This window comes from Mytilus galloprovincialis, chromosome 5 (assembly GCF_965363235.1).
Source record: "Mytilus galloprovincialis chromosome 5, xbMytGall1.hap1.1, whole genome shotgun sequence".
Taxonomy (NCBI): domain Eukaryota; kingdom Metazoa; phylum Mollusca; class Bivalvia; order Mytilida; family Mytilidae; genus Mytilus; species Mytilus galloprovincialis.
Genome location: NC_134842.1, coordinates 56253807 through 56325895, shown reverse-complemented (window position 1 = coordinate 56325895; position 72089 = coordinate 56253807). Strand labels below are relative to the sequence as shown.

The window sequence follows — 72089 nt, the reverse complement described above, 5'->3', positions numbered from 1 at the left end:
GTAAAATTTTTAAACGGCCAATTTCAGTATACTTTTGTTAATGTAAATAAGCAAAACCCGACCCAGATTGATAAGATTAACAAATGGAAATTGACAGCCTAGCACTATACGTTTAAATCTGGATTTAACAATTTTACTCGTATCTATAATTTTATCTTACCTCCTTTACATTTCTAGGAATGTGATTGGTTAAAAGCGTCCGCATTCAGACAATGTATATTTAATATTAGGTTAGTAGGGAGGCGGGGCTTCTTTCATACACGGTTAGAAGTGGTGTTATGTCCCCTTATAAAAACAAAAAGGAACTGAGAAAAATCTTAAAAGTTTCAACAGACGAAGAAATGCTTAAGACTGACATAAATTCATTAAACACATTTAAACCTAGCAAGTTGTTATCGTTGGCTATAACTGTTCTTGTAGAATCAATGGAATAAGTTCCTTAATGCTAAAAGTATTGAAGACTGGCGTGCTCATTTTGACAGATCACAAGTCTAAATTTTACACGTTAAGATAGTCGGTAAGATAAATTCGTTACATAGTGTGCTAGTGACGTAATACGGTATATATGGGGACTTTTTTTTATAGTGTACTGTTACACCACTCTCCCATGTTAGGAATGATTGTGTGCTCTTGAGTATGTTCATCACCGCTGAAACTTTTTTTTTTATATTCCAAGCCATTTACGTGTTATTTATTTGCAGCATTGGTTGCTGTGTGTCATTTTATCTTGTATATTAACATTTGGTCACTTTTAAAACCCGTACGGTGACCTGCAATTACATATATTTTCTACGGTCCTCTACAAAAAGTCCTCTCACTGGCAATTTGTATCCATATCTCTGTAAGCAAAGACAAGATGTGGATTAAGATGATTTAAAGGGCAACGTGACCAAGCTAGACATTGACTCAGTGACTGACCGGCACGATTCACTTTATCATATTTATCATCTGATTTATAATCTTGAGTCATACTGCGCATGAGTCAGTTTATTAGGAACTTACTGTCCAACCACCATCTTCTGTATCCATTTCACAATAGACATCGAACTTAACAGACGTCGTTGGGTGAATTTTGTAGACACCAGATCCAGCGCGGCGTGGTATACCAGTACAGTCACGTGGTGGGTATAAGGCTATGAAAAATAATCAAAACAGATACAAGGAATGAATTAGCATATCGTCATTTATAATATCTACTAAGATCTGCAACACAAAGCAGAGTAGTATGAGAAAGAGACAGAGCATACGATAAGAATTCATAACTCATAAGTCAAATTCCTGACTGGGACATTTTGTTGAGTGTTGATTTTATGGCATGGACTTTATGTCAGTCAATCGATGTTTATCCTGTCGACTCAATAGGTCGTTCTCCTTTCGGGGTTCTTGTGATTTTCCTCAGTTTTTTTTTAAATTTTTATCTTAATTGATAAACGAGATTTGACGTTGGAAAACAACTCTCGTCTTAATGCATGACTAATTGCATATATAAATATAACTTTCAGTGTAGTCGTGTTGCTTATGTCATTACAAAGCCGGTAAATAATAATTCGGTAGGTCACATTCGTAAAAGGAAAGGGTATTGTAGTTACGACATAAGGAGCATATCTGATATCATCTGTGAAACGGTTATTCCATAACAGACACCCAACTCGTGATGGCGTCCGTACAATTTACGAAGGGATGATTTCAACTGGCCCCATTTGGAACTCTTGATTTTATAGCTTCCTTGTGAGCAGCAACACTCTTTTAAGGAAATCATGATAGGAAATACAAGCCCGTGAATATTGTATCAATTGGAAGATATATACTCCGAATGCAGGCGTTGGTGGAAGGTTGCAACATAGAAATGGGAAGTTCAAAGTTGGGAAGCTGATATCATCTCTTTGGTCATAAAGGTTTGCTTTCAACCAAATCGCATTGTCAATGTCTAGATGCAAGTCAAAATATGAGACAGACTTAACTGCAATTATTGTATCCTTTATCTCTAGTTCAATGGGATAGATGCGTTCAACACAGTCAACAAATATTGAATTATTTCACGAGAGAACATCAATATATAGTGGAAAGTAAGGTTAAAGGATATTGCTTACTTTTTATCCTTCTTCCTAAGAAGTTCCTGTATGAAGTGTAATGGTTTCAAACTTTTATTTGTTTGTTTTATTCTACATTTGTTTTATTGATTTTTATTTAGAAATGCAGCTTGTATATTTGATGAACAAAATGAAAAAAAAAAAAAAACCTTTACCACGTTCTATGCAATAAAACAAAACTTTCCATTCGCCATATTCCGTACAAACAGCAAATGGGCGTCCGACCAAAACAAGTCCATCATTACATTTAAAACTTATTCCAGTGCCGAGGTTTTTATATAACCCAAATGTCTCTGTACAAACAGCATCTTGTATTTCTGGCAGAGGTCCTTCACAGTCTGTAAAAACATTTACAGTTGTACATATATCATCACATATAAAATGTAGAACGTTTTGTATATTAATTATGACATGTAGCATAATGGACACTTCCAGGAGTATTATAAAGTTGACAGCAAACGCAATATGTTGTAATTTTTGGTAATCATGCATGGTTCATTAGACGCGTGATTCGCCCATTTAATAAATCATTTCAATATACAATTAATTTTCTTAGATATCGACATTTATTTAGACTTACAAGCAGAAATACAAGTTAATCCTCTGTTTGAATCTCGATTTTTAACACACTTCTTTCCTGTGGCACAGTTGTGGTCTGCACAAACTCCTGCGAAAGACTGAAAGAACCAAATCTCAGAGAATACATTTACTATTTAATACTTAATAATTTTAGAACAGTGAATAGAAACATAGCTTTTTGTGTCTTCAATAGTTGTGACAAGACCAGATTGAAATATAAACAAATTCATCCAGGTTGAAATAGACTTTTTCTTTCTATTATGGAACTGAAGACAGATGGAATTTGAGTTCATTTGTTGTGTGTTCAATATTTCTTTTCTTTCTTGTAAATGTCATGATAAAACTGTTACTACATACAATTGTACGTTGTATCATGAATTTAATCCTCTTTTGGATAAGAATTTAGACAAAAAAACCCATTATTATAGGTAAACAAAATGTCCCTAAACTTACTGTTTAAATTTATAAAGGTTAGGCGATAAATCAGTCAAATTTCAAAGAACCAGCAGTAGATTGGCAGTTTATTGATTTCAGAGAGGTCTTGTCCCTTCTAATAGGCTCTTTTGGGAATATGAAAAGTATGAAAATAACTTTTTTTACCAAAATGTACGACACTGTTGACAACTTCCCTAAAGCAAAACATATTTTTTTCAAAACCACGCATCTTAGAGATAGTCCTAAGATACACTATATTTTAAAATTTACATCTAAAACCCTGGTTCATTTTTGTCAATAGAGCTTTCAATTATTTTTTTTGCCAGAAATTTGAATAAATAAAGTGCATTTGCATGTGAGCGATGTAATTTTTGTTTTTTAAATGTTGTCTAAAATATTTCTAGCAGATCATTAATAAGGCACAAAAGTTATTCAATATTCTTTTCAAGATACTTTAGACCAATTGTTACTTCATTAAAATTTATTGCTTTACTGTCGTTCTATTCAATAACTGTCACGGTGTATTCAGTTATGTTAAGTCATCTTTTCTATACAACAACTATTTAATTATTTTTCGATATATTTATGGATCATTAATTAGCAAAAAGAAAAATGGAAATTGAATCATATCGTCTTATTGTATTGTGTTTGATATATGTTTTTATGGCATAGCAATATAATATTTCCCACAGAAAGGAACCAAAAGTAAGCGTGCAATAAAATATAATATTGCACTAGTGCAATAAATCATCAAAATTCACGACGTCATCAACGACAAAATCTTAGTTTAAACCAATTTTTACTTTCAAATATTATATTGCTATAAATTAAGAGGGTTATTGCATGAATATTGGGGAATATTGTCCCTCGTAGAACATATATTGGACTCGCAAGCTCGTGCAATATAAAATTCTACTCGGGACACTATTCCCCAATATTCATGCAATAACCCTATAATACAACTTCTATTAAGTACAGAATCATTAATAAGAGTGCAGGATAGCATGATTTATTGATTAATTGTTGGTTGCTTAACGTCCAGTGGCAAATATAGCATGATTTAACATTAGAATTTAAAATACTTGGAAATTCCTTTCATTAACTCAAAAACTTTTAAAATTGATTTTTTGGGAGATAACTGTGTTATTGTGTGCGCTTGCCTTCTTAAAACTTTGATTTTGCTATAGCAAATTGAGTCTACTTAACGACACTTCCGGAGTTAGGTTAACGGACATTTGTGACAGCTGCATCACATTTACAAAAGCTTAAAAAACAATACAGCTGGTATCAACATTATAATGCAACATAACAAAATAAATTTCATTTTAGTTAATATTTTGGCTTACGAACGTCTTAAATGAAAAAATCTGTGAAACTGTTACATCGTCTTTTGCATCTTAACAATGTGACATCATAAATATACTCAAGATGGCAGACATTAACACTCATTTTTTTGTTATGTCTATACTTGTATGTATTGGGTGCTTTTCTTTCTAACATTTGTATAGTATGCCCTTTAACTACCTTTGGTGTGTTTACAAATAAGAAAAATAGGATGTTGATAGCCAAAAAATTATTAAGGTGAACTAAAGATGCATCTGCACCTTTTGGTTCGTGGTTGATAGTTGTATTCTGGTCAATCATATTGCGACCGCATTTTTATATGATTTCTATATCATCAGATTATCAACATTGACTTCTTACATAATAGCTTAGAATTATTTGTTTTAGTTCAGTATACATTTTGATATTTTAAAACTGTAGAGAGTAAAATAAATGTTGATAATTCCAATTTACCTTTCAATTATCGTACTGGCATCTATTTTATAAATGATAGGACAAATATTTTATACACGGCTTTTCTCTATTAAAATGTCCCTATTTGCTATATAACTTGGCATAGTGCAAAATAAAGGCAACTGTAGTATACCGATGTTCAAACTCATAAACCGATAGAAAATAAACAAATCTGGGTCACAAAGCAAAACCGAGGGAAACGCATTAAATATAAGAGAATGACAACACAACTTTAAAATGTAACACACACAGAAACGAACTAAGCATTAGACAAAATCCGATGAGAATAACAAATATAACATCAACACTAAATACATGAATTTGGGAAAGAGAAGTACCGTGACACGTCTTATAATAATGTGAATTCACACTCAAATATAAGAGGAAACAAACTACACAAAAGAAACACAACTTTAAAATGTAACACACATAGAAACGAACTTTAATATGACAATGACCATATTCCTGACTAGGTACAGGGCATTTTTTAAAGAAAAAATGGTTGGTTGAATCTGGTTTTGTGGCATGCCAAACCTCCCTCTTTTATGGCCATGTTAAATATAACATTAAAATGACAACACAACATTACAGGACTACAATACAAATAAATAGGAGAACACAATTGACAAAGAAAACACACGAATAATAGCTAACAAAAGGCACCAGGTATAAAATTTTAATACGTCAGAAGTGCGTTTTGTCCACACAAGACTTACTAGTGACGCCCAGATACAAATGTTTGAAAGCCAAAACAAGTACAAAGTTGAACAGCATCGAGGACCAAAACTTCAAAAAATTGTGCCAAAAACGGCCAGGGTTTTCTGTTAGGTACCAGAACATCCCTATTATTTAGAATAATTAATACTTTTGCAAACAGTAAATTTTATAAATGACTATATAAAAGATATACAAGATAAAACTGAAGTATTAACTTATTACAGAAAACAACCGGATACATTACATAACCCGACAAAATCCAACACAAAAAATAGACACACCCGAATTAGTCAAGGCCTCAACGCAAAGTGACGTCACATTTGAAAATGTAAAAAAGGACAAAAAAATGACATCACATTTGAATTTGTAAAACAGAACACCAAAAATGAAAAATGACGTCACATTTGAATGAATAAAACTATCAGTCAAAAAATAAGATAGAATTAGGATTATTTTAATTTTATATTTGTACTAAATACTGATATTTAATAACAATGAAAATTGCAATTCTTATTAGTATCAAACTGAGGTAGCAATTAGACAATTACCTATATTCTATGTCCGGTTAATTCAGAATCAAACTGCAACCGTAATAAGTCTTGAAATAAGTTTGCTATTTATTTTAGTACGCAACCTCACCTTAGACCAGGTTGATATTTCACTAAAAATACAACCATCTTCATGTACTAATGCTTGATCCTGTTTAATAATGTCTCCAACTGCGTCACATAGTTTCCAGTTCCTTCGATAATTAATGGCCGTACATTCTGATGTCATGACACATTCTTTGACACATTGCATCAAACTTATGTTTCGAATTCTACGTAGGACGTTCTTTTGGCAACTTTTGCCATGCTGTAAATGTCCACGGACGGTGCTGTCATTTGGATGCTGGCATTCAACATCGTCCTTGTCGCAAACATCTTCCAAAAACGCCTCGCAATATCCAAAAAAACTTGAAATAAACAATACTACTAATAACAATGCTACCGAAATGTCCATACTATTATCTGTTTTTCAATAATTAAAACTTGACAAAATTTAGTAAAGGAGAGAATCAATTTGATGTTTTCTGCTCTTCTGAAAATAATGCGAGTCACATATAATGAAAACGTATAATCACCATCAACATATATATTGATATGCCAAGTTATCATATCAACCATCACATACGACAAATTATTCATTTCACAACTTCATGGATAATATGAAGTTTAACCTCTAAGGACCAGTAAAAGTTAGATGTTCAGAACGAGGTCATATCTATGAAATGTTACAGATATTTATTGATAAAATATTTCATAGCATTCATTTCTAGAAATTTAAAAATTCGACTTAACTTTTCTAATGTTTCATTAATTGAAAAATTCCCGTGACCAAAGCATTGTTCAAGATATCTTCTCAAACGTGTACAAAAATACGTTGTATAAATATTACAGAATGTCATTAAAGCTTTTCCACCTTATATTTTATTTTGCCTTTTTGTTGACATTCTTTCTATAGATTAACAATATTGTATTTCATTTCAACAATGTCTTAAAATGACCTTAGCTGTAATCAACATGAATTCGGAAGTTAAGTTCTTAAAAAAAATATTAAAAAAATACTGATTAGGAAGTTTTGAACTGTCTTCGAGAGACACCGAAGAGTCTTAGGTAGACAAAGTGCGCTTATGGTGTATATAATTATCAGCCTGGTATATTTGATGCTTTTTTTAACAACATTGAAACCTGAATGGATATATTGATAACAGATCTATCGATAATTTTCGATAAAAGTTCTAATTTGGGGAGAGGTAACAATGATCTAATTAGTTATCAAAGGTACCAGGCTTATAATTTGTTACGCCAGACGCGCGTTTCGTCTACATAAGACTCATCAGTGACGCTCTGATAAAAAAGTTAGAAAGCAAAACATGTATAAAGTTGAAGAGCATTGAGAATCAAAATTCCAAAAAAAGTTGTGCAAAATACGGCTAAGGTAATCTATGCCTCGGATAAGAAAATCCTTAGTATTTCGAATAATTTATCCTTTTGCAAACAATAAATTTATAAAAATGAACATATAATTGATATTCATGGAACACCGAAGTGCTGACTACTGGCCTGGTGATACCTTCATGGACGAAACGTCCACCAGCAGTGGCATCGATCCAGTGGTGTAAAAAGTTATCAAAAGTACCAGGCTTATAATTTCAATGCTTTTCAACTTTTTGATATGAGCGTCACTGATTAGTTTTATGAAGACGAAACGCGCGTCTGGCGTTCTAAATTCTAATCCTAGTACCTTTGATAACGTTGTTGCGCCAGATGCGTGTTTCATCTACATAAGACTCATCAGTGACGCTCTAATAAAAAAAAGTTAGAAAGCCATAGAATTATAAAGTTGAAGAGCATAGAAGACCAAAAATTCCAAAAAAGTTGTGCCTAAAGTAATCTATGTCTGGGATTAGAAAATCCTTAGTAAATAAACTGACAATACCATGGCTAAAAATGAAAAAAGACAAACAGACAAACAATAGTACACATGACACAATATAGAAAACTAAAGAATAAACAACACAAACCCTACCAAAAACTAGGGGTGATCTCAGGTGCTCCGGAAGTGTAAGCAGATTCTGCTCCACATGTGGCACCCGTAGTGTTGCTCATGTGATAACAAATCCGGTAAATAGTCTAATTCGGTAGGTCACATTCATGAAAGGGAAGGCGATTGTAGTTACGACGTAAGGAACATTTCCGATATCATTTGTGAAACGGTTATTCCATTACGGTCAACCAAATCGTGATGGCGTCCGTAAAATTTACGAAGGGATGATTTCAACTTTACCATTTGGAACTCTTGGTTTAATAGCTTCCTTGTGAGCAGCATGTATTTGTTTGACACTATAAGAAAATATTATTAAGACGTTCATCTAACAAATGCCATAATATTTCGAAAATTAATGAGATCCATTTTCCAATAATATTTAAATGACCTTAGATATATAGCTTAATATGCATTAAAACGTTAAAGTAATATTGAAGGCTATATATTGTTATATAACTGTCACATTTGGCCCCAAAAGACCAACTGACGTTGATGTAGATAAGGAAAACGTGAGTGCAAATACTAAACAATGTGTATTATGAAAGTTTTTGCTATAACATTATCTACAAGTATTTATATAATAAAATGAACCGTACCAATTTTCTTGCACCAGATACGCATTTCGACAATACATGTCTCTTCAGTGATGCTCGTGGCCAAAATATTTAAAATCCAAAGCTTATATAAAAGATGAAGAGCTATAATCCAAAAGGTCCAAAACGTATAGCCAAATCCTTTAAAGGAATCAGAGCTTTGCATGAGGGAGATACATTCCTTAATTTATAATAATTTCTATCATTTTGTAACAGCAAATTTTAATAACACAAAAATCCGTATTTTCATGCCAATACCGAAGTACTGGCTACTGGGCTGGTGATACCCTCGGGGACTAATAGTCCACCAGCAGAGGCATCGACCCAGTGGCTGTAATAAAATTGACGGTACCAATTTTCTTGCACCAGATACGCATTTCGACAATACATGTCTCTTCAGTGACGTTCGTGGCCAAAATATTGGAAATCCAAAGCTTATATAAAAGATAAAGAGCTTATAAGCTTTCATACAATGAGTTTTCTTACATAAAACTATAGAGCTTGCTTATATAATGAATAAATTATCCCATTTCTATAAGTGAATATTTGAACCGCGTGATTTTTTTTTCTCTAATTGTTTGTAATACAACAGCCAAACATATATCATAACTTATGCTTCATTGCAAATATATATCAGAATTTAACAGAAAAGTGCATCACATATGGATTGTGTTGTTAAAACTCTTGCTTCACTGCCTCAGAAAAGCGAAATTTGGAGAAAAAATATCTATTAAGTATAATCGTTCATTCAGAACTGACACGCTGATACTCCTTTGCCAATGCAATATTAAATGATAGATAATTAGATGAATATATAGTTACATTTATAATACCTTCATAAAAGAGTGCTGTACAGTTACAATAGACATGTTTTTTTCATGTAACGCTAAATGACTGTGTATCAAATATAATTAATTTCATAACAATGTTGACATGGACACCAGGTATTTTTATGAATCTTGTCTTTCATTGGCTGCCGACAACAAAGATTTCACGCAATTACAGAACTGACAGCAAACATTTCTTTCAAAAGAATGAATATATTACGAGGTGATATCACAAAGTAGTCTAGACAAAAGTAAGAAAAATTCGTTTCTTGCAATAAGTGAAATATTTATTAGTGTGTCAGTTATAGACATGTAGTCCATCATGCATTACGAAAAATTGGTCAATTGCAATTTAATTGAAATTAAATCCTTTAATTTATCAAGATGCGCGACATATCAGAACGGGAGCAATTAAAGGATTTAATTTTAATGAGTTTGGGTCAATCGCTAAAAAAAAGGCTTTATTTGTAATCAAACATGATATAGCTTCTGTGTTGAAGACCGTGCTTCGACCTGTAATTATGTACTTTTACAAGTTGTGACTAGGACATGGAAAGTTTTTCATTGGCACCAATTCCGCATCGTCTTATATCTTCTTATAGCTACTAACTAAAATATTTATTGACGGGGTCATAAGTAATACATGTCCGTATAAGAAAATTTGCCCTACCGGTTTAATGCAACTATTCGTTTGATTTGAAAGAGACAAAAATTGTACGGATCACAGTTATTCAATTTAGAACTGTACTTATTTTGTTTTCAATTTGTTTTTCATTATCTAATCCATGAATTTATTATTTTCAAAATATTTTTTTAATAGAATAATTAAACGAGTGAACCAAGTTCAAAGGTTATTATACTTACCTTGTTACTGTTATGTTGACATATTTGACCAGTATAGTCTTGTGCACATGATTTATTATTCCAAAACAGATGTATTCTAACATATCAATATATTCATGAATACTTATAATAAGTATTGAGACACAAAAACCGAAAAAAAAGTGAGTACAAATTCAAATTTTAAGGGGACAACCAATCCTGATTCAGTAAATATAAAAGGCTTCTGAAATCAGCATGAATAAAATTACAAATAGACTTTTATGCAAAATTGTCTCAAATATGTGTCCTCAAATAAAAAAAAAGTTGAGTAAGACCAAATTCATTGAATTTACCTGTTTAATTTGTAGTAAGAGAATATACAACCCGTGACTTTGATTAAACATGTTCAGGTATAACAAAATCTAAAATAGATATCTGTGTTTCCAAAACAATACACTTGACTTTGATTTTATATATAAATTCACGAGATATGTTTTGTTAGAATGATATTTAAATGTTCAAGAAAATCTGTTAATGATGAAGGCATAATCTGTCAATCAGTTTAATTGATGTCTGGAGATTGCATGTCAGTTAACTGCTAGTAGTCTGTTGTTATTTATGTATTATTGTCATTTTATTTATTTTTCTTTTGTTTCATCTTCTGACATCGGACTCGGACTTCTCTTGAACTGAATTTTAATGTGCGTAATGTTTTGCGTTTTCTTTTCTACATTGGCTAAAGGTATAGGGGGAGGGTTGAGATCTCATAAACATGTTTAACCCCGCCACAATTTTGGGCCTATCCCAAGTCAGGAGACTCTGGCCTTTGTTAGTCTTGTATTATTTTTTATTTTAGTTTCTTGTGTATAATTCGGAGTTTATAGTATGACGTCCATTATCACTGTACTAGTATACATATTTTAAGGGGCAAGCTGAAGGACACCTACGGGTGCGTTATATTTTCCGTTTGAATTGAACTCAGCATGAATTTTCTCATAAAAATCCAGTGATCGCAATGCCCATGGACATGTCATTGTATTATCTTATTGATCATATTATATTATATATTATCTTATTGTTCATGTTCATATCTTATTGTTCATATTATACACGTGCTCAATATCCATGAGACTTTGTTGATTGTTTACTAAGGTTACAATCGGATTCAAAACACGACAATTAATTAGTTGCCGTACTTTCTTATATAACAGACTGAGAGAAAAAAGAATTTGACGATTATACGATATGGATTCGTAAAAAATGATAAAATAGTGCACAGAAGACTAAGTTTATGATATATACTTGCATTGTTTCAAGAATTGGATAAACATTATTTTTCACCAGTCACTCGTTTCATATGATTAAGATCAAACCTAAACTATATTTTTGATAATGACCCACAATTAAGTTTAAACCAAAAAAGCTTGTTATTGATAGTTATCTGGTAGCGTTATTTATATTAATGAAGTAGGCGCGAATGTGTACTACCAAAAACAAATATGTTTATAAATGGGTATGTGCTCCTTGAGTTTACGGTCTAGGAACTTTGATAGTACTTCAATCCTAAAAACACTGTTGTGCAGAAAAATTGTTAAATTAAATCACAAAAATACTGAACTCCGAAAAAAGAATGAAAACGAAAAGTTCCTAATCACATGTCAAAATTAAAGGCTAAAACACACCAAAAGAATTGATATAAAGTCAATTATTTGCGTACTTACTCACTTAGATATTTAAAACAAAGTTCGCACAGAAAAGTGGACAGTTCAGAAATTTCAATTCAATGGTATTGATATTGTTTAAACATTAATTGGATATTCCAATGCTTCCTCTCTTAATACATCAATAAGGAATATATTGTTCAATTAGAAAAGCATATGTGTTACGAAAAACATTTGTTAACAAATAGAATTATATGATCAGCTTATTTCCGTAAAACCAATCAATTAAAGTAACGCAAACATATTGCATCAGCAACATGACTGTGGAGAATTATAAGCATTCTTGGAATATGGGATATAAGGGAAAAGAAAGTGGGGATGTGGGATATAGAGAGTAAAAAATTCGGATCTTGGAAAAAGAATGAAACAAGGGTAATTGAAGAAATAACAGACAAAAGAAAAGAAAAGCAGTCTTTGAATGCCAAGACTGAAAGTTGAGTTCTATATGGGCCCAGTAATGTTATGTTATTTTTTGTAACCGAATTACTTACCCTATTGTCAACATATCTTAATTCATGTATTTAGTTGTCTAAACTGTTATATTCTCTTCTTGTAGTCATTTTGTTAAACATCAACAGTAACATAAACAATATATATGTATATATTGTTTTGTTTTCTTTAAGACATTTTCCCAGCGAGATCACTGCATTCATTGTGTTTTCATGTGTAAAATTGAAATGGGAAATTGGGTGAAGTCAAGGAGCCAAAAAGCCGACCACAGAGCAGATAACAGGACACCAATGTGTCTTCAACGCAGCAAGAAAATCTCACACCCGGAGGTGAACATCAGCTGGCCCCTAAACAAAAATGTGTACTTAATCAGAGAAAATGGACGTCATTCTAAATTCCAGCACATATACATGAACTAAAATTTAAAACAACATACAAGACTTAAAAAAGCCTGAAGCTCCTGGTTTTGGATAGGCGTAAAAATGCGGCGTAGTTTCAACCCTCCACCTGTACATATAGCCGATGTAGGATAAAGAAACACACATTAAAACGCACAGTAAACCTCATATTAAAAGAAATCCGAATCCGATGTTATAACAGCTAACAAAAGAATTAAAGTAAAATGACAATGATACATACAGTAACAAGCAGTGTAGTATGAGTGCATTACCTCTATTTTTGCTATAGTTACAATAGTGAATGAGAGTAAAATGTTAATCTTATTCCTCAGGTAAATATCACATTTAGAGAATATGATAATTGTGAAATGATTTAAAGAAAAGAATCGGAAGTTTTGTATTTATAATGTATCGATAGATCGATTCGTACAGCACATGTCAAAGTTATCCGCCATTTATATCAAACATGCTATATAAAACATGGACCTCCCGAACATATTTTTGAAAAGTCTTTTATTATTCTTTCAAAAATGTGATTGTATTTTGTAACTATGTATTAACGTCAGGTGATCACAGTTTCTTTATCATTAGTCTTGTAGATTTTAAGGAATAATAGTGTCCTTTCCAATGAAGCCATATGACCCCATCAGCGGGAGATGACTTCCTCCCCGATAGGTAAGCTCCATTTAGATTAGATTGATGACATTTTGGTACCACCAAGCTCCTTCATACGCAACTACACAATTTTTAGTAGCAATGTCATTATCTCTGTCGTATGTAGAAAACATACTTCCGTTATGGTATTTAAGGCTGTCTCCTAAATAGAAACAAATATGTTATTATTATATCAGTATGTTTCTGTTCCATTTCCCCATGATCAATAGAAATAAGAAAGTGTGGTATAAGTGCCAAGGAGACAACTCTCTCATCTAAGTCACAATTTGTAAAAGTAAACCATTATAGATCAAAGTACGGTCTTCAACACCGGATAGCAAGCTATAAAGGCCCCCAAAATGACATGTGTTAATCCATTTAAACATGAAAAACAACTGTATAATTTATAAACGAGAAACGGGAAACCTCATCAACAAAAGCCAACTTCTGAACAACGATTTCTGACTAAGGACAGGTACACATGCAAACAAATGCAGCGGGTTTGAATATTTTAATAGATACCAATTGTCGTCCTTTTCTGAAACAATAGTGTAACATCACAACTTAAAAACAGACACACTATAAAATTGCAATTGAAATGGCTTAGCTCAATCAAAAGACATATTAACACAAGTGAACATACACTGAATGGATAAATTTGATCTATGACACATTGTGATTACAAAATCAATAAAATAAGGGGCTATGTGTTAAAAAAAATGTACGACAACAAAATTGAACAAAATGCCACCAAATAAAATAATGTACATAGGTACATGAAAATAAGTTTGTTGTTAGCAATACAGTATAAATGGAAATATTTTCTTTTTATTACTTAAAGTTTAGAAAAGAAATACGAAAAAAAAGAAGATAAATGGTGGCCGTTTAACGTCTACCGGCAAATTATTCATGTTAATGACATAGTGTTCAAGACAGACACGCATTTTAATGTGCTAGTTCACAAATTATTCATGTTAATGACATAGTGTTCAAGACAGACACGCATTTTAATGTGGTAGTTCACAAGGTAACAGTTCACAGAGAGACGTCGCCATACTCTGAACATTATTTTACTTTATAGTCGATCAGTCTCTGGTCTTACTCACAAATATTCGAGAAGCAGCAAATTGTTAAGTCAATGGTCTGACCCGAATGACGATCGAACCCACGATTGATTGATTCATTGATTGAATGGTGTTTAATGCAACTTTCAGCAGTTTTGCACTAGTTCGAGTTGGTCAATTTTTATTGATGAATGAAGTACCCAAGAGAACCTCCGAACTTCGGTAGAAAAACTGATAATCCTTGTTAATTCATATTGAAGTCTTACGCAAATGTTATGTCCTTGATTAGAACTCACTACCTCAGAGTTGACAGGCTGATTATACTGTAGTCCGACTGCAGCCACCGTGGTAACTGGATTCCACGGATTATCATATTCAAAGAGAAAACACAACCACAATTTCCTTAAAATCACATATTCAGTGGTAGCAACCCAAAAATATTTCAGAGCCGAGAGATCTTGACCAATTGCACATGTTTACTCCATGGCATATTTGCCCTAAATGCATTAGGTGTTCAAGTTCTTATGTTCTTTTTTTGCCATGGCGGCCATGTTTGTTATGGATCAGAACTTCGGATACAAAGTTATAACGAAATACCCTACGGAACATTTATTTAAATTTGAAAGTATTTTTAAAGGAAAAGATTATTGAAATGGTTGACGACGATGACGGCAAAAGATGACGACAGACGACGACGACAGACTATATGTGCCAAATGATGTCATAAACAAACGTGGCCCTTTGTCCAGGTGAGCTAAGTGTGATATATATGTTTCCTTTTCTACTCTGGTAATATTTGTAGGAGCAATAATAGTATTCTGTTACACCGTTCCGTAATTTATATAGTTCGTTTGATTATATTCTTAATCTATTTATGTGCTCCAGTCTAGGAGGATTATTCATCTTTAACGTTAAAACATCGTACCGTCGCTACCTTTCCCTCTCTCACACGTATCCGTTACATGAAAACTGCAAGGTCATAACGATCACAGGAACATCATCTTGGACACAATTCGTGGCTAACCACAGAGTGAGTTAACTTTACAACATTGTTTTTGAAGCCTTCAAATTACTCTATACATATTTGAACCTTTTCTCCGTGAAATACCTGAAATTTAACCGTTCTTGAAAGTACAACATTTTCTCGCTTCAACGGACTGTGCTATCTATTACCTTTGACATTTCGTTTTTATAACATTAATTGAACACATTGTAAAATTGTATTTTATTTGTTTTTCAGCTTTTTACCATTTGTTAGATTGACTCTTGATTAAAGTATCAGCACCTGATAGTCTTTTCTGCTTGAGCCCAATCGTTGGTTATACTTAATGGTCAGGCCATTACAGTAAAAAGTCTACAACTTGCCTGTTGTGTCTCACAGATAACGCCACTCCACGGCTACACAGCAACCTACCTGTTGAGCCCTGCATGTACGCGTCATCCCTTGACGTACAGTAAATTGACAACAACTTGTCTACACATCTCCTGAACAGGAATACAACGGAGCATCGTTCGTAGCTGTTACCTTGACACTACCAACACAGCTTGTGCGTCCTAGGCAGCAAACCAACAACGTTGAACAAACATTGCCTACAAATAGTTGATTTACATCATGGATCCCAGTCACGAGGAACAACAAGAAGAGGTTCAGACTCCGGAGGGAGATGTCACTGAAGAACCAGAAGAAAATCCGTCTAAAACAACAAATTTAGATGAAAATGCCGAGACTAGGCGAGTGCGTGAACTCACCGAAAAGGGACAGGGAGCCTTTATAGAAAAACGTGACAAGTTCTATCACGACTTAGAGGCCCTATGGTCAAACCTAGAATCTCGGTTATTAGAAACGACCAACCCTCCTAACGACCTCCAGCAATTGTTAACAGCACAAGATAAAATTGTACAAGCCTGTACTAATTATCGCAGGCTCACAGACGAGTACTTGAAATTTCTCAAAAATACGAAAACATTAGACAGCCTTCAAGACATTGATACATGCAAATTCTCAACGGATATCCGAATGTCTAAAGTAGACCTAGCAATTGAAACTTTGCACGAGCATCGCCTTATCTTGACAAGGGCTAAATCAACAAAAACGAGGACATCTAAGGGAAAGACCACCTCGCACAGTGGGAGCTCACACGCTTCCGACATGTCGAGCCTAGCAAGGAGGAAGCGTGCCAAGGCAGAGTCCGCTAGATCAAAGATAGCCTTTGCCGAGCAAGAAGCTGCCCTCCTAAAGCAGGAGGCCGTTTTACAGGAACAAACCCTATACAGACAAACAGAAATCAAGGCCGAAATGGAACAAGAAGCTATCCGTGCAAAACAAGAGGCCGCTTATAGAAAAGCCGAAGCGGAACAAGAGGCCGCACATAGAAAAGCTCGAATTGAACAGGAGGAAGAGCACATCAAAGCTAAAAAAGAACAGGAGGCCGTTCGCATGAAAACTCAAATGGAACAGGAAGCCGCACGTGCGGTCCGAGAAAAAGCCGAACTTAAGGCCGCTATGAACATTCTCGAAGCAAAAAGAGAAGCTGCAGCCGCAGAAGCCGAGGCTCGTATCCTGGAAGATGACGGCAGCCAAGCAGTTAGCGATCTCCCTGACGAAACGGAAGACCCGCTCCAGCGCGTGCAAGATTTCGTCAATAAACTTCCTGAATCAACTGATGTAAAGGAAGTAACAGGAACTCAAAAGATAAGACGAAGTCCTGTTAAGATTGAGCTGAGTCATGAAGCACCAGCGTTCGTGCCATCCGTGGCACTGAATTTGCCATCACAAACACCTAAGGTCTTGCCTACACGTGCTAAGTCACCAGATGTTAATGCATTCCCAGATCTGGGAACAATAACTGGCATAGGAAAACAGGGCGTTTCAGAAAAGATCCCTGTCTTACACCAAAATCAAGGCGTCATAGAAGAGATCCTTGTTTCACACCCAAAACAAGGCGTAATAGAAGAGAACCCTGTTTCATACCAGCAACAAATCAATCCTACGCCGGAAATAACTAGATTTCTCCTACGTAAGGACCTGCTTTTCTCCCGGTTAACAAGCTTTAACGATCGGGCTGAATCCTTCCATACATGGAAAGCCAGCTTTAAAAACGTCATAGACGAATTACAAGTTTCTGACTCGGAACAAATAGACCTACTGATTAAGTGGCTAGGGCCAGAGTCTGGTAAACATGCCATGAGTATTAGGGCATCAAATGCCAACAACCCTACTAGAGGCCTACAGAGGTTATGGCAAAGACTGGATGAGCGATATGGTGCTCCAGAAATGTTGGAAGCCTCTATCACGAGTAAACTCGTCAATTTTCGTACCTTGACGAACAAAGATAACGCACGTCTTTATGACTTGTCTGATATTCTATCAGAAATCGAATATCACAAGGAAAATCCCAAGCTGGGATGTTTGCTTGCTTATTTCGATTCTTCGTCCGGTATAAATCCTATTGTGGAAAAACTACCATACGGACTCCAAGAAAAGTGGATAACAAGGGCTTCAAGATACAAGTCCAAATATGAAGTTGCCTTTCCGCCATTCACAGAATTCTCTGCCTTCATCAGGGAAATGAGCAAAATTAAGAACGATCCTGGGTTCATCTTTGGATCAAAAGTAACACCAAATACAAAAGACTCTACGCCAAGGTTCACACCTCAGACGTACTCTAAAGTCAACGTCCATAAGACGGCTGTTGAACAGCAAACTGAAGACAGCAGTCAACAACAAAATCTGTGTATCCTACACAAGACAAAGCATACCTTGAATGAATGCCGAGCATTCCGAGCCAAACCAATCGAGGAACGCAAGGAACTGTTAAGACAAAACAATGTGTGCTACAAGTGTTGTGAGTCAACCACACACAGAAGTCGGGACTGCAACGCAAGTATCAGTTGTAACGAGTGTGGAAGTGAACGACATACCACAGCACTTCACATCACTAGACCACAACAATCTGAGAGTTCCCAGTTTAGCTCACCCAGACAAGTCTACGGCGGGGAGCAGACAGAGTCAGCTGAAACAAAGTTAACCTCTGTAAGTTCGATCTGCACAGAGATCTACAAAGATCATAAGAGCGAAAAATCTTATGCCAAGATATTACCTGTGGACGTGTACCACAAGGACAAGACAGACAAAATTATCAGGATGTACGCCATTATCGACGACCAAAGCAACCGGTCTCTTGCCTCGCCTGAATTCTTCAGTCTGTTCAACGTTCGGGAGAAACCTGAAAACTACTCTCTTACAACATGCTCCGGCAGAGTAGCTACTTCTGGGAAAAGAGGAAAAGATTTCGTCATAAAATCTGTACATAGTGACGTACAATTTGATCTGCCTACATTAATTGAATGTAATAATATTCCCAATAATCGAGACGAAATTCCTACTCCTGAAGTTACAATGCATCATCCCCATCTGACAGAACTTAGAGGAAGCATTACACCACTAGAGGAACGTTGTCAAATTCTACTCCTAATTGGAAGGGACCTTATAGAGGCACACCACGTCCTTGAACAACGCCTAGGACCATCCCGAACTCCATTTGCCCAAAAGTTGAGACTTGGTTGGGTCATAATTGGAAATACATACATTGACAAGCAAACTGTTCCTATTGAAGTCAACACAAAGATAACTAACGTTTCAATCACGGAATCAGAACAACGTCTTGCCTCAAGACCGGAAATAGCCGTCAAGGACAATAATCCAATTGTTGTTCAGTCTAAGGACAAAAACTTTCATTCGAATGCCAAGGTCGCTAAATCGCATTCAATACAATCCCTTGAATGTACAGGACCTAGTACCAAGCCTGGTATACGCACAAATTCATCTAAAGGGACATCACCCGCGTCACTAAAAGCAAAATCTGTGACTTCTATAGAAAAATCTATAGATAAAGAAAGTTTCAATCCGAAATCAACAGAACCTAAAGTTCATGGAGAGGAAATCAATAGCATTCACAAACCTATTCCGAAAGAAGGACCTATTGCCAATATCAATCTGCCTCTGAGCAAGCAACCTCTACTCCGAGGAGGAAGCAGTATTGCCATATTTGACTTGAATTTTAGTGAAAAGGAACCAGTAGTTCACAAAGTAACACCTTTTCTTGGACATTACTACAACAAAATCAAACATAGAGGACCCCACTTCACAGATAAATCAGCAAGATCAGCAGGATTGAACATTAAGACGAAACGCTTAATTTTGTCTGATACTAAAAAAGATGGAACTTTTCGCCAAACCGGAAGAGGATCAAATATTACCTCTCGTCGTACCCATCAGAGGACCACCTCTAACCGTCGTCGCCGTCTCACAACGTTGGAGAAAACAGTTCCTAATATCTCAACGACAGCTATGGAACATTCTACAAATCACAGCGATCTCATTGGAGAGATCCTTCTTCATAGGACAAGAAACTGTGCCGAACCCAGTTTTCCGTGGAATTAATCTATTCAGGAAACTTTATAGTGAAATGTCGTAAGTTGAGACGTGATATTTCTCACACGACCAATAGTGGACATTTCACCTGTATATATTCAATTCATATTGGGATTAATTCATTTGTGTAAATCTTGTATTCATATTTGAAAAATTTATGGAATAGTGATATCAGATAGACATCAGACGGGGAGTATTCTGTTACACCGTTCCGTAATTTATATAGTTCGTTTGATTATATTCTTAATCTATTTATGTGCTCCAGTCTAGGAGGATTATTCATCTTTAACGTTAAAACATCGTACCGTCGCTACCTTTCCCTCTCTCACACGTATCCGTTACATGAAAACTGCAAGGTCATAACGATCACAGGAACATCATCTTGGACACAATTCGTGGCTAACCACAGAGTGAGTTAACTTTACAACATTGTTTTTGAAGCCTTCAAATTACTCTATACATATTTGAACCTTTTCTCCGTGAAATACCTGAAATTTAACCGTTCTTGAAAGTACAACATTTTCTCGCTTCAACGGACTGTGCTATCTATTACCTTTGACATTTCGTTTTTATAACATTAATTGAACACATTGTAAAATTGTATTTTATTTGTTTTTCAGCTTTTTACCATTTGTTAGATTGACTCTTGATTAAAGTATCAGCACCTGATAGTCTTTTCTGCTTGAGCCCAATCGTTGGTTATACTTAATGGTCAGGCCATTACAAATAGATATTTTTAACATTATTTTTCAACTGTATAAATGTTTGCATTATTCTATATTTTTCTTGATCTCGAACTTCGTTTGAATAGCGATTCACTGTGTAGAAAAAAAAGTTAATGTTTAGTTTAACTTTTCTGGATTCGAGCGTCACTGATGAGTCTTTTGTGACGAAACTCGCGTATGGCGTAAGTACAAAATTTAATCCTGGCATCTATGACGAGTTTATTAAGAGTTTAACGTAGAATTATTGGATTTATGTTGTCAGTAGTATGCAGCTTTTACAATTAGTTAACAATTAATTTTATTAAAATACATTTATAACAAGTCGTTCAATACAATACAAATTTTCACCTGATATAAAAATAAAGAAATGTGGTAAGTTTGCAAATGATATAAGTATCGTTTAGAGTGAAAATATCGTAGATGTTAATCCTTGATTTTAAAAACTAGGAGTCGGTTTCACAAAAAAAAATTACGATTGAAAGTAAGGCATGAACATCTCAGAAGACTTACGACCAATCTCGGTCTTAAGTGTTTTTGTTAAACCGATTCAAGATATCTAAGTGTATAGATAAAAACTAGTTCTGTGTTAAGGGGCCAACTGAAACCCGTCTCCGGTTGTGTAATTCTCTCGCTGTGTTGTGCTTTTTTCTGCTCTTTGGTCTGGTTGTTGTCTCTCTGACACATTCTCTGTTACAATTTTCAATTTTATTAAAACACAATGTATAACAACATGTTAGACTCACCGGCAGTACTAGACGCCATGTAGCAACTTATTTTCAATCTATAGTTTGTTGTTGCGTCTCCGATGTAGAATTTAGTGTATTTAGGCCATGCACTATTTCCTTCAAAATCCCCCAAATCTACTCGAAGTTCATATTCACCAGTTAAGACTATTTTGTGAATTTTTGCATTTCCTGTAGATTAGATCTTACCATGTGAAAAGCACTCAATATTTTTCTGCTATGACAGTATGTTTATAACATAAAAAAAGTAAACTTATTTTGTTCTACTTGTTCAAAACACAATTCCATCTTTTTTGTTTCTCAACTATAAAAGCTCCGATTGATCCTTTTCGCTAAAATTTTACTTATTATAAGCATCATGACGAATGCCACTAGTAGAGCGGGATTTTTTATATTCTTTAACAGTAATACAGTTGACTCCTAACTATCAATTGCTACCCCTTTAACACATATCTATCTTTACTTTAATATTTGAGTAGAGAAGTTGCATGTACTGATTGTTAATAAATTGGTTATACAGTCATAAGGTTAGGCAAGAGAAATTGCAGTGAGCTAATCACCCGATATGATCCATGAACTGATTTTACAGTAGTATTTCGACGTTAGTCTCTTATGGACAGGTAATCCTTGACCTTCAGCAATACCTGTGTCAATTTACTGGTTGTTAATGAGGTTTGTGTTACTTGCTCGTTTTGTTTTTTTAGATTTTTTTGTCGGATAAAAATAAACCAAACAAATACATCAGTTTTACGATAATAAGACTCAAAAGTAATGATATTTCTTAACATATCAAATCATAAAGTCTAGAACACATTAGTGCAGTTAAGTACTGTCGAGATAAGCTCGAGTTGGGTCGAGTAAAACATGTGCTCGACTTTACTGGTCGAGCACAAAAACTGGTCCATGCAGACTTTGAGCAGTTTGCAGTGTAAGGAGTTAACATGAAAATGAGAACACGTGCCAATGAGACAACTTTCCACAAGAGATTAACTAATCAGATGGATACAAATATAAATACATCTAACAAAAAACACAGGGTGAATGTTTCCATTTATCTTAAACAGTTTGGCACACAACTACATGATGTTTTTAATTCATTAATATAAACAAAGAGAAAACTATAGTATTCCATGTGGCATTCAATCAAATAATTTGATAAAAAATACAAAAAGATGACGGCGTAATCGTGGTAAACAACAACTGACAATGACGTCCTGTTTAATTTTTTTTTTACATTTATGATCATTTATATAGGTTTATTTAATATTTACATTTCAATTCAAATATTCTGTATTAGTTTTGTATATAATATAACAATAGGTATAAAAGAATATACCTAGCCAAAACTCATGGTCAAGATTCCCAAAACCGTCTTCATAAGCAGTCCATCCTTTGTAAAAGTTTGTACTGCCATTTAATCTTCTTTGGATTACCTTTAAAATGTTAAATATTGAACTGATAATAAAATAAGTATTTCAATTGATATAATAGTAGGTGCCTAAAAAAAACCAACGATGGTTTATAAGCTTTTATGGGTTTACCACGACAGACAATTCACATAGCAGCATAACAAACTAAATTTTGGAATTATCAACTTTAATCTTGAAATAATCAAATTTAATCTTGGAATTATCAACTTCAATCTTGGAATTTCCAACTTTTATCTAGAAAGTATCGAGTAATAATATTGGAATTATCAGCATGAATCTTGGAATTATCAACTTTAATCTTTGAAATTCTAACGTTAATCTTGGAACTTCCATCTTTAATCTTGGATGTATCAAGTTTAATCTTCAAATTTCCAAGATTAATCCTGGAACTGTCTACTTTAATCTTTGAAATTCTAACTTAAATCTTTGAATTTCCAACTTTAGTCTGGGATTTATCAAGTTTTATCTTAAATTTCAAACTTTAATCTTGGAATTATTGATAATAAGATTAAAGTTGATAATTCGAAAGATCAAAGTTGACAAAAAAAAAAAAAAAAAAAAAAAAACGTGACACGTTATCTTATATCTATATTCAATAAAAAAAGAAAACGCAGAAAAAGCAAAAAATGCATATATTAGAAAAAAATATCAAATAATAAACAATAGTATACGTTATAAAGAATGCCTATGGTTACCTAAATCATTCCAGGAGAAACTGCTGATACTTTCTAATATCATCAAATATGTGAATGTAGCAAAAGCACTACATTTATTAGTGTTATTTTTCATGTGCGTGTTGACAAGGACAAGAAGAAATTATGATGATCAATTTCCTGCGCGTTCCATTCTTCAAACTGCCAATAAGACAAAGCTTGTGATTGGTTAACTTACTGTCCAACCACCATCATCTGTTTTCATTTCACAACAGACCTTGAACTTTGTAGATGTCGTTGGATGAATTCTGTAAACGCCGGATCCAAAGCGACGTGGTAGATCAGAACAATCACGTAGTGGATACAGAGCTTTCAAATGGCGAATAAAAAAGTTAAGGTATTGTCAAGTTTCTATGAATATATTACAACCAAATACATCTTGGTATATTGTGTTACACTTTTGAGACATTATCTAGTTATTTTTCGATCGTTTCATGATGCGGAATCTTAAGTTCTTGTGTAGTTTGCACGGAAACGAACTAAAGGTTCTCAATATACTGTATCGCTTACACAAGTATGTTTGTCTCGTCAACAACGGCTTTCTCCAACATTGTAGTCTTGAATTGTAGAGAACTAAGTTTTTTCTATCTTCTGTACACTTTACCACAAACCCCAAAAAATGGTTACAATCGTCATTGAAGTCATTAACTCCACTAAAATAGACGGACAATTTGTACTGATTATTTAAAGTTTCAGTTTGTCTATGTTTTCGCTTAATCGACTTATGACTACTGAACAGCGGTTATTTACTGTTTGCTTATGTATATATTTCACATACATATGATAGCATAAAAACAGCAAAGATTTCATCTATGGACTATATCTACATGTACTATAGTCGTACAAAAATAGGCAACACACAAAACATCATTTAAAGGCACTAACTCCTTTAATGAAGTGGGCAACTATTTAGGCAATTCAACTTATTTGCATATTTTACCTTTTTAGTTTATTTTTACTATTCAAAGTTTCTCTCTATCTATAAAAGGTTTGAGAATATCGTAAACAAACGCCAAAAAAAATCGTTTAAAAAAAGAATCATTTGTGGGTAACTCATATAAGAAGTCCTCTTACAATTTTCATGTACAATGTAAATATCTTAATATTGTGAAAATTTCTGTCACTGTCAGATTTTCACTACCTGGTTTTTGATAAAAGACAAAAATTGCATTTTGATTGACAAGAAATATCTATGAAAAGTACAAACCTAAATGGTAACTGAAAATGGTTGGTTAAAATTGTCCTTGTAGGTTCAAGATGGGATCAATTTTGTTCAACGTAACGGAAGAAGACGTTGTATGCCAACTAATGATACTATGCCAATTGTCTACCATTCTAACGAATAAATGATACGCCTACTTTATAACGATGACGTCGTATGCCAAATAATGTCACTACGCCAATTGTCTACCATTCAATTGAATAAATAATACGCCTACTTTATAACAAAATGATTCACGAAAAACAAATATGACAGACAGGAACCAAAGAAAACCACTGAATTTCATGCGCTTGACTTTGGAAAGGCAAATACATAATAGTGTATGGTGTTTTTAAACACGTTTGTTAGCGCTCAACACACCTTTAAGGGCATACGATACAGTTACAGGGGAGGTAATGACGTTGCTAACGTAAAATGTTATTTTCGCGACGTCAAACTATGACATATCGGGAAAAGATGCATTTTTCGACTGATTTTTATCATTCAAACTGATTTAATTTGAAAACGAGTGCATGGACCCCTATTTTTTAAAACGGCAATTTGTTTCATTTTGCAAGGAGATTATGTGACCCAAATTTTATAAAACTGTAAATAGAGGATTTTTTTTAATTTTGATAAACATGCAGCAAAAAATGACGTTTCTTCCTCTTATCATTAACATTTGATAAATATGACTTATTTCTGAATAAAAATTGCATAATTTTTAATGATACTATAAAATACAGAAATTACCGATTATTGAACAAAAAAACATTTGTGTTTATCTTTTAAAACAAAAAAGTTATGTCTTTCTTTCGAAAAAGAAAATACGGACACAAATCTGAATTTTGAGCAAATATACAAAATTTCGACCTCATTTTACTCAAAAAGTAGCACATGAAGGTATATTTTTTATTACATATTTGATTTAATCAGGTAAAAAATAGCTTATATGAAAATTTTCATCAACTTGTAAATACAGGTTCAAAACTGTATCGTATGCCCTTAACAACTGACATTGGTGGGGTACTGCACACCATGAGAATAAACAGTTAAAATCGTTGCAACTGGTCTTACATAACAACAAAGTTTTTTTCATTGACATTCATACCACATCTTCTTATATCTACTTCAAAGCCAATTACACCTGAAAAATATATCATGTTTTTTGACACTAATGTATCATTTAGTATGCAATCGACGGATGTAGTGTAGAAACGTCATTAACTGTCTGCGAAAGACATGAATATGTGAAATACCAGTGTATAAGTAACACGTATCAACAAGACTCATTATCAAAACTATTTTATCAAAGTTTTGATACCTTCGAAGAAAAAGTGTCACCTTTCCACATCAGTAAAATCTAGAGTTGTAACACAGTACATGATATATGAGGCATCTTTAGATTCTACTGACGGGGAAATATAACACTAGGCCACCGCAAACTGCTTAATTGTGCAGTCTAGTTGGCCGAATGGTCTAAAGCGATATACACAGTGAATGCGGTGTTGTCTCGATATCCTGTTAGCATAAATTCAAATCCCCACGATTGAAGAACAAATATTTGTTGTTGTCCATTCGTTTTTTATGTGTTTTGTCATTTGAAATCGCCATGTGATTAGGGACTTTCCGTTTTGATTATCATCTGAATTCAGTATTTTTGTGATTTTACTTTTTGCTTTTGCAAATTTGCGGATTTAGCATTATTGTGTTGATATTTAGATAAATATATAGTTATATATATACCAATATATCAATAAACTCAAGGACATATTTTCAATCCTTCAATATGCAGTTATACAAATATTGTAAAAAAAGACCTGCATGGCCGCCTCCAAATAGTGACCAGACTTCTAAATTTGTACAGACATGATTGCTAAAAGAGACAATAATTGTGATTAAGTAGCCAAAGTGAAAAAAAACAAATATCAGAGACATACAAAAAAAAGTAAAATCACAAAATTACTAAACTCCGAGGAAAACTCAATCGTAAAGTCCCTAATCAAACGGCAAAATCAAATTACAAAACACACCAAACTGTCACATTTGGTACAAACAAGACTTAAAAATAAAAAGTAACATAAAAATAAGCACAAACTAACAACATATTTTTCTTTTATTTTTATAATATTTTACATAAATCTTCAAATTAGTTTAAGATATTTTTAAAATATTTTCAGGATGGAAAATATTCATAGCACGAAGGTAAGACTCACCAGCAGTACTAGTTTCGAAGTAACCGCTTACTTTCAATTTATAGTTGTTGTTGCGTCTCCTATGTTGAATTTAGTGTATTTAGTCCAAGCAGTATTTCCTTCAAAGTCCTCTAAATCTACTCGTAGTTGATAATTACCAGTTGCGACTATCTTATGAATTTTTGCATTTCCTGTAAAATTATTATAAATTACTTGATTAATAAACTATCTGCCCGATAGCCGTAATTGATCCTGTAATTAGAGAGCAACTTATGGTTTCTCTCTGAGAGAGGACATTCCCATATCCCCCTTGTTATAAAAAAGGAGTTAGAATGTAATGTAAGAATTTAAGTTAAACCAATCTGTTTCAATTGAATATTAGATTAAAGGTCTACCCTTATTTAAAAATCCGACCCATTCAATCACAAAATGCGTATGGTTCGGTGTAATTTTTGAACACTCGACCATTTGAATATATCGTTTTAGTAATAAAAAATCTGTTACATGAGACAATATCTGAAAAAGTCTAATTTCTTTGTTCCATCTTTTACCGGCAATCATTTTTCTATTCAACCATCTTTTTCGAAAAAATATAATATTAGTAAGAGTATATACTGCACCAACTATTGCCAATTAAACACTCCTTCTTACATTTCTTCCAAAGAAGTTTTATAGTTTGAATGTTCACCCCCCCCCCCTTTTCAAAAAAAAAATAAAATTGTCCAGTGTTTTTTTCTGACAACTAAATCATTCAAAGAATATCCAAATTAAATAAACAGGCTTCATTTCCTGAATAGTATGAATGTTTTATAGTATCTTATTAAATTGATATGTAGATGTAAGTAATCTTCCACACAATTCAAATAAAGGACAAAAAGTACTCTGCAATTCCTTTCTGTCTTTCTGGTACGTTCTGTCATGTTATTTGACGAAAAGTAACAGCATAACAACAATCACTAACAGGAAGGATATGTTAAAGGACATTTTCACTGATGATCCACTATATGCCAACCAATGCATTTAATATAAGTTATTATTATCATATTGAATAAATCTCAATATAAAATACCTTGTTTTGAACAAAAAGACAGTATTTTTTATTTTTGATAACATTGTGCAATTCTAATATAGTAGATGGCAACAAAAAGGATTTTTTTAAAAAATATTTTATTACCTACGCAGATTCTCCATCTTGCAAAGAAAGTTTTAAAAGATAAATGACAATGCTTGCTGTTATCTTCCAATTGTGCCCAATTTGTAATGATGTATTTTTCTTAAACTATGAAATAAAGGAATTGTTTTAAAAAAAATAGTTCCTTCCTGCTATCAACTCTGTCCTGTTACTCAAGACTCTTTCATATTAATTGTACCGACATATATGAATATCTACCGTCATAAATGAATCCTTTGTAGATGAAACGCACGTATGGAGAACAAACATTAAATCCTGCTATCCAAAATGTTTAAGGGTTTCGTACTTGTTCATTTTATACATGTAAAAAAAAAGCTTTATTTGTTATGCCGCTTGCGATTAAAACAACACTTTTCGTATAACATTAGAGTTAAAAATTCATATTATACACCAATAGACATAATTGCGGGGATGCAGCATTCCACTATGGAATGAACATACTTAGTAAATAACCAATAAGGTGTACTGACCGCAATTCATTTTTTTTCAAATGATCAATGATCTTATACAGGATATCGAGGCGCATTAAAATATGAATCAAACATATGATAGGATTGTTATATCAACATATATCCCTTGGTCCAGAAATGTTATTTTTTATTGATTCATTATTACCCCTTAATTTAGGTAAGGTACTTCTTCTACGCGCTTAGTTACTTGTGTAGTTTTTAATCAACATTTGTTGTGTCTTATGTTTTCTTTTCGTTTTTTGACATGCTATTGTTGTTGCTTTTTTCCGAAGTTATTGAAAATTTTAATTAGAATGTACCTAGCCAGAAATTATGTGTAAGATTCCCAAATCCTTCTTCATAAGCTGTCCATCCTCTGTAAAAAATAGTACTGCCGTCTAATCTCCTTTGTATAACCTGGAAATGAGAAACAGACTTTATAGATATGTATATACAATTTGAATGAACTCCTACACTTAATTTCAAATTGAGCGTATGATTCATTTGTCATATAAAATTTTATTCCAAACTAATTAGTATCTACACCAGGCCGTATCGTTGTCAATAGGTGAAATATCAAATGAAATGATGAGTATTTGGGATAACTGTAGGTCCCTTGTTGAAAGATTCCTTTGAGTTTTTTTTTATATGACATTGTAATAGGAGGACACATTTGCCCTGTTGTTAAAGTAAAGAAAAACTTGTTATTTGTAATATAAAAACTCAAGGAGCCAGTACTCTCTAATATGCAATTAAAGGTATGTTTATGCCTTTATTAGATATACGACGAGGTTTTATGAGTGCCAATACGACAACTCTAAATCCAAGTTACAATATGTAAAATTAAATCTTAATGCTTGAAAATAGAATTTAACATAGAAAGGTTGATGTGTGTCATTTTAAGTTGAATGCTGGTATGCTGTTCACTGTTAGACCAGAACTGTTACCTGCAGTTACATTGTTTTCCTTCGGTTCTCTAAAAATAGTAATTTTTATTATATATTCATCTATTTATAAGTAAAGACAAGATCAACTATAAAGGGATTTGCTGGACAAAATGCATCACGTTGGCTAGTCATGGACTCAATGACTGACCAGCAGGATACACTTTATCATATAAACAATCTTATCTCTAATCCTGACTCCTATTGCACATGCGTCAATTGATTAGGAACTTACTGTCCAGCCACCATCTTCTGTATCCATTTCACAATAGACATCGACCTGAATGCACGGCGTTGGATGAATTGTGTAGACACCTGATCCAACGGAGCGTGGTATACCAGTACAGTCACGTGGTGGATACAAGTCTTCCGACAAGAAAATCAAAACAGTTTTATTGAAAAAAAAAAATAGCATATCATAAATTTTGATATTTGTTAATATCAACTACAAAAGAAATAAAAGGGTATATGTCAAAATGTGGCAGACGATACCAACATCACCTTTGAAACTTATTGTGATATTTTGAATGAGTGTTGATTCGTATGAAATATACTCCATGTATATCAGGAGATATTTACCCTTTCCACTCACTCTGTCATGCTCCGTTGGATGTTCATGTGATATCCTCAGTTATTCATGACTATTTGTATATGTATAAAAAGGTTGAGCAAAATTAATACCTCTCTACTTCTCTTTTAAACTACAGTTATTGACTGTTTTCTTTGACTGTCAAACTGATATTGACTAATTCAGTGTCTTTGATACGGATTGTCATTTTGGTTCAAACGTCCTTATCAAGTCTCAAAAGTAGACATTCGATCGACAGAAGAATTTGATTAATTAAACTTTAATTTTTGTAAAGCTTTTTAAGGTTGGAATTTTTTTTGGCCCTTTTAGGGTTCGATTTGTATTTTGAATTATATGCAAATTTACTTATTACTGTATTTTTGCAGTATTTTGTTATTCGTTTGTGTATATTGTTATTGATTTTTATTCATCCGGAGATGCCTGTTATTATCAATAAACCAAAAATGAGATACATTTACCGGGTTTACGCAACAAAACAGAATTTTCCATTCTCCATATTCTGTACAAACAGCAAATGGGCGTCCTATCATATCAAGTCCATCTTTACATTTAAAACTTATTCCAGTGCCGAGATTTCTATATAAATCAAATGTCGCTGAGCAAACAGCATTTTGTATTTCTGGCAGGTGTCCTTCACAGTCTGCAAAAAAGTAGGATGGGTTGTACATTAACTATCACGTGTATCAGCTGACAGCATAAAGGGCACTAACAGGAGTATGTTAAAGGTTACAGCTAACGCAATATATTGGAATTTTTACTGATCGTTAATCGTTTTATACATATTTGATTCCAAGAACGGTTTCCTAGATGGGAAAAAAGCCTTTTTATCTTTTTCATGAGTTTGTAGTTCACAAAATGAAATGAAGGCTTATCCTGCATGATAATCTGTGATAATTAAAGACAATTCCTCATTTTTAGCTAATGAGAAAGATAAGTTTTAATATTTGCTCAGAATTGTCACCCGATCCTATATTTGCACTGAATAAATATACATACACTTAAATATCTTAGATTTTGGTATTATGCTACTGGTATCTGGTTATAATAAAAGTCCGTTCAACTTTAGTTTTCCCTTTAACAAGGATTTCACAATTTGCAAAACATTGTTTGATAAATATTTGGATATTGATATTTTTGTATCGGCTGACTTTTAAGGCATCTATCGGTTCATATTCCATTAAAATTATATGTGTTGTACTCCAAGTAACTGTAATATGTAAAACATTTATCACAATAGTCTTTCATGTGACTGTTGTCTACCTTATCATACCAGTTTGTAAGTTTATAAAAGAGAGACAAAAGACAAAAAAAAAAAAAAAGGAATAAGCAAACTCGTAAATCGTAAAATAACTGACAAAAAACATGAAATTATGTTTATTTGAAATATTGTCTTGTGCAGTAAATTTTAAATGGCTATGGTATAATTTTTTGTGTTTTGTTGAAATTTATTTCATTTAAAAGGTCTCGTTAAAAGTAGTGATATCATGATTTGTTGGTAGTTCATGTTGCAGTATTGATTATATCAATAATAAAAATAACTCTTCAGAGAAACCGGATGATGTGGTATATTAGACATTCGTTTCGACTACATAAATAATCATTCAAATATTCAATTCAATTATCTTTGATTAAGACATTTATCTAGACTTACAAGCAGGAATACAAGTGAATCCTTTGTTTCCTGTGGCACAGTTGTGGTCTGCGCAAAACTCCCGCAAAAGACTGAAAGATCCAAATATCAAAGAATAAAACTACTACTTAAAACTAAACAAATTGAGAAAAGTGAATTAAAGGGGCACTAGCTACGAGATATATAAAAATCTAATTTATTATTTTTTTTGGTTCAATCATTAATGAATTGCAAAGAGTGAAATAATACTTAGCTTTTAGCAGACAGTATGGTTAAATTTTGGCAAAATAAGCTAAAAAACATTGATTATAATTTATTCACTTGCAAGTGAATAATTGGACCTCATTGAATCCGTATTCATGTGAACTTCAACTTAACCCCTTAAGATGGACAACACGTGAATTGTATGTGTAAAGTTTTTTAAAGGAAAAGAATGTCAACATTCAAAGTGAAACAAAGGTAAATCATTTGATTGACTGATTCGATCCACAAAAATTCACTCTTTTATAGGTAAAAACGATGATAAAAAATTATTTTTCTTCTATAATATGAAATTAAATAGACCTAGAAAAATCTGACAGCACGAGTTCGTTTAATATATTTATATCTATATGTATGTTTCCATCGCTTATATGGTCATTAGATGACTTTAGAGGTCAACTCGATAGTTAACAAGATGATGTCTAGACTAAAATACACATGAAACGAAGCTACGTTTTTTCATGCCCGTGCCATGTTAATTGTTTATTTTAGACTTTTAATAGTTTGGATAAATGTTTTACATTGTCATCAACCAAATATAAGAATTTGATTAACATTGGTGAACATGAATTTGACAGCTAGTACCCCTTTAATACATACCTTTTTGTGTTTTCACTAGTTATGCCAAGGCCAAATTGAAATTAACAAAATATGTCATATAAAATTAAACTTTTCTTTTATATTATGGAACTGAAGACAGCGGGAACTTAAGGTCACATGTTGTGCTGTGTGTTTAATATTCATTGTCTTTTTATGTACATATAATGATTAAATTGTTATTACATACAATCGTAACTACTAAAGTTATTGAAATAAAATTCATAAAACACGAACTGTGTTGCATTTAATGAGTTATTTTATTTCCAATAAAAACAACTCATCATATTGACAAGAAGGCGGACTTTATGTTAATATGAATTAAGGAAGAAATGTTATTGTCCTCAAACTTGATTCTTAAGAATATGAAAAGTATGAAAATATATTTCATTCAAAAATGTATGAATCTTTGGTTTGAATAACTTGACAGAAATTAAACTCCTTTTCGCAAATTCCTTGCTTCTATGGTACACTATATTTAAAAAAGTGTGAAATTAACATAAAAAACCTGATGAAAAATAGTACATAGAGCTCACAATGCTTTTGTTTGCCAAAATTTTTAATAAATAAAGGATTCCTTCTCGAAATTTATTTTACATGTGGACGAGGAACATTTCTCCGTTAGATGTTGATTGAAATATCTCCAGCAATTACCAACAAAGCATAAAAGTCATTCAAAGATTTTTGAAATAATTGTAACTTCATTAAAGTTCATTGTTTGACTGTCATTTTATCCAATTATTGTTTCTCGAACATTTTGGATAGTCATGTCAATCATGTTTTAATTATACACATATTTTTCCCATTTATTTAATGTTTTGTTCATTACATCTTTCAGAAATAATTTAAATATTGCAAACATTTCCACGGTTCTACAAAAATTATATGCTATTCCGGCACGAAGTACTTTGGTTGATGTTAAAGTGTGAGATGACATGGTTATATCTTCAGTCAATAATCGAAAGTACTTTTTGCGTCAATTCATTTTTAGTTCGTCCACGTTTATTCTATAAATAAAAGGACAAAAAAATATAGCTTGTACACTGTTCTTCTCTAACAGTGTGTCTGTATTTCACAAATAACTTATTCAGGATACAGCAAAAGTCTTGTTATAAATTTGCTATTTATTTGTATGCAATCTAACCTTGAACCAGGTTGAAATTTCACTCAAAATGCAACCATCTTCATGTACCAATGCTTGATCATTATCAATTATGTGTCCAACTGCGTCACATACTTTCCAGTTCTTTCGATAATTAATAGCAATACATTCTGATGTCAAGAAACATTCTTTGACACATTGCAACAAGCTGATATTTCTAATTCTACGTAGGACGTTTTTTTGGCTACTTTTGCCATGTTGTAACTGTCCACGGACGGTGCTGTCATTTGGATGCTGGCATTCAACATCGTCTTTGTCGCAAACATCTTCCAAAAATGACTCGCAATGTACAACAGAAGCTGCTTATATCAGCAAAACTACTGAGAGAGAGAATATAGCTTTCGTAATTTCCATATTGTAATTTTGTTTTATTAACAAATCTTGTTTAAAAAAGTTTTTTTTGAGGTAGTAGTAATTTGATAACTACTGCGGTCATGAAATTATTTCAGTTAATGCAAATATGTAAATAACATCAATAGACATGTTAATATTTCATTATCATATCATATATTATATACAACCAGATAGTCTTTTGATGGCTGTATGCATGATAAGAAGTCTTATCTCTGCGGACCAATATTACTTACATTTAAAGAAATGACTTGTAAATATATTAAGGGCTTTCGATTTTAATATTTAATAACTCATAATGTGCATGATAGATATTCAGTGAGTTGCATGGATGCATGGAAACGCTTGTTAAAAATAACGATTATTATAGCTAACTTATACCATAACATTCATTTCTTAAACTTTGTCATAACAAACAAGTAAACCTTGTCAATTATTTTATCAAGCTAAAATATCGAACAGGCCAGAATATTGTTAAGGACAAATCTCATACATGTTCAAGAATTCCATTTATTTCAAATAAAATTACAGAATACTAAAAATTATTATTCGAGCGTCATTGATCATTCGTAGACGAAAAGCGTGTATGGGGCACAGAATTATCAGCTTGTTAACATTGATGATTTTGTCTCAGAATACCAATAAAATTAGAAACGTGAATTAAAGTAGGGGTAATCATGACCATAACAACGATAAATAAGTATTACATACTTAATAATTCAATTACCAAACATTTGTATACCAGTGATAAATTTGACCATGAACATTGAACTTTCAGTTTTGAACGTTTGAGATTAAATTAAGGGAATTCAGAAGAGATCAGAGATACTAATTTGTTTACAGCCTTCTTGTTTTGCAATAGGAAAATAAGTAAATATTATTATTAGTGATTACAACTCAGACGTCGAAAAAGGTCGGTATTTTAGACAGTTTTGTAGAATACAGACGTGCACATTTTTTCGTAAACGAGATAATTGCCTCCTAAACTGATATATAGATAAAACAATAAGAAAATATGTATTGAATATAAGTGTAGTCGAATAAATGAGAGTTACTTCTTAAGGAGGTACTTAGGTGAGGTTTTAGAATTTGTGTCAAATTTTTGGACTCCTTGGTGTTTTTCCATACAAAACAAGGTAAAATATTTTGCCCCATAACACCCATTTATTTTTTCATATAGGACTAAATAGCTCAAGAAAAGTCATTTACCAAAATTTTAAACGATTCTTAATTTTCTTTCTTTTGTTTTGGGACCCAAATAATAGCAATGCAAACATTAGGTAAAAGTCCGAGTCAACCTTTTCCCGCCATATTTTAAAACTCAAATATCTCGAAAAGGAGGGCCATGACCTATCAATATTTTTAGCATATTTTTATCCTTAAATAATGCTCTACCTGCTTATAGTATCAATTTTGATTTCTCGATTTATTTATTTTCTCCTAACCTCACCTAAGTACATCCGTAAGTACCAACTATTGATAAATTAATAAACACTGCATGAAAAACATTTAAAAATTACTCAGACAAACGTTCCTGCGTATTGATAATTCACTGTATTTCAAATGTTTTGGTATGAGCGTTCCTATTGAATGTAAATCGAGGAAAGCGCTTCAGACACACGACATTTATACAGTGTGTGTTTTCTTTTGCTATCCATGGCTTCATACCGCAGTAGGTCCCGACGATACAGCACATAATTGTTGACACAGAGTAAGTTGATTCAATGAGAATAATTATTCATGTAAATGCAGAGTTAAGTTATAAATATAACGAAATCATAACGAAATCAAAATGACAAAAAGGTTGGATGTTGTTCAAAACTTGATTTTTATAAGAGAAGTAGCTTTTAGATATGCAGACATGCACTTAAGTTTGGTAGGTAGCAACTGAGCTGTCTGTTAGTAAGATACCTTAAGTCCCATTTTTATTTAATATAAATAACATTATTTGGTCAATTCAATTGTTAAGAAACGTAAAGAATTATAACTTTAAGATATTTTAAAGTTAAAATCAGGGGATTCAAAAGACCTAAGAGGGATAATTTTCGACGACATTCGGGGAAGCTGGGGGAAAAAGCATACCTATAACAGTAATCAAAGTTAAAGAAACCACCCAACTAGCTTGTTATAAACATGATGCTGAATCATTAATACCGTCGGAAACACAAAACAAAAAAGAGTAAAGGGATAATCTTGCCAGCTATATATGACAAAAACAAATTTATGTTTTCTAAAACTCTTATTACCGAAACCGTTATAACGTTCCATTTTTTAATGCTTGAGGAGAATAGTTTTTAGAAATATCTGGCATTAACATTAATTTGTTTATTTAAGCACAGATAAAATCATCGAAAACTATACTAGAAATAGCTTTCTGTACAAAACAAAGGTTGAAAGGTGTCCAAAGAAATTTTTGATGGAGTTGGTCATTTCCAAAAACTGTAGTTAACGCGGGTATGTGTTTTGAAGAAAGTAAAATAAAAAAAAAAATACTGAACTTTAAGGAAAACTCAAAACGGAAAGTCCCTAATCAAATGGCAAAATGAAATGAAAAAAAATCCAACAACAACTGACAAATTCCTGACTTGGTACAGGCATTTTCAAACGTAGGAAATGGTTGATTAAACCTGGTTTTATAGCGCCAAACCTCTCACTTGTACGACAGTCGCATTTAATTCCTTCCGGAGCGCTTGATATCACCCCCTGTTTTTGGTTGGGGCGTTTTGCATAGTTTTTAGTTTTCTATGTTGTTTCCTGTGTACTATTATCATGAATATGTGTGTGTTTTTCTTATTTGCGATTGTCTAGGCCTATTAGTATCTTTCACTCCTCTTTTAAAAAGAATGTCGTGTGAGTTTTGAAATAATCTTAACATGTGTTGTGCGTACAAATGTTGCATTAATACGCTTTTCATTATCTATCAGCAGAACAACCCATTAATTTGATCCGCTAAGAAATGATGAAAGCTATTAGTTTTAATGTTGATGGGAATTAAAGATATCGTTCTGTTTTTCTTTGATTCCAATGCTCCTTTCTTTGTTAATAACCATCGCTTTGCTCATTTGTAGTGGAAGATATATTGTAGGAAAGGAATCCAATGAAACATTAGGTACATGGGTCAAAGTTGGTTCCACTGTAACAAGAATTTTTAAATTTGTAAAAATGTTTCGCGGAATTTGTAAAGAATAACTCTGATTCAAACAAAAGATTCTCTGAAACTGATATTACCAAGATGCTTGATTTCCTGATTGACAAATATTTGTTACGTTCGGAGGACGTGTTTTATCAACAGACTGTCGGCATTCCAATGGGAACAAACTGTGCCCCTCTGCTTGCCGACTTGTTTCTTTATTATTATGAGGCTAACTTCATGCAGGAACTTCTTAAGAGGAAAGATAAGAAGTTAGCAATATCCTTTAACTCTACTTTCCGCTATATAGATGATGTTCTTTCACTAAATAATTCAAAATTTGGTGACTATGTGGAACGCATCTATTCAATCGAACTAGAGATAAAGGATACTGCAGATACAGTTAAGTCGGCCTCATATCTTGACTTACATCTAGAAATTGACAATGAGGGTTGGTTGAAAAAAAAAATTTACGACAAAAGAGATAATTTCAGCTTTCCAATTGTGAACTTTCCATTTCTAAGTAGCAACATTCCAGCAGCAACTGCATACGGAGTATATATCTCCCAATTGATACGATATTCCCGTGCTTGCATTTTCAATCATAATTGTCTTGATAGAGAGTTGCTGCTCACAAGGAAGCTATTAAACCAAGAGTTTCAAATGGTGAAGTTGAAATCATCCCTTCGTAAATTTTATGGACGCAATCACGAGTTTGTTGACCGTTATAGAATAACCGTTTCACAAATGATATCGGATATGTTCCTTACGTCGTAACTACAATCCCCTTCCCTTACATGAATGTGACCTACCGAATTAAGACTTTTTACCGGATTTGTTATCACATAAGCAACACGACGGGTGCCACATTTGGAGCAGGATCTGCTTACCCGTCCGGAGCCCCTGAGATCACCCCTAGTTTTTGGTGGGGTTCGTGTTGTTTATTCTTTAGTTTTCTATGTTGTGTCATGTGTACTATTGTTTGTCTGTTTGTCTTTTTTCATTTTTAGCCATGGCGTTGTCAGTTTGTTTTAGATTTATGAGTTTGACTGTCCCTTTGGTATCTTTCGTCCCTCTTTTTTTAAATGAATTTGCAACGAAATTCGTACACTTGGAAGTTATTATTTTGTGGGTCAATCGATCGATCAAAGTCTGAAGCCGACGATATAAAAATAATTTCATGAGAGGGTAACTTATACTTACCTTGTCGAACTGGAAAAAAATATAGGTGTAGAAGATAAAGAATAAGGATTTGTTTCACTTGTATTTGTGTCATAGTTTGAGAAAGGTAGGATTTAGTTCAGAATGTTCTAGCCCGAATAAAAAAACAAACTACATTTTTAACATGATGTTCGAGTTTTTACTTGTCCCTATGACAACAGTTCTTGAATGACACTTTTTGAAGTATACTATACTTTTTTACATATGTATTTATTCCAGTAATGGGATAATACAAAAAAATGCATGGATTTTATCATTTTTTATTAAAAATAAAAATAAATAGAAAACACTAGCAGAAAGTGGACATCTTAAAGGGAAACTCCGCAAAAAAATTGATATTATGTCCATTCTGTATAAAAATGCTCAAATTCATAAATATTAAAGTTTTATTCTGCTAGACAAGAGATTACCATCGATTTTAAATTAAGAGTATCAATTCTCTGCGTGTCGCCATTTTGACCATCCTTTCCGTTTTTAACCACGATATGTCTATGAACCACAAAGGACCAAAACCACAGTAGCCTAATGTAGTCGTAATCGCGTGTCTAGTACGGTTATTTTATCCAACTAACTAACTTGATACGGAAAATGTGTTTTTTTAAGTAACCGAGGTCTGTCGATTTTAACTGTTTATATGGGAATTGGTGAAACAGTTATAGTTCAAAGTCATAAATGAGCATAAATAAGTGTTCCGTGAAAATTGTTTTCGAAAATCTAATTTGTTCATAGTTCTTTTATGTAATAAACTTATTTAAATAAATTCGAACCTTTTCTTGTCTGATCACCAGCATGGCTAAAGGTATTACTCCCAAATGTATTGTGAGGTTACACGTTCAGGTATTAAAGCGATTTCCTGTCGGACTTGCAAGTTCATGCATCGTTTCACTTCTGAGGGTATTGATCAGTGTACACGACTGATAACTTGAAACTTTCCATTTTGAACTATCAGGTGTATAATATACATCTCTGTCTTGCGTGTCCGATAGTGATATACTAGTCATTACTTCTCATACGCTTGTTTATAAAAAAAAAATATTTCTGGTGTAAAGAATATTATTTACAAAAATAAAAAGATTTGATAAAATAAAAATCTGTTTACACATGTTTTCCAAGGGGAAATTAGGGGAAATGTAAGTACTCGTTGTCAAAAGTGAAGGACAGTTTGAAACATACAAGAAATATTCATTTAACAAAAATATACGCACTTGTCGACCATTTGTTTATACGCCTGGATAGAAAGTTACGGAACTATAGATAGTTGCAATTACAAATTATATACATTTTTACATTGAATATAAGAAAGAAACATGCATTTTGTTTAATTTGGGTTAAAAGTTTTGTAAATAGACTAGTCCTCGTATGACAACAGTATGTTATCATGGGATGTCGATGGACGAAGAAGAAGAGAACCAATATGAATTTAATACAGGTCGATATTTAACTTGCTTTGGTTCATCGAAGTTATGGACATCACAAATTTCTATTTCAATAAGATTGCTGTCGAACAAAGGAAGGAATTCGTCATCACAATTGTTGAATGTATAATAATGTGAACATGGTTTTGAAAGTACATTATGTCAAATTTCCTGTGCCGACATGCATGTTATGTATGCCACTGGACGAACAATAATTGTCCCCAAGGGATGTGAATATTTTGCTGGAAAACTATTGAATATCAAAGTTTCAAATTAATTTCGGGATTTATTTTCTTTCTTGGTATTCAATAACAGAAAAAAGAATAAACTGATTGTCCGCTACATAGGGGTATTCTTGCCAGATAAAAGACTTATAGTTATATTATATAATAGGGAAATATGACATTAAATTGGTTCTGTCTTTTGTTTTAAACATCGTTAAAAAGATGTGTGTCTAAGGTGAACGACACGAGAACCCTGTGATACTAGTACGAGAGTATAGCATGTAAACATTCCTTCTCAATAATAATATGGTTGTATTGGAAATCTTTTCATACAGATTTACAACTCATGGTCCGATATGCATGTAATATTTGCCGCATGACGCCCATAGTTCTTTCTACCATCATCATCTTATTCTTTGATATTGCTGTAAACATCGATGGTTCACACCCAAACAAAATGGGAGTATTGTACCTTGAGAACTTTTCCGTGTTATACACTTGTGGAACTTTATATATAGACAAAATTTCGGTATTGAAATGAATCTACATCTCACAAACAAGATTTTTAAATAACGATTTTGAGTAATCACCTACCAAACCAATATAAACATATGGCAAGATATAACAATGCAGGAATTTAGTTTTCGTCAGACGCAAGAAGTTAACTCATCACTATCATAAACGTATACGTATATGCATGCAGTTTCAAATATCAAGAACAAGCGGTCGATGTCGATAGTCCGTTTTCTAACTGTTCAGAGTTAGACATGTTACTTGTTCATTCTTGGAAGCCTTCATATTCCCCGTCCGACGATGGAAACTCTTTCTGATTGTGTTGACTAAATGCTTGTATGGTAATTCTGTCGTTTATCTGTACAAGTGGTTGCATGTCTTCTCCTTTCCCAACAAACAAACTAACGAAACGCTACTATTCTGCTTTTTCTGGAGCTCATCCTCGATGGCGCTTATACGTCAGGAAACTTACATGTATGCTAATTATGATTGTTTCAAGAACAACGATGTAGGGACGAACTATTCTAAATTCGTCAATATCAGTTATGCATTACTAAAATATAAGTATTACTACAGCTACTGTATTACTTATTTGGATTAATGGCGGCTGTCATGTTCAACATTGCACAAATATTATCATAGAATTTAAAAACAAATGTAAAAAAATCCTCAAACAAAATAATGTATTAGCTTAGATGTATTATATTGTATGTATATCCATTGATGAGATAAACGATAATTGGTATTTTTTTCACAAATAGCTCGTGTAAATGATTGTCCAATGAATTTAATTATGTAAGAATGAAATGTTAAAAAGAAACTAAAAAAAATCATGCATGTTGTATGTTGTATATTTTTATTTCAATTGAAAACTTTAAAATTGCGATAGTTTTACGATTCTTAGCATTTAAACACAGTCAGATTTGAATACATGTTAAGAAATTCCGGTAAAGTATATCAAACAGATGTGCAATGATATATCCTTATCAAATTGGATAATATTGCATTTAGTTTTTATTAAAGATTAAAAGTTTTATTTTTTACTTCATCTTTGAATCTTTACGTTAATTGCCGATAAGAAAGTAATAAAAAAATGTTTCCTTTTACTTTTATACACTTTCGGAATTACGAATCTGAATTTTATTTTCAATTAATTTACACAATTTAATTATCGTATCTTTATTATCATCGTGTATTAAATCTTAGTGTATTAAATACGGCATATTCTTTTGATCCTTTGTTTATCCTTTCCAAATAACAACATTCATACCTGACTGTGTACGCTTGAACTCACACCTGTGGTTAAATAGCTACAAGGTAAACGAATTGACTTCAAGCCGAGAAATATACAGTGACCTTAATTTACAAAATAATATACACACTTTGCTCACACATAAGTTGCATTGAAATGATTATCAAAATAATAACGGTAAATAGAACGGAAATATTTTCAGTTCAATATCAGTAAAAATGTTCATTAGATATTTTATGAAAAAATCTCAACAATAATTAATGAAATTTATTCGAAAATATTTACTAGAGATAATTTTATAGGAGTTTAATTCTATCAATACAAAACGGTATACGCATATTCATTTTCGTTCATTCTTCTATTGTAGTTAATAACTACGACCATTCGTCAGCTGTGCGCTTTTAATTACGTATATTGTCGATAAGCTATCAGAGTTAAACACATTTTATTTTTTCCCAGAATTCAACACATCGGGCTAAAACGTCACAACCCACTCGAGAATTTCAACCCAAAAAAGTTACAAAGCCTTGATTTTCTCCGTTATTAGAAGGAATATAAATTTAAAACTTTGCAAATGTGTTTTTTATGTTAAGATGAACACAATTAGATGATAAGTAAAAACTCGCGAAATTTCCCTTTAATGGTATATAAATAAAGGCAACAGTAGTATACCGCTGTTCAAAAATCGTAAATCTATGGACAAAAAACAAAATCGGGGAAAACAAACTAAAACTGAGGGAAACGCATTAAATATAAGAGGAGAACAACAACACAACATCAACATTTATTACTGTAGATAAACGATTTAAAACTCTGAGAATCAAAGAAATATTAACTTCGTGAACGCATGTATCATGTTTATGTACAGGCAGTAATATAGTACTGTATCAATAATTTTCAAATAAAATAGGTATGATCAATAAACATTGAGAGCAGCTACTTAATTCATACCAAAAGTTTATAAATAATTATCACAATCTGTAAATTTAAAAAAAAATATGTAATCATATCTTTAAAATCATTTGAAGACGAAAATTGTCCTTTTCACGTCTTCCGTATGATAGTTTAGAAAATTAAACGTGAGAACATTAAAACAATAGGCTATGACTGTTTCTAACAAAAGTATGTTTTATAACGCTGGTCGTTCACAATTTCTTTATCATTAGTTTTGATGATTTTAAAGAATAATGATATCCTTTCCATCCTAGCCATACGACTCCATCAGCAAAAGAGCTTGTTTCCCCTGACAAGTAAGCTCCATTAAGATTGGAATGGTGACATTCTCGATACCACCATGCTCCTTTATACAGAACAGCACAGCTGAATGCATAATTGTCATCATTGTCTCTGTCGTACGTAGAAAACATACTTCCGCTATGGTATTGAAGACTGTCTCCTAGATAAATAAACACAGTATGATAGTTCAGTATGTTTTGTTCGTTTTTTCATTCATACAGTAATCAATTAAAATTAACACATTTTTGTAAAAAGGATTTTGTTAGAATTAAGCAAAGGTGAAACTCACTGTTGCAATGACGTAATACAAATCAATTATGATGGCAAAACAGAGTTCCATAACTGGGATAAAAGTGTTGGTCTGTACCATGATTCCATTGATATTGCATGTATTACATCTTGTTTTAATATACAATCTGAATGCCAGTTATCCGAACAGGTATAGAATGAAACTAGTACCCAAATAAATGAGTTTTCTAATGTCTATTGAATAACAAGTATGCCAACGACCGTCGAAAAAATCATTCTGCCATGTCTACAAAGTACGGACACCAAAAACAGATTTAAAGTAAACTCATGTAGTTAAAATAGTCTTATCAAGTATTTAAACAACAAAAACTTGTTCAATATAAACTCACGTGGATAAAAGTAGTATATTCATGTTTAAATATCACAAACTTGTTTAAAGACCGAGGATGACCTAGAAAATTTTACGCCCTTACAGCATCTGACTTCAAGCTTGGCAATTGTCATTAATAAAAGCATTTTTTTAAATCTTGAAACATGTTTTTAGTATTGTTAAAGCTCGCAACATAACATATATCTTTGGCTAACACACAATTATCAGGGAGGGTTTAAATTGTAGATTTCCGTATAACACCTAGGAGAAGTTTTTCAGCAATTGATATTGAAATAATTATCCGTTTAGGTTCGTAGTTTGTAATCAGGATGGCATTTCTAGTGGTTATTATCATAATGTTCCACAATATTTTTAGATTATCGTTGATCATCTCAACGAGATTGATTTTCTCGCTTGAGCTGGTACAGCGAAGGCGAGAAAAGCAATCGAGTTGAGATGACAAATGATAATCTGTCTATCGGTATTTTACCTTTGACGAGGTTGTCAATTTCATTAGCAACGCCATATGCCTTCTTAGTTTTTAGCGATAATTGTCCATCTCAAGCAAGTAGCATGATATGAAAATTTATCAAAAAAAAAAATATCAAAGGAAAAATGCACAAACTAGCAATAATTAGCAATACATCCTTTAATTCCTTTGGATTTTCCTCACAATTTCTATCGGCCCAATGAAAACGTGTGGCAACTGATTCCACCTTGTCCTCTAGTTGTGCAGATCAGGACTTTCCTTTTTAACATATTGGCCCCGCAGATTCTCTTTCCATTGCAACTTTAGTCTTTTAAATGGCCTGGCATGGATCATTCTGATTTGTTGTAATTGCCTTTTACCATCTTGTTAATACTCAAATTTCGGTCATGCGAATGAACATTTACTTGAACATTTACTTGAACATCTTGCTCATCCAAGTAATGGTAGATCCGTTGGGTATTGAAGTTCAATAAGATGATTGTATCTTCGAAATATGCATTGTTGTGTTTGTTTGTCGATATGCCAAATTTTTGCAGTATTAGCAAATCTGTTGTAGTTCACTGGTAACATTCCACTACAAATATATCCATAAAATGTCTTCAAGTTTGTTTGCTAGGTATTCACCGTTAGGTAAATAAGAAGACGATGACAATGAAATAGAATCATGATCAGTGTCACCATTTAATTTAGTTTAAAATAGTTTTTAACCCTGATTCGTTTTTTCTCAATCGATTTATAACCTTTGGACAGCGGTATACTACTGTTGCCTTTATTTTCTACAACTTTGATGACTTTGTTCGCCACCTGTATGTAGGTATTTAAATTTAACGTTGTCAAAGACTTTCAGGATTGTCTACTGTGGTCAAAAAGAAAACAGTTTAAGAACTTCTCCAAGATATCAGCATTATATACAAGGTGATTTAGTTGCTGCGCAACTATAGTCCGACCTTTTTGTAATCTTGAAAGTATTAATTGCTTTTTACTGTCATCTCCAGGAACCAGCAAGTGAATGATACTAAAAGTGACTAATGTAACGTGACATTATACATCCTGAAGATTAATCTTCTTGATCTTTATGCAAACAGTTGACTAACACATGTTGAACCATGGCAGGGGATTGTTTTTATCTACAAATCTTACTTATCATATTATGGATATGATAATTTAACAATTACATTATAGCAGTGGAATTATAGGGAGTGGGGCTGTAAGAATTGAACAAAATTCATAATAAAGCGTAAAGAAACATGCACTGTCCTACATGATCATGATGATAGTCTCCCTTTATTTGAAAGTGGATTATAAAGGAGTACTGAACATAATTTTCAAAGCGTTTCAGACGCAACCTGTCATAAAAGTATTTTAAATATGTTTTAAACATATTCATCATGTCAGTTTTTATTTCGTATGTAAAATCGTTTAGTGTAAAACATAAAATATAAATGATATCTCTCTTGTAGGTACCTCATTATAATATGAGGTGTACAATTAAAACATTGGGAATTTGATATCCAAGGTATTTCGTCCTTTGCTTTGGAGGTAAATTGTTTTTTATTGCTACATTTTGATGAAAGGTCAAGTTGTGTAAATTAGATAGCATAAAGTTTACACTTGAAAAAATGGATAACATAGCATTTCTTGTCACTGAAGAACAAAAGTTTACAGTTTATTTAAATATTACAATTGATATGTAAATTTAGTAGATTGTGTCAATGAGGTTGCACATGTTACATTGTTACAACTATGTCCACACGAACTGGTGACATTGCACTTGAGGAGAGAGGAGATGTAATTGAAGAAAACCAATTGATCATAGAACAAGGCCAATAATGTGAGGAATGTGTCTTTTATTTTTGCAAACCTTGCATTACTAGTTAAAACATTAGATTAATGTGGTGGGAAAGTGAACTTCAAGGGAGACATCAAAGAAATCAAAGAAATCAAAGTTTGCGAAAAAACAAGTACAAATATTTCTGGACAATGATGTTTCAGGATGACAGATATTTAATGCGATATAGGCTGCTCTTGCAAGAGACCCTAAATTCAAAACTACACTTGGCATAAAAGAGATATAATGCCTAATTGTTTCCTAAAACATGTAGGAGGATGGCATCCAAATTCAGAAAATCTTACGTATATAGACCACCTCTGGGTATTGTAACATAAATTACTAAATTACATAAATATCAAAGTAACATTTGTTTGGTATTTAACATTTATTTTTAAAACATAACTTGGCACAACAGATTAAAACACTGTCAATATTCTGACATTTTGAAAGAATAATATAATTAATTGATCCCCTGCAATGTATTAGTAGATTCTCAATTCACAAAAGCATTCTTTAGATTAAAGATAATAAAGCCACATGTATCATGCTTCTTCCGTTGTAAAACATAACAGAAAGTTGTTGTAATGGATATCTCCTCCTCCTTGTCAATCACAGGAATTTGAATTTGAAAAATAGCTGTGCTTCAAGATTTTAATTGAAAATATCTTTATTGTGAGTTATTTCTTGTTCTCACATTTTGGCCTTATCTAACCATTATTTATGTTCTGACATCTGTTGAAAAGTAAAGAAAATAAATAAAAAAGTAATTAATTTTGTTAAATGCTTCTCACTTCTTAACCCTGTCAAATATTTGAATAAAATCATATTTTATAAAAAAAAATCCGGCATCAATTATACTTAAGGTAGCAATACACAGTTAGGAGTTTAGTTTCGCATTTTGGCCCCAGTGGATTTTTCAAATAGGAAAGTTATTGTGTAATAAACAGACAGCTGAGTGCTAATTTAGCCTTCAAAGATGGTTTATAAGAGCAACAAGATTATTTTTGACATGTTTTGTCGGCTTTTTTCTGTTTGACAATCCGTATTTTCATAGCTAGACCAGCCATCGGTCCAGCAATTAATGTAATGTTTACAAACACTTTTTTTCTACACGCAGTTTTTGACGCAATTTTACAAAAAAATGAGATGAAAGACATATGATTTTCATAGGATTTGCTGAATGTACACATTTTCAGGAAAGATATTACTTGAAGCGATTGAAATTCTACTTTTAGAAAAATTTCGGGGAATTATGTCACATCTTTCCCTCCTTTTTGCAATATTTTATAACAAATAAATGCAGATTGTTGCCATGGATACACTCAAAAGAAATTATATTTTACCAGTTTGTATACTGGATATAAAATCTATGGAAGATTCTGATTAAATACATATGCACATATATGACACAAACAGTAAGCTTAATATTGCAAGAAAGCAATGAAAAGGGGATGGTAAAATTTATAAGGGCAAATTTTAATATTTTTTTCCTAACTATTTTTTGCTACCTAAGGGCATATGATACAGTTACAGGGGAGTTATAACGTTGCTTACGTAAATTGTTATTTTCGAGACGTCAAACTATGACTAATCGGGAAAAGATTCAGTTTTTGACTGATTTTTATATCATTCAAACTTATTCAACTTGAAAACGAGTTCATGGACCCCTCCTTTTTAAAATACAATTTGGTTTGATTACGTGAGAAGATTATGTGTGCCAATTGTCATGAAAACGTAAATAGTGCATTTGTTTTTAAATTTGATAAATATACAGCAAAAAAATGATGTTTTTTTCTACATTCATCAACATTTGATAAATACGAGTTATTTCTGAATAAAAAAATTATACTTATCAAATACATAAATTACAAATGATTTAACAAAAAACAATTTGTGTTTATCTTTTAAAACAAAAAAGTTATGTCTTTCTTTCGAAAGGGAAAATACGGCCACAAATCCGAATTTTGAGCAAATATACATAATTTCGACCTCATTTTACTCCAAAATTAGCACATGAAAGTATATTTTTTATTACATATTTGATTTAATCAGGTAAAAAATAGTCTAGATGGAAATTTTTATCAAAATGTAAATACGGGATCAAAACTGTATCGTATGCCCTTAACACAGTGAATTGGTACATTTAAAAAAAATATAAACTGTAGATTCATTTCTTTTCGTGGATATCATTTTTTGTGTATTAGGGAAAACATGCAAATTTGTGGATATTTAAATTGTTGTTTATCCAAAGTCTGCATACAAGACTATATAAAACTTGTTAATCGTTTAATTTCGTGGTTCAAGTGAACCAGGGAAATCTAGGAAAATGGGTATCCAACGAGTAACAATAAATCCACAGGTTTTATCTATATGTATAGAAACTCAAGAACATATCTCGATCTAAATCAGAAGTTATACATATATTGTCAAGAACTACAGGGTCACCATGAGAACCAAAAAGAAATAAATTACCCTGACAAAGTGTATAAATATTTCAAACAAGAAAAACATGTTTTAATTTAGGTACAATCAAGGAAAATACAACACAAAAACGATAGATAGCACGAACAACAATAACTGAATATAAACAGGCTCCCGCATTCAAACTTGCACATTAAAAATGCAGGCTCCCAATTAACCCCATAACATGGGAAAACACAACATCAGAAAAAAGTATAACCAGAGGATCAAAAGAGTCTGTGTCATTTAGCTAGGTTTATTTTCAAATATTGTCCAGCCGATATGTACTTTAAATCATAACATTCAATAGAATAGGTAATAACACAAATATTTGCTTAAAGTCGTCATTTGAAGACAAGAAATAAATAACGAGCGAACTGAAAATCTTTCAGTTAAAAAAGGCAATAACTGAAAGACGAATTCTGCTTTTTAAAGTTTCTTTTTATCTAATATTTTTTTCAACAGTGAATAGTCAAAAACACAAAAACAGCGTAAAAACAAATCATCATTTGAGGGCAAAAACTCCAATTAAAACTCGACTGATTATTTGAGACAAGTGGCTTTAATTGTAGATCTGGTCTTGCTGACCTTTAATTTAAAAAAAAATCTTTCTGTCTATCTTAAAAATATTTAAAAAGGGATAAAATTCATCTTATATGGGCAATTACTCTCACAGAAGTCATCAGACAGTAGATTTTAACATTCTTTATAATCGTCCCGTGTGAGTTTACTCTATCTGAGCTTTGTACATTAGAAATAATATTCTTAAGTATATAAATTATTTCAGATTTTTTTTTACCAGACTACAAAAGTTAAAAGAATGAATGAGATTCACCAGCAGTTCCTTCGTAGCCGCTAACTTCCAATTTATAGTATGTTGAGACGTCTCCAATGTAGAATCTAGTGTATTCAGCCCAAGCGGTATTTCTTTCAAAATCCTCTAGCTCTACTCGTAGTTGATAATTACCAGTTGCGACTATTGAATGAATTTTTGCATTTCCTGAAAATTATTATAAATGACTCGATCATATGTCTACATGCTAATATCCGTAATTTATCGGATAATAAGAGGGCATTTTGTAGCTCGTATGGAAATATTTGAACTCGGCGCTTAACATTGGTCGTGAGAAACTGAATTAAGATAGTCCGTTTTACTTGAAAGCTTACAATAAATTTATTTTTGAGAATAAGTGATAAAAGCATATCAATAATTTACAATACTACAACCGTTAAAAATATGAGTATCATCCTCAGTAACTACGTTACTGAAGAAATTTCTAGTTTAATCGTGTTAACTCACTTTAATTATGATGATTGAACACATTATTATTTAAGAAGAAAATAAGCACAAGTGAGTAAACTAATCACACTATATATTTGACAAATACAGCACATTTTGACGATTTCATGTTATCCTTAAAGTTACATCTATCCTTTTGTATTGAATAGTAGATAACAGTTATTTTAAAGGAGCACATTGTTTTGTTTATCCGGCCTACCCAATCACAAAGGAGTTTAAGTAAACGGCCGAGTTAGAATATTTCTTTTTAAAAGCTCAAAATGTCTTTATTACATATAACATAACTCGAATAAAAAAGAATAAAAAGTACTTTCGTGTTGATATAGATTATACAAATTGTCAATTAACCTTTTTTTGTAATTATATCGTTTGCTTTTGGCATGATATTGTCGCTCTTTATCCGAACCTATTGAAAATTTTAATTTGAATGTACCTAGCCAGAAATTATGTGTAAGATTCCCAAATCCTTCTTCGTAAGCTTTCCATCCTCTGTAAAAGTCTGTACTGCCGTCTAATCTCCTTTGAATTACCTAGGAATAATAAACTCAATTAAAATATTTGTAAATAGAATTTGAATGACGAAAAAGGTAGTGCATGTTGAAGAAACTATGTTCCTATAGAACTAAAACCAAGCTCAATACATTTCTAACAGGATATATTCATTTAACCAAATTTTATCTTTATTCAAATCTTAAACAAGCCTTTAAATGTCAAATGATTACAAATTACTTTTGTGGCCCGACTATTTACGGCCCAAAGACAATAATAAAGCTTTCTGCAAATTTTCAATACACCGAAATGCTGTCTATATAAAAGGAAGATGTGGTTTTATTGCCAATGGGACAACTCTCCACAAGAGACCAAAAGGCTTTGTTTATATAAATTAATGACAAATACATGTTATAAAATTGATGAAACAGGATCACATTTCTAGATATGCTTCACATAGAATTTTAAAGTCAGTGATGTATAAAACCTTGCATACACGTATAGCTAATTGACCAAAAGATAGAATGAATAGATCTTGCCAGGATAACATTTGTCAGAAGGAGCTGGATTTTTGTTTTGTAATTATTATTCAATTTATGAAAGAGCAATCATAAGAAGGTCTAAGGGTGTTATTATAATAGTGTTATTGCCACCGCTCTGACTACGAAATTCGGATAGAGAATTTATTTTTAACAAATGGTAAACTTTTATTATTTACTATTTTTAGTGAATTCACTAACTTACATAAAAGACAAGTGTCTAACGCTGTAAAATTTTTAAACGGCCAATTTCAATATACTTTTGTTAATGTAAATAAGCAAAACCCGACCCAGATTGATAAGATTAACAAATGGAAATTGACAGCCTAGCACTATACGTTTAAATCTGGATTTAACAATTTTACTCGCATCTATAATTTTATCTTACCTCCTATACATTTCTAGGAATGTGATTGGTTAAAAGCGTCCGCATGCAGACAATGTATATTTAATATTAGGTTAGTAGGGAGGCGGGGCTTATTTCATACACGGTTAGAAGTGGTGTTATGTCCCTTTATAAAAACAAAAAGGAACTGAGAAAAATCTTAAAAGTTTCAACAAACGAAGAAATGATTAAGACTGACATAAATTCATTAAACACATTTAAACCTAGCAAGTTGTTATCGTTGGCTATAACTGTTCTTGTAGAATCAATGGAATAAGTTTCTTAATGCTAACAGTATTGAAGACTGGCTTGCTCAATTTGACAGATCACAAGTCTAAATTTTACACGTAAAGATAGTCGGTAAGATAAATTCGTTACATAGTGTGCTAGTGACGTAATACGGTATATATGGGGACTTTTTTTTTTATAGTGTACTGTTACACCACTCTCCCAGGTTAGGGATGATTGTGTCCTCTTGAGTATGTTCACCACCGCTGAAACTTTTTTTCTATATTCCAAGCCATTTACGTGTTATTTATTTGCAGCATTGGTTGCTGTGTGTCATTTTATCTTGTATATTAACATTTGGTCACTTTTAAAACCCGTACGGTGACCTGCAATTACATCTATTTTCTACGGTCCTCTACAAAAAGTCCTCTCACTGCCAATTTGTATCCATATCTCTGTAAGCAAAGACAAGATGTGGATTAAGATGATTTAAAGGGCAACGTGAATCACCCAAGCTAGGCATTGACTCAGTGACTGACCGGCACGATTCACTTTATCATATTTATCATCTGATGTATAATCTTGAGTCATACTGCGCATGAGTCAGTTTATTAGGAACTTACTGTCCAGCCACCATCTTCTGTATCCATTTCACAATAGACATCGAACTTAACAGACGTCGTTGGGTGAATTTTGTAGACACCAGATCCAGCGCGGCGTGGTATACCAGTACAGTCACGTGGTGGGTATAAGGCTATGAAAAATAATCAAAACAGATACAAGGAATGAATTAGCATATCGTCATTTATAATATCTACTAAGATCTGCAACACAAAGCAGAGTAGTATGAGAAAGAGACAGAGCATACGATAAGAATTCATAACTCATAAGTCAAATTCCTGACTGGGACATTTGGTTGAGTGTTGATTTTATGGCATAGACTTTATGTCAGTCAATCGATGTTTATCCTGTCGACTCAATAGGTCGTTCTCCTTTCGGGGTTCTTGTGATTTTCCTCAGTTTTTTTGAATCTTTATCTAAATTGATAAACGAGATTTGACGTTGGAAAACAACCCTCGTCTAAATGCATGACTTATTGCATATATAAATATAACTTTCAGTGTAGTCGTGTTGCTCATGTCATTTCAAAGCCGGTAAATAATAATTCGGTAGGTCACATTCGTAAAAGGAAAGGGTATTGTAGTTACGACATAAGGAGCATATCTGATATCATCTGTGAAACGGTTATTCCATAACAGACACCCAACTCGTGCTGGCGTCCGTAAAATTTACGAAGGGATGATTTCAACTGGCCCCATTTGGAACTCTTGGTTTTATAGCTTCCTTGTGAGCAGCAACACTCTTTTAAGGAAATCATGATAGGAAATACAAGCCCGTGAATATTGTATCAATTGGAAGATATATACTCCGTATGCAGGCGTTGGTGGAAGGTTGCAACATAGAAATGGGAAGTTCAAAGTTGGGAGGCTGATATCATCTCTTTGGTCATAAAGGTTTGCTTTCAACCAAATCGCATTGTCAATGTCTAGATGTAAGTCAAAATATGAGACAGACTTAACTGCAATTATTGTATCCTTTATCTCTAGTTCAATGGGATAGATGCGTTCAACACAGTCAACAAATATTGAATTATTTCACGAGAGAACATCAATATATAGTGGAAAGTAAGGTTAAAAGATATTGCTTACTTTTTATCTATCTTCCTAAGAAGTTCCTGTATGAAGTGTAATGGTTTCAAACTTTTGTTTGTTTGTTTTATTCTACATTTGTTTTATTGATTTTTATTTGGAAATGCAGCTTGTATATTTGATGAACAAAATAAAAAACCTTTACCACGTTCTATGCAATAAAACAAAACTTTCCATTCGCCATATTCCGTACAAACAGCAAATGGGCGTCCTACCAAAATAAGTCCATCATTACATTTAAAACTTATTCCAGTGCCGAGGTTTTTATATAACCCAAATGTCTCTGTACAAACAGCATCTTGTATTTCTGGCAGAGGTTCTTCACAGTCTGCAAAAACATTTACAGTTGTACATATATCATCACATATAAAATATAGAACGTTTTGTATATCGATTATCACATGTAGCAGGTAAAAGCATAATTGACACTTACAGGAGTATTATAAAGTTGACAGCAAATGCAATATGTTGTAATTTTTGGTAATCATGCATGGTTCATTAGACGCGTGATACGAACATTTAATAAATCATTTCAATATACAATTTAATTTTCGTAGATATCGACATTTATTTAGACTTACAAGCAGAAATACAAGTGAATCCTCTGTTTGAATCTCGATTTTTAACACACTTCTTTCCTGTGGCACAGTTGTGGTCTGCACAAACTCCTGCGAAAGACTGAAAGAACCAAATCTCAGAGAATACATTTACTATTTAATACTTAATAATTTTAGAACAGTGAATAGAAACATAGCTTTTTGTGTCTTCAATAGTTGTGACAAGACCAGATTGAAATATTAATAAATTCAGCCAGGTTGAAATAGACTTTTTCTTTCTATTATGGAACTGAAGACAGGTGGAATTTGAGTTCATTTGTTGTGTGTTCAATATTTCTTTTCTTTCTTGTAAATGTCATGATAAAACTGTTACTACATACAATTGTACGTTGTATTATGAATTTAATCCTCTTTTGGATAAGAATTTAGAAAAAACCCATTATTATAGGAAAACAAAATGTCCTCAAACTTACAACAACTTATAAAGGTTAGGCGATAAATCAGTCAAATTTCAAAGAACCAACATAAGACTGGCAGCTGATTAATTTCAGAGAGGTCTTGTCCCTTCTTATAGGCTCTTTTTGGGAATATGAAAAGTATGAATATAACTTTTATACCAAAATGCACGACACTGTGAACAACTTCCTTAAAACAAAACACAGTTTTCAAAACCACGCATCTTAGAGATAGTCCTTAGATACACTATATTTCAAAATTTACATCTAAAACCCTGGTTCATTTTTGTCAATATAGCTTTCAATTATTTTGTTTGCCAGAAATTTGAATAAATAAAGTGCATTTGCATGTAAGCTCATTTGGGAATATGAAAAGTATGAAAAAAACTTTTATACCAAAATGCACGACACTGTGGACAACTTTCTTGAAACTAAACACTTTTTTTTTAAACTACGCTTCAAAGAGATAGTTCTAAGATACACGGTATGTATTTCAATCAATGCAAAATTTACATCTATAAAATACGATAGAGCTTTCAAATTTTTTGTTTGCCAGAAATTTGAATAACTAAAGGCTTCCTGGACGAACTGTATTTGCATGTTAGCGATGTAAACTTTGTTTTTGAAATGTGGTCTTAAATATTTCTAGTAGCTCACCAATAAGGCACAACAGTTATTCAATATTCTTTTCAAGATTTTTAGACCAATTGTTACTTGATTAAACTTGATTGTTTTACTGTCGTTCTATTCAATTACTGTCACGGTGTATTCTTATGACAGTTATGTTAAGTTATGTTTTCGACACAACAACTATTTCATTATTTTTCATTATATATATGGATCACTAATGAGATAAAAGAAAAATGGAAAATAAATCATATCGTCTTATTGTATTGTGTTTGATATATGTTTATACAACTTCTATTAAGTACAGAATCATTAATAAGAGTGCAGGATAGCATGATTTAACATTAGCATGTAAAATACTTGGGAATTCCTTTCATTAACTCAAAAACTTTTAAAATTGATTTTTTCGGAGATAACTGTGTTATTGTGTACGCTTGCCTTCTTAAAACTTTGATTTTGCTATCGCAAATTGAGTCTATTTAACGACACTTCCGGAGTTAGGTAATCGGACAGTTGTGACAGCTACATCAAATTTACAAAAGCTTAAAAAAACAATACAGCTGGTATCAACATTATAATGCAACATAACAAAATAAATTTTATTTTAGTTAATATTTTGACTTACGAACGTCTCAAATGAAAAAGTCTGCGAAACTGTTACATCGTCTTTTGCATCTAAATAATGTGACATCGTAAGTATACTCAAGATGTCAGACATTAACAATCATTTTTTTGTTATGTCTATACTTGTATGTGTTGGGTGCTTTTCTTTTTAATATTTGTATAGTATGCCCTTTAACTACCTTTAGTCTTTACAAATAAGAAAAACAGGATGTTGATAGCCAAAAAGGTACTAAGGTGAACTAAAGATGTATCTGCACCTTTTGGTTCGTGGTTGATAGTTGTATTCTTGTCAATCATATTGCGACCGCATTTTTATATGATTTCTATATCATCAGATTATCAACATTGAATTCTTACATAATAGCTTAGAAGTAGCAATTTAAAATTATTTGTTTTAGTTCAGTATACATTTTGATATTTTAAAACTGTAGAAGGTAAAATAAATGTTGAGAATTCAAATTTACCTTTCAATGACCGTACTCGCATCTATTTTATAAATGATAGGACATATATTTTATACACGGCTTTCCTCTATCAAAATGTCCTTATTTGCTATATAACTTAGCATAGTGCAAAATAAAGGCAACAGTAGTATACCGATGTTCAAAACTCATAAATCGAAAGAAAATAAACAAATTCGAGTCACAAACCAAAACCGAGGGAAACGCATTAAATATAAGAGAATGACAACACAACTTTTAAATGTAACAAACACAGAAAGGAACTAAGCATTAGACAAAATCCGATGAGAATAACAAATATAACATCAACACTAAATACATGAATTTGGGATAGGGAAGTACCGTGACACGTCTTATAATAATGTGAATTCACACTCAAATATAAGAGGAAACAAACTACACAAAAGAAACACAACGTTAAAATGTAACACACATAGAAACGAACTATAACATAACGATGACCATATTTCTGACTTGGTACAGGACATTTTTTAAAGAAAAAAATGGTGGGTTGAACCTGGTTTTGTGGCATGCCAAACCTCCCTCTTTTATGACCATGCTAAATATAACATTAAAATGACAACACAACATTACAGGACTACAATAAGAATAAATAGGAGAACGCAATTGACAAAGAAACACACGAAAAATAGCTAACAAAAGGCACCAGGTATAAAATTTCAATACGTCAGAAGTGCGTTTTGTCCACACAAGACTTACTAGTGACGCCCAGATACAAAAGTTTGAAAGCCAAAACAAGTACAAAGTTGAACAGCATCGAGGACCACAAGTTAAAAAAAGTCGTGCCAAAAAACGGCCAGGGTTTTCTGTTAAGTACTAGAACATCCCTATTATTTAGAATAATTAATACTTTTGCAAACAGTAAATTTTATAAAGTGACTATATAAAAGATATACATGATAAAACTGAAGTATTAACTAATTACAGAAAACAACCGGATAATTACATAACCCGACAAAAACCAACACAATCCACCACACAAAAAATATACACCCGAATTAGTCAAGACCTTAACACAAAGTGACGTCACATTTGAAAATATAAAAAAGGACAAAAAAATGACGTCACATTTGAATTTGTAAAACAGAACACCAAAAATGAAAAATGACGTCACATTTGAATAAAACTATCAGTCAAAAATAAGATAGAATTAAGATTATTTTAATATTATATTTGTACTAAATACTGATATTGTATTTAATAACTTATTAATATCAAACTGAGGTAGCAAATAGACAATTACCTATATTCTATGTCCGGTTAATTCAGAATCAAAATGCAACCGTACTAAGTCTTGAAATATGTTTGCTATTTATTTTAATACGCAGCCTCACCTTAGACCAGGTTGATATTTCACTAAAAATACAACCATCTTCATGTACTAATGCTTGATCCTGTTTAATAATGTCTCCAACTGCGTCACATAGTTTCCAGTTCTTTCGATAATTAATGGCCGTACATTCTGATGTCATGACACATTCTTTGACACATTGTATCAAGCTCATGTTTCGAATTCTACGTAGGACGTTCTTTTGACTACTTTTGCCATGCTGTAAATGTCCACGGACGGTGCTGTCATTTGGATGCTGACATTTAACATCGTCTTTGTCGCAAACATCTTCCAAAAATGCCTCGCATTGTCCAATAGAACTTGAGATAAACAAAACTACTAATAACAATGCTACCGAAATGTCCATACTATTATCTGTTTTTCAATAATTAAAACTTGACAAAATTTAGTAAAGGAGAGAATCAATTTGATGTTTTCTGCTCTTCTGAAAATAATGCGAGTCACATATAATGAAAACGTATAATCACCATCAACATATATATTGATATGCCAAGTTATCATATCAACCATCACATACGACAAATTATTCATTTCACAACTTCATGGATAATATGAAGTTTAACCTCTAAGGACCAGTAAAAGTTAGATGTTCAGAACGAGGTCATATCTATGAAATGTTACAGATATTGATTGATAAAATATTTCATAGCATTCATTTCTAGAAATTTAAAAATTCGACTTAACTTTTCTAATGTTTCATTAATTGAAAAAATCCCGTGACCAAAGCATTGTTCAAGATATCTTCTCAAACGTGTACAAAAATACATTGTATAAATATTACAGAATGTCATTAAAGCTTTTCCACCTTATATTTTATTTTGCCTTTTTGTTGACATTCTTTCTAAAGATTAACAATATAGTATTTCATTTCAACAATGTCTTAAAATGATCTTAGCTGTAATCAACATGAATTCGGAAGTTAAGTTCTTAAAAAAAATATTAAAAAAATACTGATTAGGAAGTTTTGAACTGTCTTCGAGAGACACCGAAGAGTCTTAGGTAGACAAAGTGCGCTTATGGTGTATATAATTATCAGCCTGGTATATTTGATGCTTTTTTTAACAACATTGAAACCTGAATGGATATATTGATAACAGATCTATCGATAATTTTCGATAAAAGTTCTAATTTGGGGAGAGGTAACAATGATCTAATTAGTTATCAAAGGTACCAGGCTTATAATTTGTTACGCCAGACGCGCGTTTCGTCTACATAAGACTCATCAGTGACGCTCTGATAAAAAAGTTAGAAAGCAAAACAAGTATAAAGTTGAATAGCATTGAGAATCAAAATTCCAAAAAAGTTGTGCAAAATACGGCTAAGGTAATCTATGCCTCGGATAAGAAAATCCTTAGTATTTCGAATAATTTATCCTTTTGCAAACAATAAATTTAAAAAAATGAACATATAATTGATATTCATGGAACACCGAAGTGCTGACTACTGGCCTGGTGATACCTTCGAGGACGAAACGTCCACCAGCAGTGGCATCGATCCAGTGGTGTAAAAAGTTATCAAAAGTACCAGGCTTATAATTTCAATGCTTTTCAACTTTTTACTTGTTTTGCTATTTTGATATGAGCGTCACTGATTAGTTTTATGAAGACGAAACGCGCGTCTGACGTTCTAAATTCTAATCCTAGTACCTTTGATAACGTTGTTGCGCCAGATGCGTGTTTCATCTACATAAGACTCTTCAGTGACGCTCTAATAAAAAAAGTTAGAAAGCCATAGAATTATAAAGTTGAAGAGCATAGAAGACCAAAAATTCCAAAAAAGTTGTGCCTAAAGTAATCTATGTCTGGGATTAGAAAATCCTTAGTAAATAAACTGACAATACCATGGCTAAAAATGAAAAAGACAAACAGACAAACAATAGTACACATGACACAATATAGAAAACTAAAGAATAAACAACACAAACCCTACCAAAAACTAGGGGTGATCTCAGGTGCTCCGGAAGGGTAAGCAGATTCTGCTCCACATGTGGCACCCGTAGTGTTGCTCATGTGATAACAAATCCGGTAAATAGTCTAATTCGGTAGGTCACATTCATGAAAGGGAAGGCGATTGTAGTTACGACGTAAGGAACATTTCCGATATCATTTGTGAAACGGTTATTCCATTACGGTCAACCAAATCGTGATGGCGTCCGTAAAATTTACAAAGGGATGATTTCAACTTCACCATTTGGAACTCTTGGTTTAAAGGCTTCCTTGTGAGCAGCATGTATTCGTTTGACACTATAAGAAAATATTATTAAGACGTTCATCTAACAAATGCCATAATATTTCGAAAATTAATGAGATCCATTTTCCAATAATATTTAAATGACCTTAGATATATAGCTTAATATGCATTAAAACGTTAAAGTAATATTGAAGGCTATATATTGTTATATAACTGCCACATTTGGCCCCAAAAGACCAACTGACGTTGATGTAGATAAGGAAAACGTGTGTGCAAATACTAAACAATGTGTATTATGAAAGTTTTTGCTATAACATTATCTACAAGTATTTATATAATAAAATGAACCGTACCAATTTTCTTGCACCAGATACGCATTTCGACAATACATGTCTCTTCAGTGATGCTCGTGGCCAAAATATTTGAAATCCAAAGCTTATATAAAAGATGAAGAGCTATAATCCAAAAGGTCCAAAAAAGTATAGCCAAATCCGTGAAAGCAATCAGAGCTTTGCATGAGGGAGATACATTCCTTAATTTATAATAATTTCTATCATTTTGTAACAGCAAATTTTAATAACACAAACATCCGTATTTTTATGCCAATACCGAAGTACTGGCTACTGGGCTGGTGATACCCTCGGGGACTAATAGTCCACCAGCAGAGGTATCGACCCAGTGGTAGTAATAAAATTAACGATACCAATTTTCTTGCACCAGATACGCATTTCGACAATACATGTCTCTTCAGTGATGCTCGTGGCCAAAATATTTAAAATCCAAAGCTTATATAAAAGATGAAGAGCTATAATCCAAAAGGTCCAAAACGTATAGCCAAATCCTTTAAAGGAATCAGAGCTTTGCATGAGGGAGATACATTCCTTAATTTATAATAATTTCTATCATTTTGTAACAGCAAATTTTAATAACACAAACATCCGTATTTTTATGCCAATACCGAAGTACTGGCTACTGGGCTGGTGATACCCTCGGGGACTAATAGTCCACCAGCAGAGGTATCGACCCAGTGGTAGTAATAAAATAAACGGTACCAATTTTCTTGCACCAGATACGCATTTCGACAATACATGTCTCTTCAGTGATGCTCGTGGCCAAAATATTTAAAATCCAAAGCTTATATAAAAGATGAAGAGCTATAATCCAAAAGGTCCAAAACGTATAGCCAAATCCTTTAAAGGAATCAGAGCTTTGCATGAGGGAGATACATTCCTTAATTTATAATAATTTCTATCATTTTGTAACAGCAAATTTTAATAACACAAAAATCCGTATTTTCATGCCAATACCGAATTACTGGCTACTGGGCTGGTGATACCCTCGGGGACTAATAGTCCACCAGCAGAGGCATCGACCCAGTGGCAGTAATAAAATTGACGGTACCAATTTTCTTGCACCAGATACGCATTTCGACAATACATGTCTCTTCAGTGACGTTCGTGGCCAAAATATTTGAAATACAAAGCTTATATAAAAGATAAAGAGCTTATAAGCTTTCATACAATGAGTTTTCTTACATAAAACTATAGAGCTTGCTTATATAATGAATAAATTATCCCATTTCTATAAGTGAATATTTGAACCGCGTGATTTTTTTTTTCTCTAATTGTTTGTAATACAACAGCCAAACATATATCATAACTTATGCTTCATTGCAAATATATATCAGAATTTAACAGAAAAGTGCATCACATATGGATTGTGTTGTTAAAACTCTTGCTTCACTGCCTCAGAAAAGCGAAATTTGGAGAAAAAAATATCTATTAAGTATAATCGTTCATTCAGAACTGACACGCTGATACTCCTTTGCCAATGCAATATTAAATGATAGATAATTAGATGAATATATAGTTACATTTATAATACCTTCATAAAAGAGTGCTGTACAGTTACAATAGACATGTTTTTTTTCATGTAACGCTAAATGACTGTGTATCAAATATAATTAATTTCATAACAATGTTGACATGGACACCAGGTATTTTTATGAATCTTGTCTTTCATTGGCTGTCGACAACAAAGATTTCACGCAATTACAGAACTGACAGCAAACATTTCTTTCAAAAGAATGAATATATTACGAGGTGATATCACAAAGTAGTCTAGACAAAAGTAAGAAAAATTCGTTTCTTGCAATAAGTGAAATATTTATTAGTGTGTCAGTTATAGACATGTAGTCCATCATGCATTACGAAAAATTGGTCAATTGCAATTTAATTGAAATTAAATCCTTTAATTTATCAAGATGAGCGACATATCAGAACGGGAGCAATTAAAGGATTTAATTTTAATGAGTTTGGGTCAATCGCTAAAAAAAAAGCTTTATTTGTAATCAAACATGATATAGCTTCTGTGTTGAAGACCGTGCTTCGACCTGTAATTATGTACTTTTCAAATTGTGACTTGGACATGGAAAGTTGTTTCATTGGCACCAATTCCGCATCGTCTTATATCTTCTTATAGCTACTAACTAAAATATTTATTGACGGGGTCATAAGTAATACATGTCCGTATAAGAAAATGTGCCCTACCGGTTTAATGCAACTATTCTTTGATTTGAAAGAGACAAAAATTGTACGGATCACAGTTATTCAATTTAGAACTGTACTTATTTTGTTTTCAATTTGTTTTTCATTATCTAATCCATGAATTTTATTATTTTCAAAATATTTTTTTAATAGAATAATTAAACGAGTGAACCAAGTTCAAAGGTTATTATACTTACACTGTTACTGTTATGTTGACATATTTGACCGGTTTAGTCTTGTGCACATGATTTATTATTCCAAAACAGATGTATTCTAACATATCAATATATTCATGAATACTTATAATAAGTATTGAGACACAAAAACCGAAAAAAGTGAGTACAAATTCAAATTTTAAGGGGACGACCAATCCTGATTCAGTAAATATAAAAGGCTTCTGAAATCAGCATGAATAAAATTACAAATAGACTTTTATTATGCAAAATTGTCTCAAATATGTGTCCTCAAATAAAAAAAAAGTTGAGTAAGACAAAATTCATTGAATTAACCTGTTTAATTTGTAGTAAGAGAATATACAACCCGTGACTTTGATTAAACATGTTCAGGTATAACAAAATCTAAAATAGATATCTGTGTTTCCAAAACAATACACTTGACTTTGATTTTATATATAAATTCACGAGATATTTTTTGTTAGAATGATATTTAAATGTTCAAGAAAATCTGCTAATGATGAAGGCACAATCTGTCAATCAGTTTAATTGAGGTCTGGAGATGGCATGTCAGTTAACTGCTCGTAGTCTGTTGTTATTTATGTATTATTGTCATTTTATTTATTTTTCTTTTGTTTCATCTTCTGACATCGGACTCGGACTTCTCTTGAACTGAATTTTAATGTGCGTATTGTTTTGCGTTTACTTTTCTACATTGGCTAGAGGTATAGGGGGAGGGTTGAGATCTCATAAACATGTTTAACCCCGCCACAATTTTGCGCCTATCCCAAGTCAGGAGACTCTGGCCTTTGTTAGTCTTGTATTATTTTTTGTTTTAGTTTCTTGTGTATAATTCGGAGTTTATAGTATGACGTCCATTATCACTGTACTAGTATACATATTTTAAGGGGCCAGCTGAAGGACACCTAGGGGTGTGTTATATTTTCCGTTTGAATTGAACTCAGCATGAATTTTCTCATAAAAATCCAGTGATGGCAATGCCCATGGATATGTCATTGTATTATCTTATTGATCATATATTATATATTATCTTATTGTTCATGTTCATATCCTATTGTTCATATTATACACGTGCTCAATATCCATGAGACTTTGTTGATTGTTTACTAAGGTTACAATCGGATTCAAAACACGACAATTAATTAGCTGCCGTACTTTCTTATATAACAGACTGAGAGAAAAAAGAATTTGACGATTACAGTGAAACTTCTCAAAACCGGCCGCCCGTAGGACCACAGGATTCGGCCGGTTTTCAGGGGTGGCCGGTTTGTTGAATTTGAAATTAACAAGAGTTACTTCCCTTTAATATTGGTGCATTTGTTTTTTTTACCATGTATTGTACCTCAATCATAAATTTTGTTTTGTTGTGTAAATTTAGCTTTGTATTCTAAATTGATTATGAAATAAATATTAAAACATCATTTGTATCTTTATTATTTTTTATTTTGCAGGAATAACAAATAAAATGCAACTATATAACAAAACAGTTTTAATATCAATATATTATGTTATTGAACTCATTTGACATACTTTCATCATCGGTACCATACGATGATATTACTTAATAAGCATTACACCAATAATATAGCACTACACATGGTCATCAATACATAAAACTGAAATAACTTATAAGCACTACGATTAAAAATTTAAACATAGACAAAATACATTTTCAATTAAGTGTGAGCACTAAATGTTACAGTTACATTCACAAACATCACACAAGAAATCTGTCAATGGCACATTGCTTCTTTTGGCACTTCTTTTTCACTATAAGCGCTTCTAACTCTGTGATCATTGCCTGTGTTGTTGATAGGATTGAAGTTGCTGATGTACTGGCATGAATTCTTCTGATTTCAGCTATGGTTTCTTCAAGTGTCATTTTCTCTTCTGGTTCTTGTTCACTTTGACCTGCTATGTCATCGTCGTCGCTCTCGTGTGTTGACTCTTGTTGGTAGCTACTGATGAGTTCTCTTTCCCAGTCATCTGAATCATCCTCTGTTGGTATCGAATCGTCGAAGCATGGATCTATGTTGGGTGACAAATTAAGTTGTCTAGCAAGTTCACTCAGTGGTACATCATCGTCGTCGTCGTCGTTATCATCTGCGGTGCTATCAACTGTGTCTGGGTCAGAAGATGGAAAGCCTGCTACTCGAAAGCACTTCTGAATTGTAGATTCTTTTGTGTTGTTCCATGCTCTTGTTACCCAGTAGATGGCGTCCAGAACATTGATCTCTCTGCAGAGTTCAGAAGCTGACTGTGTTTGGTCTATCTTCGTAAGTAGGGATGAAATCATCAATTTGCGGTAGCGTGCTTTAAAAGCTCTAATGATGCCCTGGTCTAGTGGTTGAAGTACTGATGTTGTGTTTGCTGGTAGGAACTTAAGAGTCAGATTGCTTAAATTCAATTCTTTTGAGTGGGAAGATGCGTTGTCCAGGAACATGAGTATGTGTCGGCGCTGCAATCTCATTGTTGTGACGGTGCGTTACCAGTCGATGAAGGCATTAGTTGTCATCCAGGCTTTCTTGTTAGAGTAGTAGGTGACTGGTAGGTTTCCTTTGTTAACGTTCTTGAAGCAGCGTGGGTTGTACGACTTTCCTATGACAAGTGGTTTCAACTTTTCGCTAGTGGAGCTGCAGGCGAACATGACAGTGAACCTCTCTTTTGCGTTTTTTCCGCCTTTGCAAGATTGATCTTTTACGCCGAGTGTTTTATCTGGTAAGGCCCGATAAAATAACCCCGTCTCATCACAGTTGAAGATGTCTGCTTGTGTGTAGCCTTTTGTGATGTCTGGTAACCTGGTGCGGTATTCTTCTACTGTTGTTGTGTCTACGCTGGCACTCTCTCCATTTACTTTAAATGCGTGTACAGAGTAGCGGGACTTCCATCTATCTAACCATCCATTTGAAGCTTTGAAGTCTGGAATGGTGAGTTCATCTGCAATCTGAAGTGCCTTTTCTTGGATTATTGGTCCGGAAATGGGTATGCCTTTTGCACGGGCAGTATTGAACCATTTCCATACAATGTCGTTGATATCGAAGAATTTGCAGTTGGTGTTAAATCTTTGCTTTGAAGAATTGGCGTTAAGCTCAAACTGTTGCAGATAAGTATCTTTCTTGCGTAGAATATCGCCGACTGTCGACTTGACTACTTTATACTTTCCGGCAAGCTCTCTCTGTGATGGCTTAGGTACTGAGTCATGATCTTTTATCAATTTCACTTTATCACTAAGTGATAACTCTACACGTTGACGTTTCACTGGACGAGACATTATTGATGAATTATTGCAGTAACTACCCTTTTTATTTTATTAAAAGCGTGTATCATTAGTTTAAATTAAACATCAATAGATTATCCCGACGATATCTATTTACGATTTATTATGAAAGATCAAAGTGATTAATTTCTGTAATTTGCCTAAAAATTATTTTTTTAAAATGATCAAATAAAGTAGCCAAGCTAAAACATTTAATGAAAATTAATTATCATCATTGATTAGCGTGGGTGAAGATCATAAACTCTTAACCGATAATTTATTCGGGTATTGATTTGACATTGACAGGTAAACACTACTCAGTGGCCATCCAGGTGTCTAATTGACCGGATTAACTTGTTTGTTTATATAACAGTATTATATATGGACTAATGATTACAAATGACAAGGCCGGTTTTATGAGGTGATATTTTATTGATTTTGATTACGCAAATACACAAATATCGGCCGGTATCCGGTTTAAAGGGGTGGCCGGTTTTATAAGGTTACGTGACCGTTTATTTACATACACGCCGGCCGGGACTTGTTATTTTGTCCGGTATAAAGGGAGAACCGGTATTATAGGCGAGTGACTTATTTCAAAAAGACGCTTAGTTAACGACTTTAATGCACCCACCTAACACACGGCTGTATTATATATCATGCGAAAGCTGTTAATCTGTATTTTCTGTTTTGCCCGGTCGTAAAAAAATCGTACGGTGCAATTTTTGTTAAATCAAGGTCAAAGGTCATGAAAAAACATTCCAATTTTTGCGATTACTAAATAAAACGCCATTTTCTAATTCTTGTCCCATAAAATTTTCCAAAAGATCATATGAACTTTATGGAACATGATACATAATTTACAAATCAAACAAAAAATAAGAGATTCGTTGCGCAAAATTTCCCGAAAATTGAAATTTATCACAAATCCTAAAAAAATGAAAAATTATTCAAAAAGCAAACTATATCTTGGGGAATCGATATTTGTATGCTAAAAAAATAGATAAATGTATATGTTTTAGGTCAAGGAATATTTGTTTTGTAATTTTAAGATGCAATTATTTATTATTGTTCATGGAACAGCCTTCTATTGAAGTGTTTGCAGTTGCCCAAAAATCTGTCATCTGCAAATAGCGATCATTTTGTTAATCTATGTTAAAATAGCACATCGCGAATTGTGAATATCAGGGAGGAGAATAATTTTCCATAATAAAAGAAGGGGTATTTAAAGTAAGAAAAAAATATATGCGAGGTAATTGAGGTTAAAATATGTTTTTTACGAAGTCAAACTTTTTTACTTTTTGTAATCATGTTTAAATGCAAACATTACTTTGCGACTAAATCGTAGGCAACATTGAAATAAATAACCTTGTTTAGAAACACTTGGTTGTTTAAAGCGGGATGTAAACGAACTAAATAAAATGCGGCTGCTTCTTATTTAGTTTAAAATCGTGTTATAGTAAGTCATATTAAATGTGTTTAGAAGTTTAATCGCTTTAATTATTTGAAGAAAAGATGCTTTGAGTATTTTCTACATAAGCTTTAAAAATACAAATGCATGTCATTGTGTATGTAAAACACTATAAGCGGTTGTGAAATAACAAAATGAAAAAGTTAAATACCCTTCCTGACCTCATAAGATCATTCGCTGTTTTAGGAGTGTTCGTTTTCATGGTATGCTGTGTTTTTTGGACTGTTGTTTGTCTCTTGGACTTTACTTTTATTTTGTTCATGGTTTTAATTAACTTTATTTGATTCATGGTTTGAGATGTTGATTGTCCCTTTGGTATTATTTTACTTTAAAGACATTAACTTGCAGTAATGAAAATCGGCCAAAAAATCATCTCAAAGTAAAGTGAAGAAGATTAACGCAATAAGACAAATATCCGCGAAAATAACTTAATTTGCTCACGGTGATATAAATAGAACCAAATCGTTATCATAATACATTTAGCTACGCTGATCTATAATTTTTAAACCTTTTACTACTTGAATAGTGACGAAGTATATCAAAGGGACATCAAACTCATAATTAAAAACGAACTGACAAAGCCGGGCAAAAAACGAACAAGACAAGCAACAGTATACAAAACACAACATATAAAACTACAGATTGAGTAACACAACCCCCCCAAAAAAATCTGAGTAAACTCAGGGGCTCCCAAAGGGTAGGCAGATCATGTTCCACATGTGACATCCGTCTTAGTTTAAACATATTTATCTATAGTGGATTGGGAAACCAGTTTTGCAACTTAAATTAATCGCTTTCCACTTTGCGGGTGCGAGTGCTGCCTTGTAGCGGCATTAGTCTGCTCTTTTTCGAAATCTACAAAAGTGTGTTTAACGTGCATATATGGCTCTCTCTTAACACGTGTCAGCCATTTATCGTCCCCTTCCGACGGAATTTCATCGTTTCCTCAAGACCATACTCACAAATGGTGTCAAGGAAGAGCCGAAAATTCAGTCACGGAACGGGAATCGAACCAGGAACCTTTTTGTTAGTAGTCCAATGCACTAACCACTACACCACGGCTCTCTTTAACCCGTCTCGTGGCTCATGTATTTCCTAAATCGGTGCCAAGCCTTATTCGGTTGGTGACATTCACGGCAGAAATGACGACAATTTGGTTACGTCGATAGAACTTATCAGTCGTCATCTGGCGAAACAGATATCTCATAATTGTCAACCAACTCGTAGTGGCGTCCATGAAATTTTCAAAGGGATGATTTCAACTTTGCATTTGAACTCTGGTTTAAAACTTGTTTAAACCACCAATTTCTTCAAATGTCCTGTACCAAGTCAGGCATATGGCAGTTGGTATCGAATAATCTGTTTCTTTGTATGTTGGCATTTGTTTTTGTAGCAGTTCTGTGTTTCTGTTATATCGTTGTGTTCCTCTTATAGTTGATGCGTTTTCCTAGGTTTTGCTTTGTGACCCGGATTTATTTCAGTTACTAGTAAATCGATTGATGACTATTAAATAGCGGTATACTATAGTTGCCTTTATTTCAGAGGAGTTGATGCTCAATGAAATCGGTCTCCTCCTTTAGTATAGATATGCAGGCGTTGTTATAATGTTGCTACATAGAAATGAAAAGTTTATAATTTGGTAGTAAGGGGTGTTTTTATGGGTTGTTTTATGCTCATCTCTTTTGTCGTAAAACTTGTTCTCAACCAACCCTCATTATCGATTTCAAGATACGTGATAGAGTAAACTATATCTGTTGAGTCTTTTATTTTCAATTTCAATGGAAAATACGAGTCCAACATTGTCACAAATTTTGCACTATTCAGTGAGATTACATCATCTATATAATGGAAAGTGAAGTTTCAAGATAATGATAGCTTCTTTTCAGTCGTCATCAGAAATTCTTGCATGAAGTCATCCTCGTATAAAAAATGAACTAGTCATTCAAGCTATTCAGGAAGTCTAGTTGTAACTAGAATCGTTGCGTATTAATGGATATTTTTTCTTCAAAATTATTCTTATTTGATGAATTAATGCATGTAAACAATGAACAACGCAATTTAAGCAATCAAGTAGTCAAGTTTTATATTGTGTTTACTAGTTTTTGAAATTCTTTGAAATTTCAATTTTCATCAATTTATTTTCTATTTATTTTGGTCTAAATTTTCAATTCACATTGAATAAATAAAAGGTCTTGTCACTACATCAATATTTATAATGAAGCTACAAATCAAACAATTAGAAAAGTCGAAATATGTTTATTTCAGTCTGGTAGTTACAATGCAGATTGCAATCTCTTAGTTTCGCCCCCTTTATTTCAAGCAATGAGATGATTCGCGCACACATTTTTTTACTCAAAATTTTTCAGATTCTTAAGAATTTGTTTATTAAATCTTATATTGACCACATACAATGTTTAAATAGGAAGAAATGCTTAAAAGCTGTTTTTTCGCAGATGGCGGTATTTTGGGCAACTGTATGAGTTGTTATGATTTGCTGTTTGATTAGAAGTAAGTATAATTTTAGGAAATTTTATGATGTCAAAAACATCTTTGATAGTCATTACAGGGTTTTACTTAGTTTTAATTGATAAGCATTTGCACCAGAAAGAAAAATTTGGGTTTTCACACATCTTGTTAACTTTTACTCGAATTTCAGGAAACACGTGGTCTCTGTCAAAAACACGCTTTAAATATTAAAAAATGCATTTGAATAATGACTGTTAATCTCTCTGCTAAAAGTTTAAATTGTTTGCATATGTGAATTTAGTATATAAAAGTCGTTTTATGCTATCAGGCTAAAATCTTAGAAAATATGCACTTATTCGTCCTTGGCCTTTGATCTTGATTTGACGGAAATTGCACCGTACGATTTTTTTACGACCGGGCAAAACAGATAGTACAGATGTGTAGCTTTCAAATGATATATAATTTAGCCGTGTGTTAGGTAGGTGCATTAAAAATTTAATTTTATGGTTAAAGTCACTCGCCTATTAAGAGGGACCGGTTTAGAGAAGTTTCACTGTATACGATATGGATTCGTAAAAAATGATAAAATAGTGCACAGAAGACTAAGTTTATGATATATACTTGCATTGTTTCAAGAATTGGATAAACATTATTTTTCACCAGTCACTCGTTTCATATGATTAAGATCAGACCTAAACTATTTTTTTGATAATGACCCACAATTAAGTTTAAACCAAAAAAGCTTGTTATTGATAGTTATCTGGTAGCGTTATTTATATCAATGTAGTAGGCGCGAATGTGTACTACCAAAAACAAATATGTTTATAAATGGTTATGTGCTCCTTGAGTTTACGGTCTAGGAACTTTGATAGTACTTCGATCCTAAAAACACTGTTGTGCAAACAAATATTCTAAGAGAAAAATTGTTAAATTAAATCACAAAAATACTGAACTCCGAAAAAAGAATCAAAACGAAAAGTTCCTAATCACATGTCAAAATTAAAGGCTAAAACACACCAAAAGAATTGATATAAAGTCAATTATTTGCGTACTTACTCACTTAGATATTTAAAACAAAGTTCGCACAGAAAAGTGGACAGTTCAGAAATTTCAATTCAATGGTATTGATATTTTTTAAACAATAATTGGATATTTCAATGCTTCCTGTCTTAATACATCAATAAGGAATATATTGCTCAATTAGAAAAGCATATGTGTTACGAAAAACATTTGTTAACAAATTAACAAATAGAATTATATGATCAGCTTATTTCCGTAAAACCAATCAATTAAAGTAACGCAAACATATTGCATCAGCAATTATAAGAATTATAAGCATTCTTGGAATATGGGAATATAAAGAAAGTGGGGATGTGGGATATAGAGAGTAAAAAATTCGGATCTTGGAAAAAGAATGAAACAAGGGCAATGGAAGAAATAACAGACAAAAGAAAAGAAAAACAGTCTGTGAATGCCAAGACTGAAAGTTGAGTTCTATATGGGCCCAGTAATGTTATGTTATTTTTTGTAACCGAATTACTTACCCTATTGTCAACATATCTTAATTCATGTATTTAGTTGTCTAAACTGTTATATTCTCTTCTTGTAGTCATTTTGTTAAACATCAACAGTAGCATAAACAATATATATGTATATATTGTTTTGTTTTCTTTAAGACATTTTCCCAGCGAGATCACTGCATTCATTGTGTTTTCATGTGTAAAATTGAAATGGGAAATTGGGTGAAGTCAAGGAGCCAAAAAGCCGACCACAGAGCAGATAACAGGACACCAATGTGTCTTCAACGCAGCAAGAAAATCTCACTCCGGGAGGTGAACCTCAGCTGGCCCCTAAACAAAAATGTGTACTTAATCAGAGAAAATGGACGTCATTCTAAATTCCAGTACATATACATGAACTAAAATTTAAAACAACATACAAGACTTAAAAAAGCCTGAAGCTCCTGGTTTTGGATAGGCGTAAAAATGCGGCGGAGTTTCAACCCTCCACCTGTACATATAGCCGATGTAGGATAAAGAAACACACATTAAAACGCACAGTAAACCTCATATTAAAAGAAATCCGAATCCGATGTTATAACAGCTAACAAAAGAATTAAAGTAAAATGACAATGATACATACAGTAACAAGCAGTGTAGTATGAGTGCATTACCTCTATTTTTGCTATAGTTACAATAGTGAATGAGAGTAAAATGTTAATCTTATTCCTCAGGTAAATATCACATTTAGAGAATATGATAATTGTGAAATGATTTGAAGAAAAGAATCGGAAGTTTTGTATTTATAATGTATCGATAGATCGATTCGTACAGCACATGTCAAAGTTATCCGCCATTTATATCAAACATGCTATATAAAACATGGACCTCCCGAACATATTTTTGAAAAGTCTTTTATTATTCTTTCAAAAATGTGATTGTATTTTGTAACTATGTATTAACGTCAGGTGATCACAG

General features: G+C 32.7%; 1 protein-coding gene across 1 annotated transcript; it reads right to left on the bottom strand.

Annotated features, from left to right (window-relative positions):
* Nucleotides 1–13704: 13704 nt before the first annotated feature.
* On the bottom strand, nt 13705–52275 carry LOC143074089 (fibrinogen-like protein A). Its single transcript, XM_076249637.1, has 4 exons — nt 52224–52275; nt 29998–30128; nt 22975–23071; nt 13705–13835 (listed from the first exon to the last, which is right to left on the bottom strand). The coding sequence occupies exons 1-4, from the start codon at nt 52273–52275 to the stop codon at nt 13705–13707; spliced, it is 411 nt and encodes a 136-aa protein (XP_076105752.1).
* Nucleotides 52276–72089: the final 19814 nt, after the last annotated feature.

Bases quoted from the DNA above. Each gene is read 5' to 3' on its own strand.
- LOC143074089 (XM_076249637.1), bottom strand. From the start codon at position 52,275: ATGACTCAAGATTATACATCAGATGATAAATATGATAAAGTGAATCGT. The intron at 23,072-29,997 runs GTAAGTTCCTAA...AACATTTTAAAG, and splicing joins CAGAAGATGGTGGCTGGACA to GTAATCCAAAGAAGATTAAA. The intron at 13,836-22,974 runs GTATATTCTTTT...GTTTCTATTTAG, and splicing joins TGACCATGAGTTTTGGCTAG to GAGACAGCCTTAAATACCAT.